Source organism: Panthera pardus, unplaced genomic scaffold (assembly GCF_024362965.1).
Source record: "Panthera pardus isolate Hobbes unplaced genomic scaffold, ASM2436296v1 HiC_scaffold_16, whole genome shotgun sequence".
NCBI classification, from domain to species: Eukaryota; Metazoa; Chordata; class Mammalia; order Carnivora; family Felidae; genus Panthera; species Panthera pardus.
Window position 1 is genome coordinate 76,435,228 of NW_026526721.1, and position 72,089 is coordinate 76,507,316.

The 72,089-nt window shown below is 36.7% G+C and overlaps 1 protein-coding gene across 1 annotated transcript; it reads left to right on the plus strand.

Annotated features, from left to right (window-relative positions):
- Nucleotides 1-24,586: 24,586 nt before the first annotated feature.
- GMNC (geminin coiled-coil domain containing) lies at nucleotides 24,587-35,759 on the plus strand. The gene is made up of 5 exons (XM_019463512.2): nucleotides 24,587-24,691; nucleotides 26,414-26,588; nucleotides 28,761-28,849; nucleotides 30,232-30,348; nucleotides 31,949-35,759. Exons 1-5 carry the CDS (start codon nucleotides 24,689-24,691, stop codon nucleotides 32,567-32,569), a joined length of 1,005 nt encoding a protein of 334 aa, XP_019319057.1. The 5' UTR covers nucleotides 24,587-24,688; the 3' UTR covers nucleotides 32,570-35,759.
- Nucleotides 35,760-72,089: the final 36,330 nt, after the last annotated feature.

The window sequence follows — 72,089 nt, forward strand, 5'->3', positions numbered from 1 at the left end:
AAAAACATTCTGGGAGATTAAAAAAATGGGATATCTGATTCTAGAGAATATAAAGCTAATAAAAAAGAAAAAAATCACAAATATTTACAACCTGGATATAAATATTCTTAGAATTATAAAGGAGGAGGTTGGAAAATAAGAAGCAAGAATCAGAGATATTGGTTGTCAAAAATATAATAGCTAAGGTAAAAAATGAAAGAATTAGGTAAGAGAATTATACAACCTAATAGAGATATGATGTTAGAGACCTGTCAATACTTTCATAGTAAGAATACAACAAATAAATGAAAATAATGTAAAGAAAGCAATAAATTAAAAGAATAACTGAGAATTCCTCATATTGAAGCCATAAAATCTTAGACTGAAATGCTTGATAGAGTTTCAAGCCTTAAAGAGAAGAAAATCTCAACACCTTAAAGATACACTGATATATAAGAATATCAAAGATAAAATCTAACAGAATCTAAGAGAATAAGGAATTACTCTAAAAAAGCAGCAAATAACCAGATTACTGTTAGCTCTTCTTGATCTACAGATATGTTGGACTATTTCTTATTAAAAAATAATACAAATGCAATTAAGTTCTCATCTTAACCTATATTATCCATAGAAGGATGGATAGATCTTTTCTTGTTGTTTACAAACTCCCCTAATCTGCCTTCTTTGGAAGTTAAAATTGAGCTCATAATATTTTAGTTTCAAATGAGTCTTTATCAAATAGACTTTATTTTTTTTATAGCATGTTCTTCAAAAAGTACACAGGGACAGGACATCATAACCTTCCTTTTACAATATCATCAAAAAAAAGTATCTTAGTTGTGAATAATGGTTTTCAGAATCCTACTCTTATGATTGTACTTCTCTTCCATTGGCTTCTAAAAGTGCTTCCTCATATGTTCATAAATTTAAAGATGAAGGATAGACAATTCTAGACCTGGTTGGTATTTAAAGAAAATTAAATAGTCTCATGCTAGCAAGTCATATTAATACAAAATGTTATATTTGCTGCAACAGTTTTTTTACATTTACATTAAAACAAAAAGTGGAATCACATTTCTCAGTCAGCACGTGGACTGTCATTGAAAGACACAGAGCCCTTGCTTAAATCTGGTTGTATTACAAAAGTCTTCAGTAAGCCCCCTCTAGTGTCTGAAGGATGCAACAGCTTATTGTCAGAGGATTTGAGAGACCCAAAGACGTGAGAACTGTAGATCGTCGCCTCTAACTTGGCTCCAAGGGACCATGGAGATCATTCTGTTTACAGATCATACTGCTTACAGATCATACTCATTCTGTTTACAAATAGGAAAACTAAATGTCCAGGGAGAAGGTGCCTTGTCCAAGGTCACACTGAAAGTCAACAGTATTTATGAAGTAGTAGAACTCATGTCTCATGGCTCCCAGTTCACAGAAAATCTATTCTAGCCCGAGGACTTGAATTCAGGCCCAGCAGGCCCACAGTAGAATAAAAGTAAGGAATTTTGAGGATGTGAGTTGTTTTGTTTTGTTTTGTTTTTAATGGAAAGGGAACAGAAATAAGGGAAGGGTCATTGGGGTAAAGGAGAAAAAGAGAAAGTTAGCAAAAAGGGTGAGGGAACTGTAGTTACTTTATTTGAAGAATTCAGGGATAAGAGGGGGAAGGATGACAGGTTAAGATTTAACACACTTCAGAGTTTATTGATAGGTGATTGGAAATATTCTTAAAAGTGAGCATATGCAAAAATATGGATTTTATTTGTGGTTCTGAAAATAAGATCACTAATGAAATTTAGCTACCAATTTCCCACTTACTAAAAGTTGTCACCTGGGGCCACCTGAGTGGCTCAGTCAGTTAAGTGCCTTACTCTTGGTTTGGGCTTAGTTCATGATCTCATGGTTTGTGAGTTCAAGCCCTGCATCTGGCACCCTGCTGATAGTACAGAGTCTGCTTGGGATTCTCTCTTTCCCTCTCTCTCTGCTCCTCCACGGCTTCTCTCTCTCTCTCTCTCTCTCTCTCTCTCTCTCTCTCTCTCTCTCTCCCTCTCTCCCTCTCTCCCTCTCTCCCTCTCTCAAAATAAAAATAAACATTTTTTTAAAAAGTTGTCACCTAGTTGTCTCTTTTTCTTGTCACCTCTCTTAAAAGAGTTTATTGATAATGCAGAACATGAAAATGTCACAAGAAGGCAAGAAACCTTGATTTTCCACCCACTCCAATTCATGATAATGGACTGTCAGTGATGGTGCAAGCTAAACTAAAAACAGTCCTCTATCCTTGAAACAATGTGCAACTTTTGGTCTCCCCATCCTTCCCTCAAAATGTATAATGGGCAAGGCTTCTTTGGAAAATACTTCCAGAATTACTGCTAAAAATGTCAGTTTGAAACAGCCTAGATAATTTATCTTTGAGTACGTGACTTTAGTATGCATACTATTGCTAGGGTTAGTCTGTGAAAAATATTCAACTGTTTCTTTTTAATGAGCATTAATGTGATAGTATTCTGTAAGGGTAGAGATGTGCACCAGGGAGCTCATTGTCTCCTGGGGGAAAACACAAAAGTACAGAAGAGAAGATTGGGGACATATCGTGTCTAGTACCTTTTAATTCCCAGCCTTTCCTATGTCTTAGAAATTATGGAATGTGATGCTGGAGCATTCTGGACAAATGTTCCCAAAGTATATTGCCTGGCAATAAGGATACCTAACACATGAGTTCCTCTTCACCTATTATACCAGTGTAGGTGAGTGAACAAAGAAGATACAGTTTGAATAGGGACCTAACAGCTAAAAATGCTTTACAGAAGAAGCCTCCACATGGAATAGACAGTATGGGCATTGAATTAAGAAAGTACCAGGTATGCCTGGGGGATAGCATGTAAGTGGATGAGAATTCCTCAGTCTCTATGATCTATTCCATGGGATGTAATTACAAAACTCCTGAAGTCTGACTTGTTTACTCATTAATTGAGCTTGTCTGTGCCAGGCAAGAATGGTAGACTTGGAGATAAATGAACTCTATTGAATCTATTTACACCACTCTTAACACATGGGTCAAACTGCTGGGAAGTCCCTTTTAAAAATAAAAGGACTTCATAGGAATTTCCTTCTCTCCCTCATCTTCAATTTTCATCATCATTATCATAAATAAATTTGAATGTCAAGTAAGTCAAATATTGAGAACCAAACTTGTGCCATGCACTGGTCTGAGTACTTTTACATGCATTGTTTCATTTTACATTTATAACAACTCAAATCAGTGGACAGTCCCATTGGCCCACCAGTATAAGACAGTCAGAGCATCACAGCATTCCCAGCAAAGCTGGACCATCATATCTTTCAGCAAGTTGCTATATTTAAGAAAGTATATATTATAGGATTCCTATATTTTTAAAGTGTGAAACATTTAAGTGAATCTCATAGATAGAGCTATATCTATGAAAAATTTATAAATCTAATGGAAATACCATTAAAACTAAAATGGTATAAACATTTTCCAACCAGTGAATGACTACCCTGCTTCAAGAGAGGATACCTACTTGCACAGGACAAGGAAAGTATGATGGTGGAAGATGAGTTACACGGGAGATCTAAGGTCAAATTGTAATTTGACCCCTATGGCAAATAATATTTCCTTCAAGATTCCATTTTCCCACTTTTTTTTTTTAATTTTTTATTTATTTTTGGGACAGAGAGAGACAGAGCATGAGCGGGGGAGGGGCAGAGAGAGAGGGAGACACAGAATTGGAAACAGGCTCCAGGCTCCGAGCCATCAGCCCAGAGCCTGACGCGGGGCTCGAACTCACGGACCGCGAGATCGTGACCTGGCTGAAGTCGGACGCTTAACCGACTGCGCCACCCAGGCACCCCATTTTCCCACTTTTTAAAACACATCAGCTCTTCTCTAAATCACATTATAAAAGCTCTAATTACATCAAATATAGTTTATTGTTTTCACCCCCTGCCACAACTTCCCTTTCTTCCCCACATTTACCATCCTACCCAGGAGCACTCATTTAGTTATGAGAGGGACCCAAGTGCAGAAAATTACTCTACAAACGAGTACTCTGACGGGATGGCTAAAGTAAGTCCTATAGCTGTATTCAGGAAGAAGAGATCAAAATACACTTAAGTTGCTTTGGGACATCTTTCATACCTTCACTTTATCCCATTACCTGACAATAATCCACATCTTTCCAGTATTTTGCTCACTTATTCTTACCATGCTTGATCACCTTCTATAAGGCATCTAGTTTCTTGACTGTTCTCCCCAGTTCTTTCAGTCGTCTTGAGAAATTTTTCCTTTATGGTCTAACATTTCTACTACTCCTTTACCCAAATCTCCAAATCTGTCACTGTATTGAAGTTCCTATAAAACTTTTCAACAAACCCTGAAATACAGATCAATCCAAACATCCTTTTTATCTGTCTCTATCCCTATGTTGCTGATCACATAATTTAGTTACTACACATCCATCATCTTTCTCTTTATCTGAACCCTTAGAGCTGAGTATTAGTTCTGTTTCTCTCACTTCTGTGGGAATTTTTAACCTTCATAGCTTTCCACAAGCCTGTATCTCTGTCTCTCAATGAATTTATTGTCTTCTTTGTAGAGAACATAGAGATTATCAAGTAGATACTTTCTCAATCTTCTATCAAAGATTGTGTCACATCAATCTTCCACACCTTTTTTTTTAAATCACTAATTAGTACCTTTTCTTATTGAAGTTCTAAACCCTATCCTTTTTCTAGATCTTGAATCCTATATGTTTCCTGTATCAAAAGATATTTATCTTATTAAAATTTTGTGTTTGGACACACTATGTTCATGTTTATAACAATGTTATTAAGATAATAATTTTTCTAAAAATAATAAATAGGTTCAATATTATCCCAACCAAAACCCAGCAGTCTTTGTTAGAAATTGACAAGCTGACATTGAAATGCAAATGGCCAAGAATAGCCCAGATATCTTTTGAGAAGAACAAAAGATAAGATTTCAAGACTTAGTATAGAATTATAGTGATTAAGACAGTGCATTACTAGAGCAAAAAACAAACAAAAACCAAGATGAATTGAACAGAGTAGGAAATACAAGTTAAACTCAAATCTATGATCACTTGATTTATGATTTGTGAAAATGGTAACACAGAAGTGCAGTGGAGAAAAAGAACAACTGTGTTAATAAATATGCTGAATCAAGTGGATATCATTTTGGAGAAAGATGAATCTTGACCTCTACCTAACACAATAAAACATTATATCAGATAGACTTCAGACATAAATGTGCAAGGTAAGACAAAAAAAAAAAACTTTCAGAAAAAAAGATGAGGGTGGCCAAATGTTTGGGGTTAGCCAAAGGTTTAAAAAATAGGACACAAAAAAATTAGCATAAAGGAAATAATGATCAATTAAACAATTTTAAAATTCAGAATTTCAGGACATCAAAAGATATCAATTGGAGTGCAAAGGTAACACACAGAGTAGGTGAAGACTTTGTTTTGTTTATAATGAAGCAAATACTCAACTAATCTTTGATGGGATTAATGTATGATAGATGGATTTTTGGGTTCTCATTAAATATTTGATTACTTTGGAAACTGTGCACTAAGTGCCTACTAAATTCCAGGAATGGTGTGCTGGAAACTTTACATACATTATCTCATTTATTCTTCATCACAACCGTGCAAACTATGTGGTGATATATTTATGAAGAAAATAAGACTCGGAAGGATTTAGTTATTTGCTTGCAATCTCACTTGTAGTAGGAGATGAAGCTATGGTTTAAGCCACAGTCTGAATTCAAAGTCCAAATTCTCTATAATGTGTCTTGGTTGACTTAATTTGATCTAGATGTGTGCATATTTTGTATGACCTATTCCACAGATATAGTATATCTTAAATTTTGAATAGAAAGTGATTTGGGTATCATTTTTATGCCATAAACCTGAGTGGATTCTTGAATTTGAATAATCTCATAGCTAAGTGGGTTTGAGACAATGCTGAATTGAAAGCAGAAGAGGAAAGGAAAACTTCAGTGAAAGAAAAGAAAAGGGGATCCAGAAGAACCTTGATGTAAAAAGACATAGGGAAAAACAGGAAGACGTTATATAGCTTAGAAACAGAAAAGTAGTATTTTTGTATAGTGGAAAGACTGTATTAGACTAGAAATATGGAGACATGTAAACAAGAAAGAGCTGTGCTAAGGTCTCAAGTGTGAACCTGGCAAAGTCCTTTAATCTCTGTGCTACTTCCTTTGTTTATTAAATGAGACAAATGGACCAAAGGTTTCTAAATGTTCTATGCATCTTTCGTATTAAATGAATTTCTGCTTGTCTACCAAATGCTACATGGAGGGCAAAGGTCATCCAGAGCCATTGCAAAATGGCCCAAATTTGTCTACAAATGATGCTTTTCTCTCCCATTTACTTTTCAAAATGATTGATTAGTCATATTTAAGTCAATGCTTTAAAGAATTGAATTTATTTAAATCACAATGCTTTTTTTTTTGTCACCATGACCTTCTACCAGGCATATGTTTTATATTAAATTGTAGTGAGTTCAGTACCAGGAGGACAATGGTGCTGATTTAGTACCCCCATGTGACTATGTTGGCCATTTTAATATATATGTCTTTCATATGTACACCTTATGTATAAGTTTATTTTATGTAAATAAATACCATTGTGCACGTCTCTGGGCCACATACATACACACACACATGCATACATAAAACAGTGTGAATCAGCCAAAATCCCATAGAGGGCAGTATGGTTTTAGCTGACACAGTATTAATCCTATTTAATTGTAAAGAATGTAATAATTCTTTCTTTAAAGAAATAAAAGGGTGAGAGGCGGAGGACTTCTAATTATCAAGTTACATATATTGATTGTAAAATCTTTGGAATATATCAAAATAAATATAATTTTTAAAAAACCAGTAATTGATGTTTTATATACATATAGGATTTCAGTAATCCTAACAGGTGAGCAAAGAAAGGTATTTATGCTTCATGGGTTAAAAAAATGGTTAACTTTACAGAGCAAGTAGATTTAAAAAATGTAAAAATAAAGACTAATTCTTCTGATTTCTTGGATCTTGGAAGATCGTTTATCAATATGAAAATCAAATAAACATCCCACAAAACATTGCAAAAATAGCAAATCACATACATAAGTGCATAAAAAATGAAACAGACAAAATGTGTTAACAATTATTATTTAAATTTGAAATGCACTACAGTCTCCCATAAAAATACTTGTTTTTAAACTGGATTTTTAAAAAATCCAGCTTTATGCTATTTATAAGAATCAGCATGAAAAGTAATGAAAATCTTAAAGCAAGTGCAGCTGAGACAGAGAGAAGGAATAACAATGTCAGAAAATGGACTTTAGGCACCACTTGGGTGGCTCAGTCTGTTAAGCGTCCAACTCTTGGTTTTGGCTCAGGTCATGATCTCACAGTTCATGAGTTTGAGCCCCACATCAGTCTCTGCACTGACATTGTGGAGCCTTCTTGGGATTCTCTCTCTCTGCCCCTCTCATTTCTCTCTCTCTCAAAATAATTAAATAAACTGAAAAAAAAAAAAAAAGGAAGTAGACTTTATGGTGAAAACCCTAACGAAGATATAAAGTGGACTGACATGTATTATTGACAAAAGACACATTTTGCGAGGAAGATCTGCAGTCATTGACCTTTGTAGGACACACAGTACAATAGCTAAATATATGAAGAAGTATATATTAGAATATGAGCAACTTGAAAATACAGTAAAAACCTTCGATATGTTTCTTTTGAAATTTGGGTAAATCTAAGTTCTTTTGGAACATTCACCCATTTAACCATCATCAAAATAACCTTGCAAAGTGGACACAATCAGAAACTCTATTTGCATTTGAGAAAAAAGACAAAAGATAAATCAAACTTTTATTTTTGTGAAGTCCAATAAAAAATGATAAATCCTTCATAAGCCTGATTAAGGACAAAAGAAAGGGAGTAAAATATGCAAAGTGAGAGATAAGACTTAACTGCAGAGGATGTTAAAAGAATAATAAAATATTATGATAGGTAATTCTATGGCAACATAATTGAGAACCTAAAGAAATGAATGACCCTCTGGCAAAGTGTGTAATTACCACAATTGAGTAAAAAAAATAAGTGGACATTTTTAAATGATGATTATTATTATTTTTTATTTTTTTTAATGTTTATTCATCTTTGAGAGACAGAGAGAGACAGAGCATGAGTGGGGAAGGGGTAGAGAGTGGGGGAGACGCAGAATCTGAAGCAGGCTCCAGGCTCTGAGCTGTCAGGACAGAGCCTGATGCGGGGCTTGAACTCATGAACTGCGAGATCATGACCTGAGCCAAAGTTGGACGCTCAACCAACTGAGCCATCCAGGCGCCTCTTTAAATGATTATTAATAACTGAAAAAAATGGAAGGAGTGGATAGGTTTACAAGCGATTTCTATCAAACATTTAAATCACAGGTATTTCATATATATATTAAAGAAACACAGAAAACATCACAAAATCTATAGAGATACTGAAAATTAATTTGATAAAATTAAATGGTTATTCTAATAATAATAACAAATAAAATCAGAATGAAAAGAAACTACTAGATTTAACACTTGACTATGCAAGTAAAATAGTACATATCATTATAAATAGCAAAGATTTATATCATTTTATGTAAGGTCATAGGCTGGATAGGGAGGCCTGCTTTTGACATGACTGGAGGTATACTGAAAGCAATAGGGTAAGGAAACAAATTAGTATTAATATCGAAAAAGAGAGAGTTACACTTCTCTCTTATATGATTGTATTCATCCCAGGAGATTGTAGAAAAATGTATCAAAATTAATACGAGAGTTTGTAAACACTCTGGATACAAGACATATGTTAAAAAAAAGTGGTTTTCTCTTTAGCTCTGAAGCATGAGAAAAAAAAAACACGCGTAGTTATAATGGCACAAATGCACACACAATTGAAAATAATTCACAATTGCGTAGTTATAATGGCACAAATGCACACACAATTGAAAATACTTCACAATTAGTAGAGTATAGAATATATGTATTCGAAATATATATGTATATAAAAACATATATGACATATAGTCCATATATATACAAGTTGTGAAGTACATAAATTATTCTGAACAAATGAAAGAAGGTGTATACCGCTAATTGAAATGTAAAGTGTTATAGCCAATTGAAAAGAAGCCATCTAGCAACATCTATTAAGATTATAAACCCTTTGACCCAGCCAATACTCCCCTTGCAATCTATCCCTAAGAAATAAATCACTACTACATAAGGATATGCATATGGAAAAAGTTTGTTATGTAATTTTTATGGGAAAAATATGGAAGTAATCTGAATATCCATTGAGAGAAATTATTGAATATATCAAGTAAAATTATATAGCCAGTATAATATTTTAGCTATTATTTTATAGCCAATAAAATAAATTAAAAATTTTTCTAGGTTATTCTATTTCTACAAGGTGTTAGTGAGAAAAGAAATATTATGTGGAAAAGTCTATAAAATATCTTTCTTTTCTTTTGTTAAATGATGTTAACATGTAAATTATGTTAAAAATAGCCATATATAATATGTGCGCATGTATTATGTATAGATGTCTGTATACATTTAATTATGTGCGCATGGGTTAATTACTTAAGTGGAGAGGGTGTTGGTGGGGGACACTGTCTAGGACAGGGAGAGACAAGTGATCACTATAGCTGCATAACAAATAACCTTAAAACATAGTGGCTTAAAGCATTGATTCTCAACTGGAGGTGATTTTGCTCCCCCATCTGACACTTTTTTATTGTCATGACTTACAAGGGGGTTGCTACAGGCAAGAGGCCAGGGATGCTGATGAACATCCTACAATGCACAGAACAGCCCTCCACAACAAAGAATTGTTCTGTCCAAAATATCAGTAGGACAAGCTGAGAAATCCTCGCTTAAAGAAATGACAATATTTATTTTGCTCAGGAATCTGCAGTTTGGATGGAGCAGAGCTCAGGTGAATGGCCCACTTCTGCTCTACCTAGGGTCAGGCTAGAAGACTGGACTGGGATCATGTGAAGGCTCTCTCACTCTGTGGTTTGGTTTTGATACTGACCATAGGTTGGGACCTGAGACTGTCAATTGGAATGCCTGTCTCCTGTATCCTGGTCTTTCTCATAGCAGTGTGGTTGAGTTCCAAGGTTGAGTATTGAGAGGAAGAGAGAGAGGAAGAGAGAGATGGAGAAAGAAGTCATATCATCTTGTGATATTTATTTTGTTGAGGCAATCCCAAAGTCCCATGAAATTTCAAGATGGAGGGAAACATACTTCTTGAAGGGAGAGGCAAGTTTCTAAAAGCACATGTGGGAATGGAAATATTGCTGTGTCCATGTTTGGAAAATATAATCTGTCACACAAGCAGCAAAGAAAGATAGCTATTTTTAAAATTACTTCTGTAAAATTCTCTATAAATGTGTGTGTGGACATTTTAGAATTCCTGGTAAGGTTAACGATTTTACACGTCAGTAACCATTTGTCATATTCTTCGATTAATATTCATATCTTCTGCATATTTTTCCATTGAAATTTTAGAGTTTCCTTGTTTATTTTCACATATACTTTTATTGTGAATTTTCTTCCATCTCTTCCAGAAAATATTTAAACTTCTTAAAGGGATAGAAAAATATAAGAAGTTAGAATAGGAAAAAATAGGAGAGACAGAAGAGATTAAAGAAACGCACACGCATCAAACGAGACCAGAATGAGGATAAAATTTAGTGCCATAAAAACTTTTACCTTCCTATAGGCTCTATACTTACACAGCCAATGGAAGGAGAAAAACCTGGACCAAATTCTCAATGTACGTATTTATTTTGATATAAAGAACAGAATTGTCCAGGGGGTGGTTAGGGGACCATGAGAAAAGAATACAATATTTAATGAAACACAATAATTTCAATGAAATTACAAGCTTCACAAGTGCTCTTAATATACAATAAGAAACCAAACCTTTGCAATATCGCATGTCTTTCTCTTTGTTCATAATATTATTTATGGAATACTACTCAGCCATAAAAAGGAGGAAATCTTGCCATGAATGGACCTTGAGGGCACTATGCTAAGTGAAATAAGTCAGAAAGAGAAAGTCAAATACTGTATGATTTCACTTATGTGAGAAATCTCAAAAGAAACAAAAAAACCCAAACTCATAGGTACAGAGAACAGAACGGTGGTTGCCAGAGGTGGGGGTTGAAGGGTTTGAGGGACGTGGACAAATGTTTAAAGATGGTCAAAAGGTACAAACTTATGCTTAAGATAAGTTTATGTTTACTTATGTTATAAGATAAGTAAGTCATGGAGATATAATGTTTATCATGGTGACTATAGTTAATAATACTGTATTGTATGTTCAAAAGTTGATAAGAGAGTAGATCTAAAAAAGGGAAAAAAATGTATTTATGCTTAGAAAGTCCTCCTTCAGCCAGAGTTCAGATAAATATGAAGAATACTGGAGCACCTGGGTGGCTCAGTCAGTTAAGCATCTGACTTTGGCTCTCAGGTCATGATCTCATGGCTCATGAGTTTAAGCCCTCCTATCAGGCTCTGCAGTGACAGTGAGCTTGCTTGGGATTCTCTCTCTCTCTCTCTCTCTCACTCTCTCTCTCTGTCTCTCTCTCCCTCTCTCTCAGCCCCTCCCCCACTTGTGCTTTCTCTCTCTCTCTCTCAAAATAAATAAATAAACTTAAAAATTAGAATATAGTGCTTTTTGTATTACACATATCTTAGCCTGAATAATGAAGCTTAAATGAGTGGCACAATATGGCTAATATAACTGCAATTTAATTTTAAGATGTTATGTAAGTTTTTCTCATGTTATTTAGAATATTCATTAGAATAAATTTTTGACAGTTCAAAATTATTAAAAAATAAAAACACAATAGCCCAATACTTTGTATTTAAAATATGATTACCCAGGGGCTCATGGGTGGCTCAGTCAGTTAAGCCTCTGACTTCGGCTCAGGTCATGATCTCATGGGTTTTGATTGAGCCCTGTATTGGGCTCTGTGCTGACAGCTCAGAGCCTGGAGCCTACTTCAGGTTCTGTGTCTTTCTCTCTCTCTCTGCCCCTTCCCTGCTTGCACTCTGTCTTCCTATCTTTCTAAAAATAAATAAATATTAAAAAAAATAAAAAAATAAAATGTGATTGCCTAATAAGCACTGCAGAATTATTACAATCTCTGATCATTCATAAAATAATAACATTGATTAATAGCAACATTGGGTGGGCGTTTGGAGATCCAGGTTCTGGTTCTAGCTTTGCATTTCACCATAGGTATACTACTTTGGGCAACTGGTAAAACTCTTGGGTGTGTCTTAGGTGATGGGAGATCAGACAAGGAGATGTCTAAAGCTCCTTTCTTTCTTAAAAATTATGAAATCTACATATCTCAAACCTTGGGAATAACACAGGAAAAATGAAAAAGGATATTTCTGTTTTGTTTTTAAATGAGAGCTAGTTTAGCTCTTTAGTTTAGTTTAGAGAGCTAGTGCACAAGAGTATGGAGGCTTGTGTTGTCTAAGGTATAACCAGTTGGAGGAGGCACCTCAATTTTGCAGACTCTCAAATTTGCAGTCAAATGCTCTTCCCCTGTGTAGACTCTCAAATTTGGAAGGCCATTCTTTCATCCAGTATTTGGAGATTTGGAAACAGTTCTGACACTGCACTCCTCTCGTTAAAACCCCTCAATAATTTCCCACTGCTGTTAGGATAGAGCACGATGCCTACGTGACCCAGTCTCAACCTCCCTCTCCAGTCCCCTTCCCCAGCATTTCTGTTTCTGGTATGTGTTTCAGGACTTTGCAGGTGTTGTTTAGGCTTCCTGGTTGCATATTTGCCTCTCCTCCACCTGTTCAACTCCTACTCTTCCCTCAAGTTTTTACTAAAATATCATTTCTTCAGGAAAATGTACCTAGACACCTCAGTCTACTGCCAGCTTTTCTCCCTCAGGACAAATGGGTTAGGAACACAGTCCAACACTCCCATGGCACTTTATAATTCCTCCTTTATCATACTTATCACAGTTTCAGTTTATGTAAATATGCGTGCAATATTTCCTCCTAGGGTATAAACATCATTAAGACAGAGACTATGTTCCGTTTAGTACTTTCTCCCCAGTACTTCTACCATATAACATAAAATGGAAGAGGAGCTCACTTTCTTGAGTGAACCCTTTCTTGCATTCACTAAATAAGCTCCCTGCTTTCTGACCTTTGAAGGAATAATCCCTCCAGGGATGGAGAACCCACCACTGCCTAAAACAAAACAAAACAAAACAAAACAAAACAAAACAAAACAAATGAACAAACAAAAACCTGTTTCATTTTAGAAAACTCTATTAGAAGGAGTTTTAAGTGTTGAACATAAGGCTGTATCCCTATAAATTCTCCTTCGTGTTTCTGTTTTGACCCCTGTGTTTGCATATAAAAAGTGCTTCTTGAGAGTCACCAAATATGTAGGACTTTCTCTGTTCCTTACATACGTTTTCAGCTGGAAGGTAGTCGTCTTTCCAATGCAAAAGAAATAGCGTGAGCTGATGCCTCCAGGGAAATGGCTAATTAAAGAAGAACAAAAGATGAGACAAAACATTGTTCAGCAAAGAGCAAAAGCAAAACACTTGGCTTGTAGTTGATTAGCCTCGATAAAACAAAAGATTCAGTGAACCAACGTTCACATTCTCCTTCTCTTCTGATTGGCTACATTTTGGCCATTTTCTCCTTAAATTCTTTTTATTTATTTATCTTGCAAGGTTTGTCATCTACTTTAATTGTCCATTTAAAAAAATTTTCTGGAAATCCTAGTCTTCTTACAATTCAAAGTTTCCACAGGCATCAATGTAGGAGGATGCTCAATTTGGTGACCATAAACTGTCACTCACTTGAACCCTAATAAGTTATGAGTTAGTGTAACATGATGCATGAATGTTCTGCACTAGAAATTCTCTTTCTCTCTCTCTCTCTTTCTCTCTCTCTCTCTCTCTCTCTCTCTCTCTCTCTCTTTTTCCCCCTAAGGGCTTAAGCCCTTAAGGCCTGGGTTGAAATCAGTATATCCATCCTCCCACTAAGTTTTCTCCTCACACTTACCAGGACTAGTTCTAAGGACCTAAGTGACCCTGAGAATGGAGAAAAAAGATGCTCTAGGAATGAGGATTAACAGTGATCCTGCTTTACTGCCAACATTTGCACTCCCTGCTGCCCCTTCCTGTCTTCCAAATCACCCCTCATCCTCATGAAATTCCTACTAAATCTCAGCAAAACTGTCCCTATATAAGAAAGGGCAAGGGATTCTTTGTCCCTTTAAAGATATGTGTGGAAAATCAATTACAAAGATAGACTTCTAATCTCAAAATCGTGTTGGATTTTGAATTCTTATTATTGGAAATAATTTGAAGGAGCACATCCTCTTGCTATCACCGGCCTGTGAATGAAATGGGAAACATCAGAGATTACTGGTAATCCAGCCTCCTTGTGAGTTTTGCTAGTGAACGAGAGCTCACTGCTCACAGAGTATCAAGTTCTGTCTTTAGAGAGTACTCAGTGTTCAAAATGCCTTTCTTTTTCAAACCAGTAACTGCCAATTTGTTGATTCTACCTATTGGCACTAGTGTTATTTAATCTCTTTACTACTTTTGTTTTCCTTTGAAGATTATGATCAGACCTACTTAAATTTTCTCCTCTAGGGGCGCCTGGGTGGCCCAGTCGGTTAGGCATCCGACTTCGGCTCAGGTCATGATCTCGCGGTCCGTGAGTTCGAGCCCCGCGTCGGGCTCTGTGCTGACAGCTTAGAGCCTGGAGCCCGTTTCAGATTCTGTGTCTCCCTCTCTCTCTGCCCCTCCCCTGTTCATGCTCTGTCTCTCTCTGTCTCAAAAATAAATAAACGTTAAAAAAAAAATTTAAATTTTCTCCTCTATATGTTAAAAAAAAACGACCCAATTCTTCTTGTATTTTATTGTATTTTAATCTTGGTGTCAAAGCCCCACTACATCTTTGTAGTTTCTGGTGCCTTGGAACAATGCAGTATTTAAATGAAGTGGCCATTTTGGGGGCGCCTGGGTGGTTCAGCCTGTTAAGCCCCAGACTTTGGCTCAGGTCAGGATCTCCTGGTTGTGAGTTCATGATCTCGAGGTTTGTGAGTTCAAGCCCTGCATTAGGCTCTGTGCTGACAGCACAGAGCCTGGAACCTGCTTTGGATTCTGTGTCTCCCTCTCTCTCTGCACCTCCCCCCGCTCATGCTCTGTCTCTTTCAGTCTCAAAAATAAATACTAAAAATAAATAAATAAATAAAGCGGCTATTTTGTGGTAATTTTTCTCCTTTCTGTAGAATTGTACAATTTTTAAAACGGTTTTGAGTTTGTAGGGAGGAAATAAAGTATTTTTCTACAACCACTTCACCTCTCACTGCAAATATGGGTAAAGGTAGAAACATGGAATATTTGTTTTAATTAATATACGTGCAGACATTATCTATCACTATTCTTCAGGTTGCTTTAGTTTTAAATGTGATATTATTCCACAAAAATACATCACTAATGATCATCTGTATGATTTCACATACATTTGGATAACTTTTTTCTGATTATGAAAGCAAAACATATTTCTTGTAAAATTATAGAAATATGTAGGAAGGTAAAAATAGAATCATCATTACACTTTCCTTAACAAGTATCATTAACATGTTAGTATATTCTCATTTTTTCATTCATATAAATGCACTGTATGCATTTTAATATAGTTCATATAATATTGTTTGCCCATGTCTAACTTTTTCCAAAAACATTTCCTATAGGTACACACCCCATGCTATGGACATACTATAATTTTTGTTTTAATGTTTTTATTCATTTTTGAGAGAGAGAGAGACAGAGCATGAGTGGGGTAGGGGCAGAGAGGGGGAGACACAGAATCTGAAGCAGGCTCTAGGCTCTGTGCTGTCAGCACAGAGCCTAACTCAGGGCTCGAACTCACGAACCATGAGATCATGACCTGAGCCCAAGTCAGACACTTAACTGATTGAGCCCTCAAATGCCCTGAACATACTATAATTTAATGAAAGAGTTTCTTGTTATTGGACATTTAGAAAGTTTTTACAAATGTTATACTGATATGATGAACAAAGTTGTACATGATTTTTGTTCAAATTTATTACTTTTATAAATTTTTTGTGCTTGCTGATAAAGAAATAAGGACATTTTAAAGTTCTCAAAATATATTTGCATATGGCTGAATTTCATATATATTTTTCTCCTGACTACTTATATTTTATTATAAAGGATACAATTATTTCTTCATATATTTCTTCACATACAAGAATACTCCTTTCTATCCCTTCTATGTTAAGAAACAAATAAGCAACAGACAGAAAAGATAGGTACATGGAAATAAAAGTTACCTTTATGACTTAAAAAAAAAAAAAAGAAGTTTGAGGGGTGGCTCACTTGGTTAAGCATCTGACTTCGGCTTAGGTCATGATGTCACAGTTCATGAGTTCGAGCCCCATGTCGGGTTCTGTGCTGACAGCTCAGAGCCTGGAGCCCGCTTTGGATTCTCTGTCTCCGTCTCTCTCTGCCCTCTCCTGTTCATGCTCTGTTTCTCTCTGTCTCTCAAAAATAAATAAATGTTAAAAAATTAAAAAAAAAGAAGTTTGCTTGTCAAACATGACTTACATTTATAGTTCTTTTTTTTACATTTTTTTTAACGTTTATTTATTTTTGAGACAGAGAGAGACAGAGCATGAACGGGGGAGGGTCAGAGAGAGAGGGAGACACAGAATCTGAAACAGGCTCCAGGCTCTGAGCCATCAGCACAGAGCCTGACGCGAGGCTTGAACTCACCAACCGCGGGATCATGACCTGAGCCGAAGTCGGACGCTTAACCGACTGAGCCACCCAGGCGCCCCTACATTTGTAGTTCTAATAGCTTTCCTAATAAGCATTTCTGAATAATATAGATTTAATTGCCCTATCAGGTGACAATGGTCAGCCACACACAGGTGACACTGTCTAACTAGAACAGAGCCTTCCCTGAAAGGTTTCTTCAAGGGAATCAGAGAAAGTATGTGTCATACAGATGCTGACATTAATGTGGGAAACACATTTCTTTTTCTTTTTCCAAATTCATCTATCAAATACATCTGTTTTCATGGGAATTGCTGCCTCTTTATAGAAAAGTGAGGAGTGGAGAAGGAGCCTTTGTTCCCCAATATCTTTACACTCCCATCTGTAAGGATTTCAAAACAGTGGGCTTCATGGATTCTTCCAGATACATGCATGTGTATATATGCAAATATAAAAACATGTACATTTATACACTTCTAGATAGATAGAGAGACTAAAGAATATGGACAGAATAATTGCTGGTAAAAATTTTTAAAAGATGTAAGTTCTACAACATGCAACTTGAGTTTTTACCAATTGTATTCTGGGACAATAAACCATTTTTTAAAGAGTCTAGTCAATTTTCCTGCTTATCTTACTACCCTTTCACCTGTAAATGAAGCTATTAGAATTCATTTGTATGTTTAAGATTGGCTATGATTTGGTCATGCAGTGCTAATGCTGCTGTTCCAGAGGTGACAGCCAATAAGGCTTCTGGTTGGCTGATGCAAAAACAGATGATCTGCACTGTGTTCACCGTTGCCTTCTAAGGATTTGGGAGCTTTACTTATTGCTAGCGTGGTACTTTACTCATATTCTAATGCTTCTGCTTATTCATTCTAATGGCATTAAGCATTATTAATTTCATAACAATTACAATTCTTAGTATTTTCTTAGATTTTTTCTTTATTTAAAAAATTGTTTAATATTTATTTATTTTTGAGAGAGAGAGACAGAGACAGAGACAGAGACAGAGTGAGAGCAGGGGAGGGCAGAGAGAAGGAGACACAGAATCCAAAGCAGGCTCCAGGCTCTGAGCTATCAGCACAGAGCCTGACACGAGGCTGGAACCAAGGAACTGTGAGATCATGATCTGAACCAAAGTCAGGGGTTAACCTACTGAGCCACCCAGGTGCCCCAGATTGGTTTTGGATGTATAAATGCTTCCACTGACTAGAGGTTGGCATTTTGCTTTCATTTTGTGAAAAAGAAATGTGCAAAACTGAGTTTGGCTAGAAACACCAAATTTCATTATCACTAACTTCAAGTTTCTTGATTTGATTACAAATAAGGTGATTCTGCTACAAAATTGGGCTAGTAAGAAATTAGTTAACATTTTATAGATTATAGATTTTAAAAATATGGAAATATAAAATTACTGTAGCTTAACATTTTATATTAAACATATTTGTTTGTTTTATTTTCATGAAGGGATGTCACATTATTTCAGATTCTCTGATAATTCCAGGGCTAGAAGGAATCCAGTTCCAATTGTCCTGTTTTCCTGTTACACTCTGAACTAAGGTTTTTGAAGAAACCAGCCAGGGACATCCTTATTTCTATTATCTTCAGGATAAAACAGGACACCATGGTCAGTGCCAATTCACCTTTCTGGGTTTTAATGCCTCAATCAGCAATCCATCCACTAACCATTAGATCATAAATCCTTAAGAGGGATTTCAGGATCAATAAAGGCACTGAAGCCTAGTTTATGAAAATACTAGTGCTCCTGAAGCAGAAGTTCCTTTCATTTTAAATCATAGCCAGATTAACATATCTCTGATATATAGTAATTATAACAAGTCAATATTTTCACTTTTTCTAATGTGGCTGGAGTAATGAGGAGTGGGGTTGTATCTGATTTTTTTGTTTGTTTGTTTGGGATTCCACATCTCTAACCTTTGTGGTAATGCAAAACTAATTTCACTGTTTTGCATGTATTCTTATAGTAGTATTGAGATTATTTTATTCCAGTTTGGCCAGATTGGTTATCACAGAGCAGACCTTCCTTACCAGTGCACCAAGGCACGATGAGTTAAAGCCCTGAGAAATACTGATGCACCTGTCCTCAGGGTGGCCTGATAGGGTCTCAGAGAAATTGAAAACCTCAAGTCTGACAACTGTCAGGATAAGCCTCAACTGTTTATTCCAGCATGTCCACAAGTATTATTTCTAAGTGTCATTTTATGAGAAACGCCAGAAGACAATGCTACAGAGTGCAGAAAAGTCTTGCCTTCCTTTGTACAATGAATAGAGATCTGCAAACATTAGCTAGTTATCCCTCAGATATGAAGTAGACACTTAATATTTGATAGTATATTTGAGATATACCCTTAGGCTTGAGAATCTTCAAATCTGTGAATATTATCATAGTGTATGATGTGCCTTAACATAATACAATCAAATACAACTGAAAAATTAAGCAACTACTTAATGAGTCATAAATGGAGGGTTAAAGCTGGTTATAGAGCTATTGAAATAAATTCAGACTGGAACATCCAATAAAGTGGTATCATAAATCTTCATCTCCTTGTCCTCCCTTAGTTCTATATGGCACAGATCTAGTCAGGCCCCAATTCAACATATTCCTCTATAATTTGTCCAGGGCCTTTCTCTTTTCTGGCTGATTACCTGATATGATTTTTCAAACTTATATTTTTGTTCATTCGTGTTACCAGAATCAACAGTTGACTTTCTTTTGTATAAATACCTTTGGGGTACCTGGGTGGCTCAGTCAATTAAGCTTCTGACTTCAGCTCGGGTCATGATCTCACCATTTATGAGTTTGAGCTCTCCATCAGGCTCTCTGCTGTCAGAGTGGGGCCTGCTTTGGATTTTCTATCTCTGTCTCTCCCTGCCCCTCCCCTGCTCACTCCCACTCTCTCTCAAAACGAAATAAATAAAAATTTAAATATATCTGGTTCATGTAGACACAGTTTTTACCATGGCATAAGTTACTGCATACGTGTGTTTACTAGGAACTCTGCTGACATGTGGGTGGCAGGTAGTAGGCAAGACTGTGCATATCAGCATGACTGATTTCCATATAGTATTCTGGAAGGGTGAAACTCAAATCTATGCCTCCACAAATAAAACGTGTCATAGTTCTCCAGACATGCTAAAACAAAATATGCAAGTGTTAAGTTTCCCAAGGTAAATCATCTGCCCAACTGACTTTTCTCTAAGGGTTATGCTTTTCTTTCCCTCCATGTGAAAGCAGAAATACAATCTTTCTTTTTTATTGCCTAGAGATTCAGCTGTTGACGCTATAGGAAGAGGCTATGAGGCTATGTTTGTAAAGAGAATTTTTAAACTGTTCTTTTATTATACATGCTACTGAGTTCACTAACGAGGTAATCAAATAAAGTGTCCTCCAGGGGAGAAATGAAAGAACATTCCATATGCCAATCTGTTTATTTCCTTGGCCCACTACTGGTCACACACTACCCTTTGCTGTCTGCAGACATGGTTTGTGTGCAGGTCAAATTACCTTCTATTTTATTATTTCTTTGCCCTGGCAGGAGGTAGTACCCCAATTCAGCAACTGGGCTATTAGCTACCACCTTTTTAACACCATCTCTTCAGCCACAATACACAAGACAGGTTTTAACCGATCTTATTGTTTATAGTAGAAAAAGCAATCACCAGAGAAGTTGCACCTCTTTCTTGCAAAATGTGAATAAAAAATGGTCAAAGGATTTCAGATTATTGCTTACTTTACTCATTTTTAAACATTTTTTAATGTTTATTTATTTATTTTTGAGAGAGAGCACGCACACACGTAGGGAAAGGGCAGAAAAAGAGAGAAAGAATCCAAACAGGCTCCGTGGTGTCAATGCAGAGGCCAACATGGGGCTCAATCTCATGAACCGTGAGATCCTGACCTGAGCCGAAATCCAGAGTCAGACGCTTAACCAACTGAGCCACCTGGGTGCCTCTTGACTCATTTTTCAAAAACAAAAACAACAGCAAAAACAAAAATCTTCAAACAAACGAAAAAATAAGGCTTATCCCCAAGCAGTAGATCTTAAATAAAAGGATATGCTTAAATCAGACCTTAAGGGTTTGGAAAATTTTCCATCATTTATGATGTCAGGTAAGCTGTATCTTGAGACTTCTGTTCACTTGTCCATAGCTCTTCATGGCTTAACTTTAGGGATCCTCTGCCACCAAATACACTCCCATTCCCACTAAGCTAAAGTAGCTAATGATTTATGAAACATCTGTGTGCTAAAGTCCATCAAAGACTTAAAAAATATATCTAGCCCTCAAAAAATCTGCTTAATAAATGTAGCTTTTATTTTCAGTTCTTTTTTACCAGGCAAGGCACAGCAGTGTATACGTTCAAAGGGTCCTCTACATATAACAATAATAGCTGCTATTCATGACATAGGCAGTGAATTTGGAATTTTCAAGCACTATTGGCCAGCTTTTTAATAAGCTTCTCAGGTAGGTATTTCTTTCTTAATTTATCAGAGGAGCTGAGAATTTGGAGACCATGATAATACAGCCCTAGTTGTTTCTGTCTCAGAGAGTTGAACAAGAACTGGGATGTAGGTATATTTGGATCCAAAGCCTATGCCCTTTTGTTTCAACCAGGTTTTGTTTCATTTGCCCATTTTAGGTCATTTTTAGAGTCAGGAAATTGGATCTTCCAGAGGTTCACATATCCAATTTAGGAGTTTCTAAAAACAAAACAACTCCATCCTCCTTTTTCTTCCTTTGGTGCTCATCACAAAAACGGATTAGGATTTTCTTTGCCCTGAACAAGATCATCAATTCTCATAACCTAAATGGGTTTTGATCTGTTTCTCCCATCATCTCAGGGGAGGGTATATTGCCAGGGTATCCCTGCCTCTTATGCCGTGACAGCAATCTCACTGCAATGAGTCATGTCCTGTAACCCAGGCAGTATCTTCAGGCAGTGATCCCAAACCTGGTATCATTCACTTAAAAATGTTTGTGAACAAACTGTATGGAACAGGAGAAAGGGTTATCTACCAAGTCTGATGCCTTCCTCCTCTTCCTCTTCCATACCTTCCTTAATGTCGAACACAGAACACGTAAGGAACATTTGCTGTGCGTTAGCCTTTGCTAAGTGCTGTGGATGATGGGCACAATCCAACCCAGAATAAATAAAGGTCAGAACTGGTTTAGAGAAAGGATGATGCAGGCCAGAATTCAAAGTTTTCTCGATCCCTACACCATGCCCACATTTGTTCACTAGGGCTTCGATAACAAGAACTACAGATGAGATGGCTTATGCAGAAAATTTATTTTCTCACATTTCTGGAGGCTGGAAGTCCAAGGCCAAGGTATCAGCAGGATGAACGATTTCTCCTGAGATCTCTCTCCTTGATTTGCAAATGGCCACCTTCTGGCCTTGTCTTCACATGGCCTTTACTCTGTGCATACCACCTCTGGTGTCTCTTCCTCTTCTTATAACCACCAGTCTTATTAAATGAGGGCACCACCCTTATGACCTCTTAACCTTGATTCTCTCTTTAGAGGCCCTGTCTCTGAATACATCACATTCAGAGTTGGAGATTCAACATAAATCCTGAGGTAACATAATTCAATCCACAAAAATGGCCATTGCATAAATAGCTATCATGTGCAGTGGAAAGAAGTCCAAGAGAGTAAAAAACCATACTTGTGATAGGAGCGTGGATGCTGGAACCAGAGTTTGCCACATCCCAATCGTGTAAACATTGGTCAAGTTTCTTAACTTCAGTACTTCATTTGTCATCCTCCAAAGCAGGGACAAGAAGAGCACCCACAGCCTGGGTGCCTGGGTGGCTCTGTCAGTTAAGCCTGGGGCTTTGGCTCAGGTTACAACCTCAAGGTTGGTGAGTTCAAGCCCTGCATCAGGCGCTGCACTGACTGTGTGGAGCCTGCTTGGGATGACCTCCCTCTCCCTCTGCTCCCCCCCTACTTATGCTCTCTCCTCTCCTCTCAAAATAAATAAATAAACTTAAAAAAAATAAAGAGTAACCACCCCCTAGGTTATTGCCATTTGACATAAGAGTTGGCTATTAGTGGTAGATAATTTTTTTTAATGTTTATTTATTTTTGAGAGAGACTAAGTGGGGGAGGGGTTGAGAGAGAGGGAGACAGAAGCTCTGATGCAGGGCTGGAACCCACAAACCTGGGAATCATGACCTAAGCCAAAGTCCCATTATTAACTGACAGAGCCGTCCAGGTGCCCCAAGTAGATGAATGGTTTTAAAGATGATATTACTCCTTTTTCTCCTCTGGATGTAACATCACAGAAATCATGAGGATAAAATTCAACAGAAAAGATGGGGGAAATAAAATACCTTAACTGAGAAGTATTTTTTTTTTTTTGTAATCGTAACAATTTATTCTATATAATAGTAATTGTGAAGCTAGGGCTAGCTAACACAGAGACAGACACTTTAGGTTCTTGAATTTGTATTTTATATTTAATTTTTTTTAATGTTTATTTATTTTTAAGAGAGAGAGAGAGACAGCGTGTGTGAGCAGGGGAGGGGCAGAGAGAGACATAGAATCTGAAGCAGGCTCCAGGCTCTGAGCTTTGAGCACAGAGCCCAAGGCAGGGCTCTGGGGCTCCAACTCATGAACCCTGAGATCATGACCTGAAAGTCGGATGCTCAATCAAGCCACCCAGGCACCTCTTAAATTTGTATTTTAATTCTTTTTATTTAAAAAAAAAATATTAATGTTTACTTTGTTTTGAGGAGAGAGAGCATGAGCCGGGGAGGAGGAGGAGGGGGGAGAGAGAGAGAGAGAGAGAGAGAGAGAGAGAGAGAGAGACGGGCAGACAGAATTCTAAGCAGGCTCCAGGCCCTGAGCGGTGAGCACAGAGCCCCACACAGGGCTTGGGGTTCAAACTCCCCTGAACTCACGCACTGCAAGATCATGACCTGAGCTGAAGTCAGAAGCTTAACCGGCTGAGCCCCCCAGCACCCCCCCCCCCCGTATTTTAATTCTCTATTGAGCACCCATGACAGGTTAGAGATTGTTCCAGGCACTTTTTGGAAACAGCAGTGAACACAATGGACGGGAACAGCTATTCTCCCCAAACTTAAATTCTAGAATGGATATAGATCATCTTCCCGTTTCACACGCCCCTCAGGGGTTGGGGAAAATGAGATGTATCAAAAAGAGGGGGAAAAGCCAGTCCGTTCACCAGGTCCTACATTAGGTTGGCATTGATCACGTGGCCAAGAACTACACAGGGGCAGTGTTAAGTCTGGGTGCTGCGTCGGCTCCCCAAGGGCTGCTCCATCCCAGAGACGCCGCGTTGGACTTTTCCCTAGTTCCGGCGCCAGAGCCGACGAGTCCGCCCCGCCCGGCAGGGGGAGCCGGGTTCGCCCCGTCGGGCCCGGCAGGCAGCGCGGTCCCGCCACCGCCGACTCTCGGCCGACCGCGGACGGCGAGCGGACCTCCGGCAGGCACCGCGCGAGTTTCGGGTTTCGAAGCCGCGCAGCGCACACGGGCGCTCGGCGGCAGGTGGCGGCAGGTCTCGGGTCCCCGAGCGGCGGTCGCCTTGAGTGCCAGAGACTTTGGCTTGACGTCTCCTCACCTACGTCACCAGTTTGACAGCCTCGCACCAAATCAGAGGGCGGCGCTCGCCGGGAGTCCCTGGCGTCACCGGGAGCTCCCGCAGATTAGAACTCGCCTCTCCTAGCTCCTCCCCTCAGTCCCATTTAAAGCTCCTACAGGCTTTACCGAAAAATTGAGGGCTCAGTTTCCGCAGCGCCTTCTTCCACTGCAAGATGGTAAGTGAGGACCTGGGGTTTAGGTAATACGCTGGGGAAACCTGGGGGCTCTGAGAGCTAGTAGGCTTTGCATTTAGAATTTCTTCCACCTTGGATGCAAGATTTCTCTGCTACCTGCCCATTAAAAGGGGTGTTCTCTGCTGCCCCATCTGCTTCTCCCCTATCTTCTTCCCTCTCTCTGCTCCCTCAGTCTCTCATTCCCCATCTCTCTCATCCTTTTACCTTCTTGTGTTATTTCTACTCTCTGTACTTTCTCCCAACTTTCTTCCCCCCCCCCGCCCCCGCACCTGCACTCACTTTTCATTCTACCTCTTCCTGTAGATTATGCACATATTTGCAGACATTTGGATTTGAGCTAGTCCAAGGGTATTTGAGGTTTGTTTTCTTCTCAGGTGTCAATTGCATAATAGTTCAACTCTGATTCCAATAATAACCTCAGGGAAAGAGCCTACAAACATGCTTTTAGAATAAAAGAAAATAGTGCTTGATAAACTTTTGGCTGAATTTCTTTGGTCTGCGCTGCCCAAGCTGGATTTGCCCAAAAGATTGGACTTTTTCAAAACTTAACTTACTGAGGATATTAACAAATTGTGCCTTAATTAGCTTAATTCTCTCTCTCTCTCCTTTTCCTTCTTCTTATTTGTTTTCTCGCTGTTTATGTTATGCCCAAAAAGTCCTCAAGTCAACAAAAGACTTGTAGTGGTCAAAAAGAGTTTGTCCAAAGCTGGACTCTGATGAAATGAATGGCTTTTACCTGATTAAACATTGACAAATAATTAAGAATGAGCTGTTGTACAAATTAACCCAGGAAGGCTGTATACCTGCCCCTGCTTGGACATTTGGAAAGACTGTGTGTTTGAAGTTTGAGGAGTCGGGGGCAGCAGGGTGTTCGCTGGCTCAGAACACAGTGGAGAATACATGCCAGGCAGTTAGTAGTGGCAAGATAACTTTGGAAGGGCACTGAGACCTAGTGCTGGAGAGATCTAGAGCCTGCTGCCTCTGCTGACTAACGTATTTCAGCTTTAATGATATGTTTACTTGGAGTGACTATAGGTACCGGTGCTTGGAGTTAGGAGCAAAATGTATGTAGTTATCTCTGGAATGTATCTATATGTCTATACATCCATCTCAAATGGTTTAGACCACTATAGGATCCAGCAGCATTTAAAGCCAGGGAAAGGAGGAAGGAAGGGATGGAGCAGGTGTGTAATTCAGAAACTGAGAAGCAAAGATAAGGAGGTTTCCTTATATGTCATGTTCAGTCCTTTTCAGCCTTAGCATTCTGGGCTCTTTGTCTTTTAACGTTATTAGAAATATAATTAAGGTATTGCTAGAAAGAGCCAAATAGTCCGTATATCTTTCAATCATTAAGTAGAATTCCTTTTACTTAGATCCTGGATAGCCTGTTAGATGACTGAGTCATGGCAACAGCAAATACTCTTGGATATTTACAAATTTGGTCCATCCAATACTAGCCTGTTCTTTGCTGAGAGAGCCTAAGGAAACTACTGGGTAAACCCAAGGAGCTGATTCCCTGTTAGTAATTATATTTTGACCACTTGAATTAATCTGGGATCTATGCTTAACACCTGTACTGTTTTTGATTCATTGCATGTAATTTGTGCCTCTTTCTCCCACCCTTATCCCCCTCCAAATCCCAATCATTCCATCTCCTGGGACCCTCCCCACCCCCACCCTGATCCCTCATACTGAATTTCACAGAACACTGTTCTGCCTTGCCAAGACCAGTACTTTGTAGGAGGCCAGAGCTATAATTGCCCGTATTCCACTACAACGTCAGAATCTAGTGTTGACGTTTCCACGGAGACTTGGGTCTCTTTCTGGGCTGCTGGTCTCCTGGACAACAGAGAGCCCCAACAAGCACCACAGGCACAGGGTAAGTTCTGCTCTTCTGCTTTCCCGGTAGGTCTGAAGCCCTTTTCCAGCACCCATAGTTGCAAAGCATCATGGGCTAGAACTCTGTAGAAGAAGAAATGGTATGGGAAGTTGAGGAAAGCACAAAGACTCCTGCATTTCACACCCTAAATAACCTGATTTTCTGTACTGTCATATATTGAAAATGAGATTCTTCCCCTTGCCCACTGGACAAGATATATTTCTCCCCACACTTTATAGTTTTTGGAGATTTCCAACCCACTGAGGGAATTTGGTTTTGGGTCAAAGATTTATAAACAATATTAGTGAGACGCTTTTGTAGTCAAGATACCAGTTGGAGCATTTCTTTTGGAATTCAGGAAAGTTTCCCTGGGTATAAGAGAGAGATGAGAAAAAATACTAATATACCCTTTTATTTCATAGGGAAGTCCTATGAACATTGTCTTTTTTTTTTGTATCCATAGCATGTTTATTTTTAAAAAGTTTATTTAGAAAGGAAAGCCAAATCAGAACAACAGTTATCTTTCAAAATGATTTATCTCAGTACTCTTTCCTCTTTCTCTAAAATGAATAGCTATTCTTTTTCTTTCTTTTTTTTTTTACAAAGCTCTTGACCAAATTTATTTATTTTTTGGTTTGTTTTTCTTTTTAACTGGATCATGGTTTTGTTTCTTGTTTGTTTTTTTTTTCAAATTTTTACTTAAATTCTATTTAATTAAATTCTACTTAAATTCTAATTAATTACACATATAGTGTAATATTGTTTTCAAGAGTAGAATTTAGTGATTCATCACTTACATATAACACCCAGTGCTCCCAGCAAGTGCCCTCCTATTCAGGAGGCCCATCACCCATTTAGCCCATCCCCCACCCACCTCCCTCCATCAACCTTCATTTGTTCTCTATTTGTTCTCTTAGAGTTGAATAATATCTTGTAAGTGGGGGGAAAAATGATTCCTTTTTGCTCAAAGAAGACTTCAATTTTGGAGGGAAAGATAACATTGATGGAAAATCATGTATTAATTTTCACTGGGGGCTGAGTAAATAGTTCTCATAAATATTAAAGGAATTTCTATATTAGCAATCTGGTTTCTAGAAAAACTTGTAGACACTTCACCATTAAATATATGTACTCCTGCTTCTGTCATATTATTTTTTTTTGAATTTCAGAAAAAAACAAACAAAAACCCCCAAAATAATGAAACACACTTATATTTCAGGAAGGGAGTTGTTCAGTGTTGTCTTTCTACCACAAGCAACAGAGAAGACAGAATGCCCAAGAATATAAAACCAAACTGTATACAACTTTATTCCTGTCTCCTTACTCATCATTTTACTTTAGTTGAAAATATTTCAGGAATATTTCAGTTTCCGTAGAGATGAGCAAGAGTTAAAACTGTACTAGATGAGGAAAATAAAACAAAAGTAAACCTATAGCATGCATAAGCATAGTTTTTACTGATAGGTATAGTTTGCTATCAAATATGAAAAAAAAACTTCTTTACAAAAGCATAAGAAACATACGAATGATGACATTTGAAATACATGAATTCAGGGTACAGTTTTGAGATTTGCATCAAGGTCTTCAGAGAAGCAAGATCCAAATTATTTTCAAGTAGAAAGTGATACCACATATAATTCTGAATATGTACTCTCCATCAGCTTTAATGGATAAGCAAACAGGCCAAGATTTTCATAGTTGGGGAAAAATGACACCATCAAAAGTAGGAGTTGATTTTAGAGGCAAACACTATGTTATCAAACGCTAAACCTTAGAAAATAAGATCAAAACTTGGAAAACATAGTGGAGTTGCAATGTTATGCCTAGCAGGGGAAGGATCAATAAATATTTGAGTGAATTCATAATGCAGATGGGATGGTTTTTATAAGCTTAGCCAGCAGGAGTTTATATATTAGGAAGAAATGTAACCTCTTAGCTCTTCAAAATTCATCCCTTTAGCCATTTTGGCAGATAGTCTATAAATATTTGTCTTTCATAGCATGTTTATCCCTTCTGGAAGCTTTAAATGTTTTGTTTCCTATAAGGAGGCAATAGCTATTTTTAGAAAGGTAATTGGATCCATTAAACTGTCTGAAATCCCTCCATGAGCTCTGCATTACACAAAAACCCCAAGTGTGTTTTCTCAGTTATCCATTTGGTATTTTCACATAGAATCATCCAGTGACTCCAATTTCCCTGTTCCTAACTCATGTTCATGGGAAGAGGCTCAGCTTTCCTCTCAGCTCTACAGAAACAAGCAGGTATGTATAACCAGGCAGACATGTTCCATGCAAATGCAGTCCATTCTTTTTTTTTTTTTTTTACTTTTATTTTATTCTTAAACTTATTTGAGTATAGTTGACTCTCAATGTTACATTAGTTTCAGGTGTACAACGTAGTGATTTGACTTCTCTATACATTATGCTGTGTTCACCACAAGGGTGGCTACCATCTGTCACCATACAGATATACTGCTGTCACATGACTACAATATCATTAACTGTATTCCCCATGTTGTGCCGTTTATCCCCATGACTAATGCATGCCATAACTAGAAACCTTTATCTGCCTCTACTCTTCACCCATGTTGCCCTTCCCCCATCCCCTTCTCTCTGACAGAGAATACAGTTTATGCTCTGTATTTATAGGATTCTGCCTTCTATTTGCTTATTCATTTTGCTTTTTAGATTCCACATATGAGTGAATTAATATGGTATTTGTCTTTCTCAGTCTGACTCATTTCACTTAGCACGTAGTTTGTTCTTAACATCACCCCTTAATGTTACTTTGCTTCTTTTCCCTTGTTAAATTCATATGTTGACTTGCAATTTAGAACCACAGTGAGTAAATGTCCACAGAGGTGGACAGGAAGATAGGTGATCAATGTCACAGGGAAGAAAACAAAAACAACAAATTCAACAAGAACAATCAAAACCCTCTAGGGGGCCCTATAGTCAGGACCTGACTGCATACATTTTAGTCCTATGACCTCTTGAATCCTCTTTTTCCATACCTATGGAATTGAAATATTTATATTGCCTTCCTCAGATGGCTGCTTGAAAGACCAAATGGTATATTGAGTGTGATAGTATTTTTAAAGCACACACATAGCTCATCACTTGGAGAGGGATGATGATTACAAAGTTTTTGCAAAGATTGCTTCATTGATCACGTTTTATTTGTTGTTGTTCCTGAGAGAATAATTTGATCTAGTGGATATACAAACAGACCAATCTGAGGATGAAGGAAACCAGCCCCCCTTGTTTTTCTTCTTTTCTTAATGTGCAAGGAAGGAGTCCAGCGAAACCTTTCTAAATCCTTTTTTCTATATTTAAACAGTTGCACGCAGCTCATTTTCCTACATACCTTCCCGATTCCCTTGTGGTTGCAATCTTAAAAGTCATATAATCTCTTCAAACACTTTGCAATGAATAAGAAGTTCAGAGCACAAAACTGAACAATCAGGTGGTAGGTGGGTGTAGATTGAATTTAGGCGTTAGAGGACAAGGGCTCCCGGAGGTTGAGTTTGTAAAACAAATAGAATAATGATCAAGTTTAAGCAGGTTAAGGATCAGTGGCATTATTATAAGGTTACAAAGTCAATATAGTAGAGCAGCCTTCACCATTGTATGCTTTTTTGCAGCTCCAAGATACTCTGGTGCAGAAGGAAGAAGAACTTGCTAGGTTACACGAAGAGAATAATCACCTTAGACAATACCTGAATTCTGCTTTGGTTAAATGTCTTGAAGAAAAGGCCAAGGTATGTAACTATCCCTTTTATAAAAACACAGCAGTGATTTGAGAATGGAGGTAATTTGGGTAAAACTGCTTAATTAATTGTAGAAGGTATACTGAACAGCATGGCTTCAAAGGCATTTCTGGGTTAGATGGAGTTTTCTGAAAGGAAATATAGCACTTTCACAAGAATTTTTATGTATCATTTCTTAGAAGTATCTAGAGTACAGATGTTAGCCATGTATTACAGCAAAAGTTGCTTAAGAATCAAGCCAGTCAAAGGAATTGCTAAGACAACAGAGGTTAATCAAAAGACAGAGAGCTAAATGGATGGAACACTGCAGTGGGAATCAGATCCGAAAGACACTCAGTTCTTCTTATCATCAGATTGACTTTCGGTAAATCGCTCTCTCACTTAGCCTCAGTTATGTTCATCTGGATATACATGGCCTAAAAGATCGTTGAAAATCTCCTCAGCTCTAAACTGTTATGAATATGGGTGGAGCCCAGATTTCTTGAGTGGCAGTTATAGATCACCAATTATGTTATCTTTTAATGAATCATTTTTCTTATACTCTTAAATGAGTTAGACTATTTCTAACTCAAGGACTTATAGCCTGTCCACAGTCTCTTCCTGTTCTTCTTCCTTTCTCTGGGTTTTATATTTCTGTTATCTTTTTGTCATTTTGTTACAATTATTGCTTCTGTCATCAATCTTTTCCTTGCTTCTAGACAAGCTACGTTATTTGATATAATTTAATTTAAATTGATTATGCTTCTTGCCATTTTTACTGAACATAAAAGTTCAGAGAAGAAAAGATACCATATCTGACTCCTTTACAATCCAGTTAGGTTTGTTAAAAAAGGGAGCACATCTCACAGTTATTAGCTTGGGCTCCTTAGTCCAGCCACCATTTTGTAAAACAAAGGACATTTATTAAATTAGTAAATGATATAGATTAGGCAGGTTTTTTTCTCTCTGTTTCCCAATTGTCCAAGATGTAGAATAATACATATCACACGAAAGTGTTATGAAAGTTAATGGAACAAGAAGAAGCAGTGTTAGTTACTGTTTTCAATCAGTTGCTCTGTCTAGAATCACGTGGCTTTGATTTAATCTAGGCCGCATGATCCTTAGCAAGTCACTAATATGCCTGTGCCTCAGTTTCCTCGCTAAGGAAGATTTTAACAGTACCCATATAAAATGACATTATGCATGTAGCCAGTGTTCAATACATGATAGTTGCTATTATTGTCATTATTATAATAATTACTTTCCTGAATTGAAAATTTAAAGACATTATTTTTTCTTTCAACTTTTAAATGATTAGTAAAAAACATGAATTGTAGTTTCCAGGTAGTAACTTGTCATTATAGATTTTAAGTTGGAAACAGAAGTTAATTCAATCACTTTTGTGTGTGTGTGTGTGTGTGTGTGTGTGTGTGAGAGAGAGAGAGAGAGAGAGAGAGACAAAGACAGAGACAGAGAGAATAGAATATTAATCATGTTTTCTAAGGAGTTAAAGTGACTAGTTAATATTTGAAGGAGTTTTAAATAGACAACAGTAAAGAAAATGATCTTGGTTGACTCTCTGACTGTATATTTTCAAATGCTACTTTCCTAGAAATTACTGTCATCAGATGAGTTTTCCAAAGCATGTGGAAAATTCAGAAAGGGAAAGAGGAAACCCAAAGAGCAAAGATATTTTCCTCCTGAGATCCCCCATCACAAAAATGCCAAGAGAAACCTCTCCGGTGAATTTGCTAACTGTGAAGAACAACCTGGGCCCCCTGTGGATCCCTGGGTTCTTCAAACACTTGGATTAAAAGACCTCAATACCATTGATGACACTTTATCAGCTAACTACAGTGCCCTCTCCTCTCATCCCAGAAGAATTGCCAGCACATTTCCCCAGTTTCCGGATGATGCAGCCAATTATGAAAATATCCCCAGGGAGGGTCTGCCAATTGACTATGGAGGTGACCAAACAACCCCCTCACATAGCACTGCCAGGCACGGGGAAGATTTTCACTTACTTTCTCAACTTTCAAATGAGCCAGGAGGGCTGCAAACTCCTCCTTACTATACTACTGATGTGTCTCCCAATAAGACAGAGATGGCCTTTTCCACATCCCTGAGCCCTCACTGTAATGTGAAAACTCATTCCTTCCACCAGGGACAAGCCTTTGTTTGTCGAGATGAGGAGGGAGGCTGGAAGTTCACTTGGGTCCCTAAGCAGTCTTAGTGACCCCTGCTCTAACACAAAAGACTGCCATCAACTCTGTTTACGAAGACCTCTCTTGCACTTGAACCTGACTATTTGGAATACGGAAGCTATTGCCCAGACTGTCTCCTGCCACTTTAAATGTCAATCTCAGTTATCCACTTAAATCTGCAAAGAACAGCTTCCAAGAATCCATGATGAAACATGCCTACTCTTTTTTCACCTAAATTTGACTTGTTTACATAGCAACACCTGCTGTTGACTTCCTCCCTTTGCCCTGTACTTGAAAAGGTATTTTCCAATTGCCTGAATACTTCTATGAGGCCTGCAAATGCTCTTTCAATTATAACAAGTCTAACAGCTTTTCTCCCTTCATCAAGCAGTTTAAATGTTCATAGCCTCCACCCTCTCACTTTCGTCCCTCTCCTGCTCCTCTTTATTTCTGAAAACTGCCTCTAGAGTGAATGCTATCATTGCTCCAAGTGCCTGTTACTGAGTGTTCAGTTAGCTGGGGTAAGGTAGAAAGAAGTGTCTTCGCCCATCATCATTCCCGAAGACATAATGTAGATGTGAGCAGTGTTATATGTAGTACAGTTCAGTAAGTTGAGTGTCCTGTGCTAGAGTTGATAAAGAGGCTCTTCAAAGAGCTATAACTCTACTGAATAGGAAATACCACTGATAAATTAAAAGATTTAAGAGAATTAAAATTACTTCAAAATGTGCCACGGTACATCAGCTTCTAGAGGCACCTGGCATTGTCTCTTTAACCAACCATCCTAATTGCCTAGATGCTGTCAAACTTCTATTCCTGGAAGTATTTTCATTCATCATTTTTTTACTCATTGGTCCATTCAAAATGATTGTAGAATCATGTACCAGGCACTGTGCTATGCGTGGTGATAAAATGTGAGCAAGTTAGACCTTGTGGCCACCCTCATAAGACTTACAGCCACTTTTCTGCTGTGACCTTGAGAAACTTACTTCCCAAGTGTGATGATTCAGTTTTCCTGGCTGCATAATACAGAAGCTGGATGAGATAATCACTAACATTCTCTAAATCGAGGCTGGGTCCATCAGTTTTACACCAACACGGCCATCCTAACTCACTACTCTGTTCAATTTTGATAGATGCTATACATATATTGGGTGAGCCTTACATACAATTTTTTAAAATGTGAATCATTTGTAGTTCATACAAGAAACCATTGCTCTGATCACAGTATTCCTTTTCTGGTATGAGCCCACTTTGCAGGTTAATTCAGTCTCTGTGAGAGTAACTTGCTCTAACAAATAGAAACATTATTTTTTTTTAAATAAGTGTGCATAAATTTAATGTAAATTTTGATGTCAAAGATTTCTCTTTCTAAATAAAAAAAATAAATTCGTAGTGCTAATGCTAGTTCTCCTCAAGCTCTCTATCCTTCCCAGAATAATTTACAATCAGAGATGCGCACCTATGTTTTTTGGAGAAAACTACAGTTAGTGATAAAATTCACCACCTTGAACCTCTTTCCTGTTTTTCTGTTTTCACCTCTCAGTGCGTGAGAACATGAGTGTGCCCTTTGGAATTCTTTGTAACTGAGACACGACTTTTGTTGTTGTTTGGTTCTTGGTGTGTTTTTGCGGTTGTGAGCAAGTAATCTATTTTATTAAGTTTTGTTACCACATTGTATTCTTTATAATCCATGAAGGAGAATCTAAGATGCTAACTGATGTTATTCTCCAGAGTATTTTCATGACTTAGGAAGAGATAGAACACATTCTATTTTCTAAACACAAAACAAAATAAAACAAAAACAAAGAAGTGCCTTACACTGCAGTATCGGTGCCCCTGGTGGGTAAAACTTATCTTTTTAAAATAACAAATTTAATAATTAAAATTAAAGAATTAAAATTGATTATAGTTTGATACACTAGGAATCAAGAAAGCAACATAACTACTTTAAAAGTCTAAGTGATCAAGCTGTAAAACAAAATTGATCGGTCAACAAGTATTCATTTTGCACTTTTGTGTGCCGTATCATGGTCATGAACCATGAGTAAACACCCAGGCTTAGAAGGATACGTTTGAACGGTAAAACAGAGCCTCATAAAATGTAATAGTTTAAAATGAAACTTGGTCCTTGCCTGGCTTAAAGATATTACAGCACTCTTGTGATAAATTATGGTAACTTTCTCTGGCTTATTCCATGGATGAAAGAGTTACCACATCTTGTGACCATACCTACAGACATTTGATATTTAATTGCATTATGTATAAAAAAATATTTTGTTGATGTTTGAGAAACTGGAAATTTCTCTCACCTGAGTATATGTTCTAACTTCTAAAGTTTTACCATAGTACTTCAGTAAACCACAGTTAAAATTTTATTAATGTAAAGTGAGAAATAAAAATTAAATACTTTTGTGATTGTGATAAACATCTTTATATTGTGTAGAACATTTTCTAGTAATGGGTTTTCTTCTCCTAGGTTTTAACCATAATCCTATTTATTGATTTGTACCTCTTTTATATGATGTATATGGCCAGACCAATCTTCAGCATTTAGGGTTTAACTGTTCTTTTCCTTATCCAGGATACATTAATGAGGCTTTCAGGTGTTAAATGGCCTTGAGTCAAGTGCTTTGTAGGCACAGCAACATAACCTCCCATAAATACTAGCTAGCATCCAGCATCAATTTTAAAATTTTGATGACATTTCCTATGTTCTCTGATCATCTGAAAATAAATCCTACCTAAATCTCACTAATATCTGGAAAATAAGGGCATTTGGAAAGCTTCAGTTATGCAGGTGACATATAATGAATGAGATTAATTTAAAAGACTGCAGTGATGATAAACTATAATCTTGAAAAAATGGAAAAAAACTGTGAATCAATATAAAAAAGTTGCTGTATTTTCTCTATTTCAAAAAAACAAATATTTTTCAATGTGACAGATGAATTCAATAACCAGCCTACATCACAGGTTCAAAGGAAAAAGTATAGAATTTAGACATCTGGTGATGATTTTTTGAAGTTTACGTCTTGTCTATAAAGTCAGAATACACAATTTTACATTTGTTTCAGTTAATCAAAAGATTCGTGTGCGCAACTATTAGATGCATCATTTTTTCTTTATTTTTCACAAAACCAAATAAAATTGGTTTACAACCTACACATGCACAGTGTAAGTATATTTCTTAACATATTTGTTGTATTTTTATCTATATTTTTTTGTTACGTGAACATCATCAGACATCCAGTTATAATTCTTATGTTGGATAGTCTATAAATGTAAAATATAATTTAACAATTAATATTTTAAATGACTTTGATTTGTTTGTGATTGAAAATATTTCTAATTATATGTGAGTCAATTTTGTAATGAATTCATGTCTAATAAATAAATAAATGGCAAAAGCTTAATCCTACTTTTCTCCCTTATTTTAAAAATGTGCTTCAATGAATTGAGCAATAGACTAAGAAAAAGTTTTCAGGTCTCATTTCTGCAATAAATATTATGGTATAGAAAGGATATGTATATTAATTTTCAAAAAGTGTTAAGATTAATAATTAAGGTACTTATTCAATACATAATAGCCTGTGTCCAGCTCTATAGAAGATAAAGGATTGAAATATGTGCTCCAAGTAACTTGCCTATAAATGAGAGAAACATAAATATGCTTATTCAAACAAGTGAATAATTAGCTCTCATAATTGAAAAGTTTGTGTTTCAGCTATAGCTGGATCTAGGTGCCCAAGGAATATTGTCAGGAATGTGGTTTGGAATCTAAAAGAGGACCGATGACTAGGAATGGATTCTATAAGGGTATTGAGACAGTACCTTGCCACACAAAAGCATGACCAAAACCAGGATGGGATAGGCAATGTAAATTTAAAAAGCAGCAAGCTATATCCCATAATTTGTTCTCTAGTTTTGTGACATTCTCCTTGTCCTTCACATTGTAATTCCCCAAAATAAATAAAGCTTCAGTTCGATGTTCTAGTTACAGAGTCTACATTTGAAAACCTTGGCCAGATTTTCCCTAAGTGAACTAGATAGGGCCTATATCCCTAAGGGGAAGATTAATATCAAGAGAAAATGGTTTGAGACTTGCATAGCAGGGCAAGAACCCATTGCTACAGGGAGATTCTCCTATTACCAGTCATGGATAACCTGGATTTTATTTAGTTTACTTACAGGGATATTTGATTTATTTTTCATTGGAGAAAACTATACCTAAAACTCACTTTTGTTTTTAATGTATTTTTTTTTTTACTGGATCATATTGTAGTTTTATTTTTATTTTTTTGAGGAACCCCCATACTGCTTTCCATAGTGGTTGTACCAGTTTACGTTCCACCAACAGTACAAAGGTTTCTTCTTCTCTGTATCCTCACCAGCATTTGTTATCTCTAGTCTTCTTGATAAACAGGTATGATGTGATCTCATTGTGGTTTTGATTTGCATTTCCTTTATGATGATTAATTATGTTGAACACCTTTTTATGTACCTGTTGTCCATTTGTAGGTCTTTGAATAAATGTTTATTTCAGTCTTTTGCCAATTTAAAATTTTTTAATATTTATTTATTTATTTTTTAATATATGAAATTTATTGTCAAATTGGTTTCCATACAGAAAATTAAAAATAGACCTACCCTATGACCCAGCAATAGCACTGCTAGGAATTTATCCAAGGGATACAGGAGTACTGATGCATAGGGGCACTTGTACCCCAATGTTTATAGCAGCACTCTCAACAATAGCCAAATTATGGAAAGAGCCTAAATGTCCATCAACTGATGAATGGATAAAGAAATTGTGGTTTATATACACAATGGAATACTACGTGGCAATGAGAAAGAATGAAATATGGCCTTTTGTAGCAACGTGGATGGAACTGGAGAGTGTGATGCTAAGTGAAATAAGCCATACAGAGAAAGACAGATACCATATGGTTTCACTCTTATGTGGATCCTGTTTTTAATGTATTAATTTAAATTCAAGTTGGTTAACATACAGTGTAGTCTTAGCTTCAGAAGTAGAACCCAGTGATTCATTACTTACATGTAACATCCAGTGCTCATCGTAACAAGTGCCCTCCTTAATGCCCATCACCCATTTAGCCCATCTCCCACCCACCTCCCTCCAGAAACCCTCAGTTTCTTTTCTGTAAGAGTCTCTTATGGTTTCCCTCCCTCTCTGTTTTTATCTCATTTTTCCTTCCCTTCCCCTATGTTCATCTGTTGTGTTTCTTAAATTCCACATAAGAGTGAAATAATGACATTTTTATTTCTTTGACTGACTTATTTCACTTAGCATAATACTCTAGTTCCATCCACATTGTTACAAATGGCAAGATTTCATTCTTTTTGATTGCCAAGTAATATTCCATTGTGTATATATATATATATATATATATATATATATATATATACATTGTGTATATATATATATATATATACACACATATATATATATACACACACACACACACAATGGAATATATATGTGTGTGTATATATATGTATATACACATACAACATCTTTATGTATTCATTGGTCGATAGACATTTGAGTTCTTTCTATTCCTTGGCTATTGTTGATAGTGCTCCTATAAACACTGGGGTGCATATGCCCCTTAAAATCATCAATTTTGTATCCTTTGGATAAATACCTAGTAGTATAACTTCTGGTTGTAGGGTAGCTCTATTTTTAGTTTTTTGAGGAACCTCCACACTGTTTTCTAGAGTGGCTGCATCAGTTTACATTCCTACCAACAGTGCAAAAGTGTTCCCCTTTCTCTGCATCCTTGCCAACATCTGTCATTTTCTGACTTGTTAATGTTAGCCATTCTGACAGGTGTAAGGTGGTATCTAATCGTGGTTTTGATTTGTATTTCCCTGATGATGAGTGATGTTGAACATCTTTTCATGTGCCTGTTAGCCATCTGGATGTCTTCTTTGGAAAAGTAACTATTCATGTCTTCTACCCATTTCTTCACTGTATTACTTGTTTTTTGGATGTTGAGTTTGATAAGTTCTTTATAGATTTTGGATACTAACCCTTTATCTGATATGTCGTTTGCAGATATCTTCTCCCATTCCATCAGTTACCTTTTAGTTTTGTTGATTGTTTCCTTTGCTGTGCAGAAGTTTTTTTTTTTTTTTTTTTTTTTTTTTTTTTTTTTTTTTTTTTTTTTTTTTTTTTATGTGTGTGAGGTTCCAATAGTTCATTTTTGTTTTTATTTCCCTTGCCTCTGGACACATGTCTAGTAAGAAGTTGCTGTGGCTGAGGAAGTTGCTGCCTATTTTCTCTAATAGGATTTTTATGGTTTCCTGTCTCACATTTAGGTCTTTCATCCATTTTGAAATTGTTTTTGTGTATGGTTCATTCTTATGTGTGTCACCGTCTAGTTTTTCGAGCACCATTTGCAGAAAAGACTGTCTTTTTTTCTGTTGGATTCTCTTTCCTGCGTTGTTGAAGATTAGTTGGCCATACATTTGTGGGTCCATTTCTGGGTTCTCTATGCTGTTCCATTGATCTGTGTATCTGTTTTTGTGCCAGTACCATTCTGCCTTGATGATTACAGCTTTGTAATATAGCTTGAAGTCTGGAATTGTGATGCCTCCAGCTTTGTTTTCTTTTTCAGGATTGCTTTGGCGATTTTGGGTCTTTTCCGGTTCCATACAAATTTTAGTTTGTTCTAGCTCAGTGAAGAATGCTGGTGTTATTTTAATAGGGATTGCCTCGAATGTGTAGATTGCTTTGGGTAGTATCAACATTTTAACAATATTTATTATTCCAATCCATGAGCATGGAATATTTTTTTCCATTTCTTTGTGTCTTCTTCAATTTCTTTCATAAGCCTTCTATAGTTTTTAGCATACAGAACTTTCCCCTCCTTGGTTAGGTTTATTTCTAGGTATCTTAAGGTTTTTGGTGCAATTGTAAATGGGATCACTTCTTTGATTTCTCTTTGTGTTGCTTCATTATTGGTGTATAGAAATGCAACCAATTTCTGTACATTGGTTTTATATCCTGAGACTTTGCTGAATTCATATATCAGTTCTAGCAATTTTTTGTGGAGTCTTTTGGGTTTTCTGTGTCAAGTATCATGTCATCTGTGAAGATTGAAAGTTTGACTTCTTTGCCAATCTGTATGCATTTTATTTCCTTTTGTTGTCTGATTGCTGAGGCTAAGACTTCCAGTACTATGTTGAACAACAGTGGTGAAAGTGGACACCCCTGACATGTTCCTGACCTTAGGGGGAAACCACTCAGTTTTTCCTCACTGAGGATGATACTAGATGTGGGCTTTTCATATATGACTTTAATGATGTTGAGGTAGGTTCCTTCTACCTCTGCTTTCTTAAGGGTTTTTACCAAGAAAGGATGCTGAATTTTGCCATATTCTTTTTCTGCAACTATTGAAAGGATCACATGGTTCTTATCCTTTCTCTTATTAATGTGGTGTTTCATAAACCTCACTCACTTTAAATGAGCCTTGAATGTCATCAGGACAGGTTATTGGAAACATCTTATCAGAAAGAGGTAGGTATCTTGATTCCCATTTTACAAATGAGACAACTGAGTCTAAGTTTTTGGATAGATCACATTACAATAAGTAGATGAGTAGATGAGATCTACTCATACAATGAGTAGATGCCAAAATAAACCCTGGCACTGACTTTACTCTTTCTACTATATCACACAATGAAGATGTTTGGGACCAGTCAATGGGCTTGCAGTACAAAGTATTGTATATCTCAGAGCTAGAGGCCTGGAAGCATGGAGAGGCTGTGACATCTTTGCTTACATTCATTACCTGGGTCCAGGTCTCTTAATCCTATTACTGCTAAAAGAGATTGTTCACAAAAGACCTAATTCACCCACTATCATTTCAAAAGAGAGAAGGGAATAAATTGAAAAAGGACTGCAGAAATTTAGATAAAAAGAGTAGGATGGAGGGGCTCATGAGTGGCTCAGTCTATTGAGTTCCAACTCTTGATTTTGGCTCAGGTCATGACCTCAGGTTAGTGAGATAGAGTCCCATGTTGGGCTTAAGGTTCTCTCTCCATGTGACCCTCTACCCACCCCCCCACTTGTGCTATCTCTCTCTCTCTCTCTCAAAAAAAAAAAAAAAAAGCAGGATAAAAAAGGTAGCCTACTCATGGTAAAAAGTATGAATATGCTTCTTAAATGAAAAAAAGTTGGATAAATGAAAAGAAATAAATATCTGTTCCAATTGTTCCTGCTAATATAAAGGCTTAATGTAACACTTCATAAACAATGCTCATGCAGTTGCTCTCTTCTTTTGTATGGGAAATAGATTTTATACTTGTTTGAGTAATGGCCTTTCTCCCTTTCCTGGTAATCCTTTTAAGTATAATTCTCAGGGACAGAAAAATAATTGAAAAAGCATATTTACAATGCTGATCCTACTCCTTCTAACACACAGGGATCATTCAAGCCGCTCACTTTGGAAATTAGGGGTTAAATAATACATTTCCGGGGACACAGCAGGTGTTTTTTTTTCTCATCTCTCTTACAGTCTTCTAATCTGAAATAATAAGGCATAAACACGGTGTTTCAAGGTGATTTCTTAATACTCAGTGGCTGTTCCCCCTGGGATAAGACCCAGGATTTCATATGAATAACCAAGAGCTTTCTAAAGGTAATGTTTCCTCAGAGTCCCCCAATTGCTCTGAAACTGAGAGCAGGAGAAGCCCTCTAATAAGTATGCAGTGAACAGTCAGAAGCGCTTGTTATAGTCAGGCAAAAGGCCAAAAAACACCCCTCTTTCATTTGGTCTCCTGAGATTTGCCATCTTACAGTAGCCACAGAGCCATTCTTCTTCCATCCCTGGCCCACAGGGGATTTGTCATGGTGGAACTTGGAAGTGGCATCTGCGTGGTGCAGCCCATGGCTGCATCCATTGTTAAGTTGTGTATGCACCCAGGAATCTCAGCCTTCTTCAGCAAGGGAGCACCATATTGCCCGAGCCTTGCCCTTTCTTTCTCTTGCTTTTAAGGATCATAAATAGTTCACCTAGCCTATCCTATTGTCCTCACTCTACATTTCTACAATAGTTTTAATTAATATGCTACCTTCTTTTGAAACGATAGAAGATGGATGGGGCTTCTTGTGAACCATCCTATTAGCAACAATGGAGTAGAAAGGGCTGGAGACCTCTGACAAAGGCAAATCGTATCCTTTCAATGACCCTGGAATGAGCTTTTAGGAAATTGTTTAATATCTATGATAATTCTTAGAATTTATTCATGTCAGTAGATCAGAATACAAAGATTCACACTCCCCTTCTTACAGTGCAATGATATATAGACAAAGAACTCCAGTCAACAAAATGGATTCCTTCACTCACAGCTGTGTGACCTCAGAAATCAACTTAATCTTCCTTGTCCTCAGTGTATGCTTGATTTTTGAACAACATGGGTTTGAACTGCGCAAGTCCACTTATACACAGATTTTTAAAAATGTTTTCTTAAATTATTATTTTGTTTTTGAGAGAGATGGAATGCAAGTAGGGGAAGGACAGAGAGAGAGGAAGACATGGAATCTGAAGCAGGCTCCAGGCTCTGAGCTGTCAAAACAGAGCCCGGCAGGGCTCGAGCTCATGAACTGCAAGATCATGACCTGAGCTGAAGTTGGATGCTTAACTGAGTGAGCCACCCAGACACTCCACACAGATTTTTTTTTTTATGAATATAGTACAGTACTATAAGTGTGGTTTTTCTTTCTTATGATTTTCTTAATAACATTTTCTTTTCTTTAGCTATTTCATTTTAGTAATACAGTATATAATGCATATACAAACTATCTATTAATCAATTGTTTGTGTTACTGGTAAAGCTTCAGGTCAATACTAAGCAATTAGTGAAGGTTTGAGGATTCAAAGTTATACATGGATTTTCAACTGTGCAGGGGTTAGTTCCCCTAGGCTCCATGTCGTTCAAAGGTCAAACTGTATATCACCATGGAGATAATGTTTGCCCCAACTCATAAGTTTTTGGGATAATCTTGTAATATTAAAGGATCATATGTAAGTTAAGATTCATTCATTTATCACAACCTTCACATAGAATAAAAGTCCATTTTCATTTAATTTTTGAGTGAAAAACTTCATACTTCATAAAATATAACACTTTAAAAATCAGTTATACATATTTCTAAGGATTCAATTCAGTAAGTACCATTTTCCCACTATGTTCAAAGTACAATTTTATGGTCTAGAGACCATGACCCAGTCTTAAAAGAATTTACAAGCTGGTAAGTGGAGGGAAACTAGGAAGGAGTCATTGAACACTTGTGATCAGAGACATACATTGGGTATAATGTTAGAATTGCATCAGAAGAGGTAAGAGGGAAAAAAGGAGAAGAAAATCTCAACAGGCAAATCATGAAGAATATTCAGGAAATGATGAGTAGCCCAGGTGACTACAAGGTAGATTTTTATAAAATAAAATATCTCTTTTGGAATCAAACAAAAATTTCTGAACAGTGAAACACACTGCATCCTCTAAGAATATTCTATTAATAATAAAAGTAAGATAACACCTACAAAATCCAAAACAGTAAAGACAATAACTTAGGTATATTATTTGCATCCTCAAAATCAATTCAGTCATCACATTGAATGCTTATTTACATTGGTATTGATATTGGTATAGTAACCAGTATGTGTCAGCTTTTCTAGGTTTCTTTTAAAATGCTCTCAATTCTTTTGTTGTTGTTGTCGTTTATTTATTTTGAGAGAGAGAGAGAGAAAGAGAAAGAGTGGGTAGGAGGAAGAGAGAAAGGGAGGGAGACAATCCCAAGCAGGCTCCATGCTCAGGGCAGAGCCTGATGCAAGGCTCCGTACGGGGCTTGATCCCAAGACCATGAGATCATGACCTGACCCTCACAGACAAAGGTATGGGGATATAGGTAGTAAAAATTACCACTTGTCCCTGATTCATATCCACCAGTTTGTTTTCAAAATCCTGTTTTTCATTTGCTTGTCTGTCTGTTTATTTGTTTAACATGCTACTTTAATATTTCCTTGAAGATCTTAAGTGCACTGCACATATAACACGAGGACTAGGGAGAATATATAGTAATAGTCATTATATTTTTGGAACGTTCACTGATAAGAATGCCTACCACAAGCACTTTCCCATTTGGATAAGGGTAAGGGAATTTCCTCCTTGGAGCTAATGAAGGTATGCAAGAGAATCGTGTAAAACTTAAAAGACACAGTGAGTTGGGGCGCCTGGGTGGCTCAGTTGGTTAAGCGTCCAACTTTGGCTCAGGTCATGATCTCACAGTTTGTGGGTTCGAGCCCTGCAATGGGCTCTGTGCTGACAGCTCAGAGCCTGGAGCCTGCTTCTGATTCTGTGTTTCTCTGTCTCTTTGCCCTTCCCCTGCTCACGCTCTGTCTCTCTCTCTCAAAAATAAGTAAATGTGAAAAAAAAAAACGACACAGTGAGAAAAAGAATGTGAAAAAGATACAACTGGCTGCAGCAGGATGATTGTGCAGACAGGGAAATGAAAGGGGAGGCAGCAGAGCAACGTGGACTCCCAATGTTGCTCATGGGAAAGGGATTTCTGTGGTTGATCAACATGGCAGAAGCTGCTGTGTTTGGGATGTCCATCTCCGAGGCAATGGATATAAGAAGCAAGACTCTAGGGTTGATATCTGGTGGTATGTATGAGCTGAGGTTAAGGGAAGAGGGTATTGTTAGAAGGGATTAAGCGAAAGCTGTGTAGAAGTTCTTCTCCCCTAGGAAGTCCACACAAATATATCCCACAAGGAGCATGATCATGCAATTTGCTGTCCAAGCTGTGACTTCTTTAGACTGTCATTTTAGAGTGATGAATACTAACCTGGAAGGAATATTGGAACAATAGATATAACCTTAATCTATTGCAGTCAAAACAGACATATATCCATATTGTATAGAAAAATCAACGTTTGCATGTCTGCCATATAGAGGACAACAACAGCCAGTCATATTATCCAGGAAAGCAGCAACTATGAATAATAGGCTAAGCCTCATCTGGTTATGCACATATGTACCCAAATTAAAAGAGGGAAGCAAGAACAGCTCTCCCTATTCTAAGAGGCCTTGAAGTTTAACCTCCATTAAGAGGAGGAATCAGGGGGGCCTGGGTGGCTGAGTCGATTAAGCGCCCAACCTAGGCTCAGGTCATGATCTCAGGGTTCCTAGGTTTGGGCCCACATTGGGCTCTGTGTTGTCAGCTCAGGGCCTGGAGCCTGCTTTGGATTCTATGCCTCCCTCTCTTTCTGCCCCTCCCCCATTCATTCTGTATCTCTCTCTGTCTCTCAAAAATAAATAAATGTCAAAAAAATTTTTTTAATAAAAAAAAAAGGAGGAATCAGTTACAAGATTAAAGTTGAAAGTTCACCTGGACTTATTTTCATGAACAAAAATGACCTAAAACTGAAGAGATCCACCCCCCAAAATGGAAAAGGTAATTCAGCACAAGGCTTCAGCAAAAGGGAAAAATAAAGCCAGTTTACCTTAATACTTCAATGAGTTCGTGTTTCCCAATAAACCATTTGCAAGTAGTAGTTGTGGGGAGTGAAAGCTAAGTTGAACAGAGAAATACTATAGGATTTTTTGAAATGAACTGGGGCTCACTTATAACAGGTAATCAAAATGTATAGTAAAATGAATTTAAGCTAAAATACATCTTTCTTTGGCAGTGATTAGGTGCTTCTAAGCAAGTTATGAATTACCAAATGAACATATAAAGACCAAAGAAGAAAAAAAATAAATTGCCTCGAATTACTTCACCTCACATATTTGTATATACATTTATACATTTGGATTAAAAACATCCATTGAAAAATATGTAATAAAATGTTATGTATGTATACACACTAAATGACATGTATATTATATATATGCAATGTTATAAACTTTTTTTATGAAATACTAACATTTTTTCTGGTTATTAAATTTTTTGTACAACACAATTTTCAGTATTTAGTATGGCTATTGTGTGACTATATACTAAAACATATTTAACTAATTACTCTAATTACTTAGTCTTAGACATGAAGATTGTTTTCAATTTTCTTTATTATATATGATGTAACAATGTACACTCTTGTAGATACATATTTTCCCTGTTTATTTCTTAAAATTGTAGTTACCTTCTGAAAAAATATTTACACTTTTAAGGTTTTTTAAATGTTTATTTATTTTTGAGAGGGAGAGATGGAGAGTGAGCAAGTGAGGGGCAGAGTGAGAGGGAGACAGAATCCCAAGCAAGCTCTGTACCACCAGTGTAGAGATTGACGTGGGGCTTCAACTCATGAACTATGAGATCATGCTCTGAGCCAAAATTATGACTCCAGTGTTTAACCCACTGAACCATCCAGGAGCCCCTGCTTTTAAGGATTTGAATATAAATAGCGAAAAATCTGTAGGCTTTATATTGGAATCCAAGTGACTAAAAAAAGCCCCCATTTATGCCTAGTTTTGAAGGACCAGAGAGAAATTCTTTGGAATCCTGCCCATGAAGAAGTTGTTGTCTTATGAGGCAACGTCTTGTGTCTAATATTAAACATTTGTGTATCTGCATTTGCTATGGGTCTCATATATTGAAAGGACACTCAAAAAAATTCTGATGGACATGAAAATTTCAGGTATTGTTTGGAAGTTTAATCTAATAAAATAACTTCAATCAATAGAACTAACATCTAATTATTATTATTATTTTTATTTTTATTTATTTATTTAATTTTTTTTTTTTTTTTTTTTTTTGCTGAAAATTGTGATTGAGACCTTTAAACCTCGGGGCACCTGGGTGGCAGAGTCAGCTAAGCGTTTGAGTTCGGCTCAGGTCATGATCTCGAGGTTCGTGGGTCTTGGTTCCTGAGTTCGAGCCCCTCGTTGGGCTCTGTGCTGACAACTCAGAGCCTGAAGCCTGCTTCACATTCTGCATCTCCGTCTGTCTCTATCCCTCCCCCACTCACGCTCTGTCTCTCTCTCTCTCAAAAAATTAAATAAACAAAAAAAATACCCCTAAACCCTCTAGATGATTCTGTCAATTGAGAAGTTTCAAAATTTTGAGTTCTGAAGGGTTAATTATGAAAATAAGCGACATTGTTTTGATTCTAGATGCTACCCATGCCCTTCTTTCTGGCCCAATTTTTGTATCCTCACTCCAGATTCTCCTTGTTCACTCCTCCCCAAACTACCATTTTACACTTACATTTCCATTTGGAGAATTTAGGCTTTCCTTTTACTGCAGCATCATATAACCTCATCTGTGGCTCATTCTTACACACTTGTTTTAGGAACGGAGAGATTTACTCTCCTTCTGACAATAATCAAAGTCTCAGGCTTAAACAAGAGTTGTTAATTTTGAAAAAAAGTTTACATTATTTTCTGTTTATAGATACAATCCGTGCTCACTTTCTTCAAGGACCATATTTGATGAAATAATTTACTATCAAACAAAGAAAAGAATCTCGTGTATATTGTAGATAACAGAGTAAATTAATTCATCAACCCCTCTTTCTCTTCTTTTCCCTCCAAAATATTAGAAAGTGTAAAGAGTAGTGATTTTTGTTATTTTAAGTGTATTCAACGTCACCTTATATATGTGAATATTTTAGTTTCCCTTTGTGTTTTCTCTATTTGCTGAAAACATTAGAAAATTATGGCCCATCTAAAAATCTAGGCAAAGTCAGTTTGTTTTTTCTCCAAGGCTTTACTATCATCACTTGCAGATTGTTATTTTTTTAGCTTGAAAAATACGCAGTGTCAAAATTGTTTCTATGAAAAATATTGATAAATATTTTTTCTGGTACTAGTAATTAAGCATCCTCAAATTATAGTTTTTATGGAAGTTCCCCTAGTAATATTGCATTTTTATATAAGCACATGCATTTACAAACTTTACATTATGCTTTTATACAAGGGAAATGAGTCATGAAATATATACTAAATGATAAAAGCATAAATATAATTGTAACTTCATTACATGAAACAATTTAATAAAAATGTATACATACAAAGCAAGAAACAGAAATGAGATCAACAATAAAAAGTGTTTTGGGTGGGGAGCAGTGGAGGAAAGGAGAACTTGGATGACATTTTTTTTTCTAATTTATATTTCTGTTACTATCCAAACCAAAACAATTTGCAGAAAAGCTAAAAAAAGATAATAACCAAAAATAATGAATAGAGATCATAGTGGCAAACATGTGATGAATTTCCATCCTTGCAAAGAAATGAATCAAGTATGTGCCATGGAAAGTTTAAAAAAAAAGAAAAAGTTATGCGATGGAGTTAGACATTCACGCAACAAATTATTTTAGATTTTTAATTAATTAAATCATTCTATCAGCTATCAAATCATGTATTCTTAGTTCATTGTAATTTTTAATAAAACAATACCACTCTAAAGCTAATATCATTAATTTACTAAATTTCATTTACAATTATTATTTATTAATTTTTAAATAGTACTTATATTAATTTATTAAAGTAAAAGCAGCCAGTGCCTTTACATACAACAATCAAAGCCTCATGTGTGTGTGTGTGTGTGTCTGTGTGTGTGTGTGTGTGTGTATAAATGCACTGAGAAACAATTTTTTGAAGGAAAAGGAATCAAGTCTACATTGTTGTGTGGGAGGGGCCCTGGGACTCAATTTCCTTCCAGAATCTCAAAGGGACAGTAAGGCAGAAACCTTCATCATTTATGTCATTGCTATTCATCTTGATCTTTTAATACGGTTTTTCTAAGAGAGGAGATTATAACAAATATCTGGCCACCTGCTTTCCCTCTCCTTTCCCCTGCTCTTTTGTCTTCCAACTTGTCTATTATCAAGTCCTAAAAATGCTTCCAAGGAAATAATTTTTCTCCCTGGAGTTTGGCTGTCAATCTTATTATCTTTCTGCAATATTATTCTCAAAGTCAAAGCTAAATTTCAACACTTTTTATTACTATCATGACCATTCTGACCCTCTACCAAGCCAGAGACAGATGGTTCAGTGTGTCTAGAGACATCATGTGCATAAAATATGAAATAAAACACCACATTACTCTCCATAAAATATTAATTTTTCTTAAATGTAAAAGAACTAAGAAAGTGCTCAGTGCATCTTTACTGTACTATAGATTTTTGTAATCCAACCAATAGGCTTTGGGATCTATTATAACAAACATTGAGAAATATTGATGTATTGGATGACTTTTTTGAACATTGAGTCTTCAATTCTACAAAGGCCAGTTCAAGCAATCTTCATATCATGTCTAGAGATGATTAAAGCTTAAGACTATCAGTTGATAAGTTCCAAAAAAGGCAGATTTCTTCACAATTTAGTATGGATCATCACTTTCTTCTTAACAGTTGTGTGGCACACAACTTAAATTTTTTAGGACTTTGGCTCGTTTGTAATATTGGCAATAAAATAGCTCCTAACTCAGGTTTTGTGGCAAATATTAAATGAATTAAATTGAAATATTTAAAATCGCTTCTAACACATAGTAAACAGAGATGTTAATTATTATCATTATAAGTCTCATGACCATCTATAAAGTAAAGCACCAGCAAAGACTATGAAAGCTTGGAAGTACAAATTATGAGAACTGGAAGAGATTTTCAAAACCCTCTAAACAACTATATATAGCTCCTATTTTAAGTACAAAGAGAAAGTTGGTAGTTTGGAAAGGGACAAAGGCTCTGTGAGTAGGAAGGCTGGTCAATCAAATTGCTTTGGCTCATTCTAAGTGTAGCCCTTGGGTTGGTCTTTTTACTTTGTTGTCATTTCTGCTACCAATATATATTAGATCCATAAGGGATGTTACTTACTTAAATCTATAATCATTAACAAGGCTCTTGCCTCACCTTAACATTATGAGAGCAAGTTAATGATTTATTTTTATCAAAACTTTGTATTATTTTTTATTTATTTATTTTATTTTATTTTATTTTATTTTTTACTTTTTAAACATTTATTTATTTTTGAGGGATAGATCATGAGCAGGGAAGGGCAGAGAGAGAAGGAGACACAGAATTCAAAGCAGACTCCAGGCTCTGAGCTGTCAGTACAGAGCTTGACATGGGGCTAGAACTCACAAACCTTTGAGATCATGACCTGAGCCGAAGTCAGACACTTAACCCACTGAGACAACCAGGCGCCAATAAATTTGTATTATTTCTTAAATCACACATTATTACCAGAGAAATAACAGAAAACAAAGATAAAAAGAACAAGCACAACTCTGAAATCACAATGCACATTTCTGTATACTTCTCATCTTTTCTTCTATACACAGATGTGTATATTTAAAAAAAAAAAAACCAAACTATTGTGTTTCTTTTCTTTTTTATTATGTAATATTTTATACTGAAAGGATAAGTAGAAATCTTTGTTCCTATATAGGGAAGTTCATATATAAAGGAGTTTTGGATTAGATGGTTCTTATGTTTTCCTCATCCTGAGGTTTCTATGATTAATATTTTACAAAGATGTTTATTAAGGTAAAATTACCTGAAGACTTTAGTGAATGCATATAGAATGATTATAGTTGGCTATTGCATATCTTTGACAATAACTTTTGAATATGTATTTATTGGTATGGAGAAGCAATAATTGTCTTGTTGTAGCCAAGATGTAGAAATATACAACAATGTTCTTAATCCTATTGCTCTGACCAAGGTGCTGAAATTGGTCCCTGAAATTTCATCCTACTGTCAACAAGCATAAGAAAGTGGTAATTGTTCTCCATTTGATTTCTAATCACATCCAAATGAAGTATTTGGCAAGGTACTAATTAATTCTCAGCATCAACCTCCCCCAACCCCTGCAAAGAAAAGCAGGCTACTATAACCAAAGGTATAGCTGAAGATTAAGATCAAAGCCATGTTATAGCCCATTTCAAAATCTTGATGTTTGGAAAACAAGAAATTTATCTGGCACATTTAAGAGACCATAACACAAACATATATATACAAGAGAAGTTACAAATAGATATTTCCAATACATACATTAGAATTACTCTAATCTTAATGTCATTACTAAATTAGGCAGTGAATTTATGAAAAAATATATTGTGTTGTATTTTCTCACTCTTATCACTGAATTTGGTATCAAATTTAGGCAAGAAGTAAGGTCCACTTCTGTGCCAAAGTCTTTGCTCTCTCAGGACTCTCCCTTCTTTCAGTTTCTACTGAAACCTTTTCTATTTCTAAAGTCTTCTCTCATTATTTACATGTATTACCATCTATGTGTCATTAAGTACATTCAACATATAAATCTTAAGGGAGATGACTCAGTTTCATGGCTGGCCATTCAGCTGTTATGTTGTCAACATCCATCTGCACCTTATTCACTCAGTAAAAATTACTTAGCAGCACACACCAGACTGTGTACTGAGGAAAAAAAAGACAAATGCAAAAATGTTTAATAAACACATTTTAAAATAGTACAATTTCATAACAAAAAAATAATGACTTGGAAGCTAAATATAAAAAAAGATTACTTCTACCTTGGGAGAGGTAGTTATTGGAAAGATCTGAATAAGGATTGAGGAAATGGCATTTCACTTGGGCCCTGAAGACTGTTAAAGTTTTGACTAATGGAGATTGGAAGAGCACGTGAGAGGAAAAGAAATAGTGAGAATAATATCATGCAGAAAGAAAATCAGGGTGCATGAATAAAGTGATGGTAAACAAAACTGGAAAATTAGGTGGTAATAAAGTTTAGAAAGGCTTCGATTCAACTAGAAAATTTTTACTGGGTTTAAGACTTATCCTTTAGAAAACAGGGATTCATGCAGGCTTTTAAGAAAGAGAATTATTCACTCATAATTATATTTTAGGAAGATGAAGACAGCAATAAACATAGCCGTCAATGAAAAGGAATTGGAAAGATAGGCATTTATGTGCATACCCATGTATTGGTAGCAATAATAGACAGGACAGTCAGAAAGGGTGGCATGCATTCTTAACAACTCCTCTACTATACTGCAATTCCCATAAAGAAAATACTTGAATGTTAACTCATTATGATCATAACTTTCAAATGAACCGGAAAATATTTATCTATCATAAAAGTTATTCAAAAGTTTTTCATTGAACAAATACAATGTTAATTGGGTGTTTAATATAAGATACTAAATTGGCTCAATTTAGGAAATAAATTTGTCCTTAAGAAGCTTATATTCTAGTTTGGGATGCAATGTACAAATATATAACTTATATATCACTATGTAGTAGCATAGATTAAAGGAACATATTGAGAGGATTTAGCAATATGATGTAGAGAAAATAATACTGCAGTGAGAGTCTAGAAGTCTGAGTTTAAATTCCGGTTGTCACATATAGTCTTTGTGACCTTCTGTTGTAAGTCAGATTCTTCAGGAAACAGATTCTGATACAGAGGTTTGCATTCAGGAAATTTTCATAAGCATGTTCTCAGGAGCAATACATCTAAGGAAAATATATATAAGTTTTGGAGAAGAGATAAAAATGAATGGTATTGTGGTCAAAAAACCCTCAGCCAAATAAACCTTTAGAATTGAAGCAAGAAGCTGAATTTTTGTAACCTGACCTTAAAAATAAGATTAGCCTTGGGTGGGATGGCTTCCTTCAACTGAAGTCAATTTCTGGAGGACTGAGGAAAGGATGACTTGATCTTGAAAGAGATTTTGGGTGGTGCATCACCTACAACATTTCTAACAACTGCTCAGATCCACTTGTCTCAATAGTAAATTAATCTCATCTGGGAACATGTCCTGCAGTATTCTAGCTGATATTTTCCCAGAGAAATTTAGAAGAATTTAAAAACTACAATGGCCATATAGAAGCTTATCTTGGGACTGCAACTGATACTCATCATATCTGCTATTTATTATCCATTCTATATGTACCTAAACTTCTACTAGCACCTCTTCTCATCTAGGTGACTCACCTTATACTGATCCAAAATGTCATCCCAGTGTGGTATGAGGTCCTGATGACCATGATCTTCTCACCATGGTCAACTATGGCTGATACACTTGTCCATATACCATCAAATTGGGCAAGAGAGTACCAAGAGTTGCTACAGTGAGTCAGAGAGATGTCAAGCATTTTCTTCTTCTCGGTACTGTGTAACAGTAGCCTGCTCTTCTCCTGATGACCTGGATAAACTACCCATGCCAGTGTTGTGTTTCTTTTCCTTATCTCTTAGTCTTTTTGCATAAAGAGCCCAAATGACTGGGCACTAATAATAGCTTAAAGTCTTATAGTACTAGTACTGTACTATTGTTGGAAGTGTTCCTCCCCTAAGAAGAGGATATCTAGGAAAGAGAGACTTAGGCATAAATTCTCCAAGTGAGTCAATGGGAGTAAGGGTAAGTGGGCCAGTCTTACCTCCTTTCCTTTGATCTGGCACACATATATTCTATCTACCCTAACCCTAACCCTAACTCCAACCACATCTTGGAGGACAGCATAGCATCCTTGTGGGTTATCACTTCCAAGTTGGTGCCTCATCTGCATCTACTCTATCAAGCTGGCAGATTCTGGGTGGGATGGTATGTGATGAGTCCTATGCCCACTTCCATACCTCTTTTGGTAGTCTCCTGTTTCTGAGGTGATACTGTGCAGTATTCTGAGTGGTGGGTCAAAACTTTATAGGCCCTGAGATAGTGGTGCTGGCCAAAGCCCTGAGAACTAGAAGGCAGGCCTATAACTTCCATGTGTATCTACCTCAGGCCAAATTGGTTACTTTTTGTGATGAAAGTGGTTCAGTGTAGTCATCTCAAAACCAAATAACCAATTGGTCTCTTTGAGGGATAAAGTAGGAGCTCCATATTGGTCTCTGCTGATGGCAGGTTTACATTAAGCAACAAGTAGAACTAAATCAGATGTGAGTAGCTGAAGACTACTTTGGTGGGTCTATGTATGCATAGCCTCCATCTCCACCAGCAACGCTGCTGTATTTGGAAGCCCATTGTGTTGCACTGCAAGCCAAGGAGACCTCTCCCATGGTAAATAGTCTTGGGAGGGTGATAACTTGTAGTAAAAAGATCTTTACAGTTCACGTCCATGACAATAGGGAATTTTTGGTGTATTATCTTTTCTAAGACTAGGGATGGGGACAGGGTCAGAGGTTTCCATTTTACCTTCCCTACTTCAATATCTCTGATCCTACAAGCCAATAAACCAATATGGGGTTCTTCTGAGGACCAAATATGTCCATTCCAATTATTCATTCAAGAACCAGAGAAATAATTTCTGAGATACTATGAGCCCAAAAGACTTAATATCAACTAAACCTGGGCCAGAACTCCATTTATTATCAGGTCCACAGATGCACCCACCTTAACAGCAGGACCATGATAATAATCCAGGCTTTCAAGTGTTAACATCAGCTTGGACTCTATATTCCACAGTTCTCAAAATGTCAGGGCATTCACATTTTAGCTGTGTATGGTTATCTGATTAAACAACCACAAGTCCTTTGGGAGATTGGGGGAAGTTATAATTGTATACACATGCCATAATGTTCAAAATCATTCCTCATGGGGACTCAGCCTCTCCATTAATCAATGGATTAATTAATGGGGTTTGAGAACTGGTTTAGATCTGGAAACTGGGCAAGGGATATGAATATTTCATTAGAGTGATTGCTTGTACCCTTGTTGGCTAACTATATTTCCCATAAAAAACACTGTGTCATTTGAATTGTCTACATAATTCTTAGGCTGCACACTGGCATGGGCACTCATTACCATAATGACTTCAAACTTGCTGTCATCTGACCTCGCTAAATATGAGTATCTTATCCCCATTGCTTTCACTGAGCCAAAATCTTAGTATCTCTTACCATCTATCCTGGATGTGAGAGGATGGCCATCACTGAGGTTTTTTTTTTTTTTTTTTTTTTTTTTTTTAATGTACTACATCCACTCTCAGTGCATTGCTAATCACTTTGGTAAACAGAGTCATAGGGCTCTTTTTAATATAATCAGCTATTATGTTTTCTGGTCTCAGTAAATCCACTATAGCATGCCCACCTCTCTGATCATCACCATCTGCCTTAGTATTTCTGCATTTCTACTTCACTTCAGTGCAGGTTATCATTTATTTCCAAGTTCCAACAGCCATTTTAACAGTGTATGGTATCACGATTCATGTTTCTTCCTAAAGTGTAAATCTTGTATCACTTATCTTTATCAACTTTATGCTCTTCTTGACCCAACACATTTAGGATCCATTTCACTATATGTACCCAAGGTATCTTTATGCATATCTTAAGAGAAGAGTCAAGATATTGAAGACACAGGAAGAGGGTTTATAAATGATAATTACCTGTTGAGACTTAATGTATACCTACTAGCACTCTAGGTGAACTTGATTCCATTTACATATATATTATGCTTACAGAATGTGAGGACAAGAAACATAAAACTTGGCACCATTTTTCAATAGATCACCACTTGCAATATGCACACATTCACACACACACACACACACACACACGCATATATACACCCACCCACACACACACATACACACACGCACACACACATGCATACACATTCTCCATCATGGTAAAACAAGGAATAACAGCAGGTTTAACCTAAGTCAAAGGATGAGAGGGAGAGGAGCTCCAATCCTTTAATGTTTAAGTGCCCCCAGTTACGCATGATTGAAAAGAATGAATTCAACTTGCCAAATAGGTCAGCAGACAGTACTATGAAAGATCAGAACAGTCTGGTCATGGATCACCTTTTCCAGCACTGGTCCATTACCTTCCATTTTAGTCAGTGAACATTACCCATTATATCAAGCCTGAGTCATCTAAGATGAAGTAGTCCATGATGCCAGAAATAAGGTGGGTGGAGGAAGGCAGAGATATTGTTAATTCAAGATTGGAACTCTTCCAAACCTAACTTACCAAGGCCAAATTAGAGCACCATGAAATCATATAGTCACAAGAGAAAAACAATTATTGCAAAGAGGACATATATTGCCAATTTCAAAATAGCTTTTAAATATGAAATTAGCAAAACTGATCGTGGTTAAGTGTTAAAAAACAAATACCAAAACAACTACTACTAATTGATCATCTCTTCTGAGAAACTAAGCTTATTTTTTAATGATTATCAGAGTTTTGTAGGTTCATTTTACTGCTGACACCATGGCCAAAATACTGTATCTTAAATGAAATCTAAGTATTCGAGTATGTCCTTGGCTTTCATAATTTGGCCTTTTATCGATCATATTTAATCATTTAGGGTATTGTCTTCTCCCTATGTCCTTCCTTGTCTCTACATTTTAAGGAAACAAATGTTAACCTCTTCAGTATAAATCTCCATCCAAAATTTTTTTTGGCATGGTTCGGTTGGAAGAATTAGTCCTTAAAGAGGTTTGATAAGAATACTTGAAGATGGAAGAACACTGATTTCATTAAATGAATAAAAGGAAAGGGCGCTTCTTAAACCTGTTTAATTAATTTCATTTTAAGTGGCTCCATTAGGAATAAAAACGTTTTTATGAAAGATAGGAGAAGGCTGGCATAACTAAGTTTACCTTCATCAGCATGACCACGTAAGAAGTCAAAATTTCCATCTCTATAGAACAAATACGGCTTAATATTGGCAATGTCATCTAATTTAATCTACCTAAATAGGCACTTGTAATGTATTTTAATGAAAAATATCTGAATATGCTTAGGTAAACAAAGTATATAGGCAAACAGCTAGAAGTGGCTACTTAACATTTGGTACCATATCATTGAAATTAATTTTATTTTATGTGAATTCTTGCCTTAATTCTAAAATACTGCTACTTAATTTCAAAACTGACAGCTAATTCAGCTCATTTGTAAGCATTAAATATACTTGAGAATTGAGTCCAAATGTAAGGCTAATAACCATTACAAAATGCCAATCTAGCCCACAATTTGATTTTTACTTGAAAATTCTGTCTCAGATTTTATTGAACCAAAAGGATTTCCTGTACATACAAAAGTGAATGTCTTCACTTGGAAACTTTCAACAGACTTTTTAGTATTCCAAATGTGTTAGATGGGGAAGTTGTAGTCATTTATAGTCTTGAGTACTAAAGCAAAGCCTCTAACTCAGATAGCCCTCCATTTTTGTGAATCACTGCTGACATTTTTGGAACAATACTTTAGAGGAATATAAATGCTTGCTGCTTACCTTGAAGCTACTCCATTGAAAAAAACTATCATTTACAGGTGTATTTAACTAGCCAGGTCACTGCACACCCATGTACAGTGACCTACTTTTATTCCAATGGTATACAGCAGTGGAATAAGAAGACACTTCTGAAACCAATAGCTAAGTGACTTAAGTGACTAAAATCCAGTGTCTGAAATTACTAATGTCCTTCTGTGCTGCAGCAAATTATAAAAGTAATTGTGCCAGAACTATTGCCTTGCAAAAGATTGTTTTCTAGATCCAAGTGCCAATATATGACAAAGAAATATATGCCAGGGATATCTCCAGATTTAGATAACAAAGTAGCTCCCCATATTTCTCTCATATGTAGGACAGTGATGGAAACATTTTACAGGTATTCAGAAAGGGTTTGTTGAAAGAACCAAAGAAAAAATAATTAATTAGTGGACTCTTTCATGATCAAGTAGTACCTCATGTGTATGCAACACCTTACCATTTATCAAACATTCTCAAATATATACAATATAATTGGCTCTTCAGAGGATGTAGGATATACTGAAATGCACATAAAATTTGGCAGGAGAGCATTAAGGTTTGAGTTCTGTCTTGGTGTGTTTTTCTGCTAAGACAGCTTTGAATAAATAAACATGCTGAGTTTTAATTTGTACATCTGCCAATAGGATTGAAAAAACCTCTACCACAAGTGTTGCAGCAAGAATCCAAAGGTTGCATAGAAAAAAAAATATAAAACTAATTCAAGTGTTAGAAGGTCTAATTAGAGATGAACAAACTTAACCTCTGTAAGTTAGGTTACTTGACCCAAGTCCACAGCTACAAATCCAGTTTCCCAGATGTGGGTTACAATACCTATTTTTGTCATTTTTACGAACCTCTGATCACATATAGTGTGCTTACACGGGTAGGTCCATTATCCCCTGGAGAGGACAGTATTTTATTACAAACATCATATTTTAACATTTCATTCAAGGCCTCAATTCTCCCTCTTTTAATACTCACTATAGGCTTTTGTAAATGGTTTGTGTTCATCAAAGGAACAAGAAACCAGATGCTAAGACTTTTCTTCACTGACTGGAGAGTGCAGCATTAGTACAGGCAAATGAATGGTCAGACTTTGGAATTAGTTCCCCCAGAAAACTTCCTTTCCAAACCTTATCATCAATCGACAGATCATTCCTTTTCCCTCTGTTTTTCTTATTCTAGCATACTTCTGTTCCTACTTTTAATTTACATTCCTAGCTTTGTGCAAGCCTTTCTAACTGGTTTTCACATTCAGATATTTGTTTTTGTGGAATTCTATGCTAACAGCAGTGAGGAATACCAGGAAGGATTAGATTTTGGAATAAAACTGTGGTCTCTGGAGATTTGAGAATAGGTAGCAGTCTTTTTTGGTAATTTAATAAACAGCAAGAAGTGCCTCTCATCCTTGAGAAGATGAAGTGCTCAACACCATTAAACTACTTCATCTTCTTAGTTAAGTTTGTTTGAAAACACAAGGGTGTTATCATTGATGAACTTATTAATAATTCCACATGGCAGTTTCAGTTTTTAGATCTTCTTATATTTTTCTACCGATTGCAACCAGATGCAGCCTTTCCCTTAGAGAAACCTTTTCTTGTGCCTTTCAAATTAAACTAGATTCTCCTGATTTTCTCCCCGACAGAACCATGAATACTTTCTTTATGGCAATTTTGAGAGTTTGTAATGATTCATTTATGTAATGTCTATTTTCCTTTTAGAGTGTGAGTCTCTGAGGGCAGGCAAGTTCCTAATGTTATTCATCTTCTTTTGGCTCAGGGCCTAGGACAGTAAGTGGGATACAGTGTTGTTCAACAAGTGTGCCCAATGACTGTTTGAACCATCCAGAATGTTTGTCTCAATGATTTCCCCTTCCATTAACATTCCTTACATCAATCTGCAAAGAAGGGCTTTAAGGAAGATCTGGTATTTTAACCAAGAAAATGAAAACTCCACCTTGTGCTCATCAGAGTTAGATATAAAACAGGGAAATTAGTTTAATGCATACCAATTTCTCACAAAAGCCATGAGGGAAAACTTAAAGCCTTTGAAGCTAAACAAATTCCACCTTTCCTTGCATCTTTTTATACCATGTGGAAATCGTTCCCATATGATTCATCCCAAGTCCAAGCTATAACTAAGCCTACTCATACATATGACATGCCGCTTTCTCTTTTGGTGTTGCTGGTAGAAACTTCAAAGATCTTAGAGATTGGTCCCTTTGGGAGGACATGTGTGATTTTTCTTGCGAGGATAAAGTCTGATGGGGACAGCTGAGAATGACATTGCAGAATATGGCACTAGAATCAGGATGATCAGGGGTTTCAGGATAGAAGTCACCCTGGGTTTCAATGTAGGGAAGATAAAAATGGAAGTCTGGTGGCCTAGGGGATTAATCTCTATTCTAAGTGATTCTGCATTCTTTCTTTTTTGTTTTACTTTCTTTTTTTACTTTTCTTCTGAGCCGCTGTGGATCTCTTTGGAATGTGCTGTTCATTTCAGCATGGATGCACTGAGCAGTTTGTGGCCTGCTGGGCTGTTTTACTTCACTGCCGGGTCATGCTTGCCAGCTTTTGTTGAGAAATAACAGGAGGTCATACATGGTGTCAAGAAAATGTTGGCATAGTTAGAGAAACAGGTATTGTATTAGTTGCAATGAATTCAGACCTACTGATGGTAGGATTAATGAAATCCATGTCTGGCACTCTCTGTTGCTTGATGAAGCTTACAATGAGCATAGCCTGGACACCAGAGTTGAGTCTCAGCAAGCTCTGGCCTGTGGCTTGCTCCTCAAGCCAGATTGGCCCAAGGTATTTGGAAAGTAAGTGCAGGCCTCCTGACACATCTACCTAGACAAGCAGGAGCAGACAGAGGTGAAGAAAAGGAAGATGGAAGGAAGGAAGGAAGGAAGGAAGGAAGGAAGGAAGGAAGGAAAGAAGGAAGGAAGGAAGGAAGGAAGGAAGGAGAGAGGAGAAAAAAGGAGAAAATCAGACAGAATTACATGAAATATATACCTTTGTCAATTCCAAAATGAATTAAAATAAACTATATTAAAACGTATTAAGAGTAGCAACACTTTATGAACTGCTTTATTCCAGATAAGTCACTAGTCCAAAAGCTTTACATTAATGAATGTATTAATGAATGCATCTCACAACCACACAGTGATGTAGATACTACTTATATCTCCTCTTAGAGATGAGAAAGTGGGGCACAGAGAGACCAAGTAAATTTCCCAAGAGTTCACATCTAGGAAAGTGTTGATCCAGGAGTGGAACTCAGAAAATCTGACTGCAGAACCTGTGTTCTTTAAATTTTTTTAATGTTTGTTTATTTTTGAGAGACAGAGCAAAAGCAGGGGAGGGGCAGAGAGAGAGGGAGACAAAGACTCTGAAGCAGGCTCCAGGCTCTGAGCTGTCAGCACAGAGCCCAACATGGGGCTTGAACTTATGAACCATGAGATTATTACCTGAGCTGAAGTCAGAAGCTTAACCGACTGAGCCACCCAGGCGCCCCCAGAATCTGTGTTCTTATACACCAGGCATAACCGCTTCTCCCTATAGGCTGTCACCCAGACTCTGTTGGTAACCCTCAAACACAGCCTGGTGGACAGGGTGAGAGAATATGTGGAAAACAACCTTCGAAATATGGAATATTACAACTGTAGTAGACCTCAAAAACAGGTGCTTTTAGAGGAGTACTGGAGGAGAGGAATTTACATGTCTCATGCTTTCATATGAGCAATTGATTGTTTTTCTAACTTTTATGTGTCATGCCAGGAAGGCACAACTTCAAGCCATCCTTCTGCTCAATACAAACTATCTGCCCTTTACTCATTCTTTTTCCTTGTAGAATCTGCACATTAAACTGCCTTTAGATATCATCTGCTAAAATTTCTGAATTAAACTGCCTTTAGATATCATCTGCTAAAATTTCTGACCTCATCTGCAGGTCAAAGAGAGGAAAGACCCAGTTATACAGAAAGGCAGTGGAGATTAGAGAGTACAAGTCTCCTAAAATTTTAGGCGAGTGTTCTGTATATTTCACACACACGGAGACTTAAGATATAGCAGTTTATATTCAAATCATGAAGAAAGGGAGAGACCAACATGGAAAAAAGCTCCAAGAGAGGTGGACAGAGATTCTTTCCCTTTCATTGGGCCATAAAAGTAGCTATAAAACTCTTTCTGTCACCTTATTTCATGTTTACTTTACCAGCACGCAGTAGCCATGCCTAACTTATCTTCCTCCCTCTTTTAGTGTTTCCAGAACATCAGGAGCATTCATGTAACATCAGTATGTGCAAACATCTAGTCCTGTTACACTTAAGTTTACATGTGTAAGTTCTCCGTATGGCTACAGTGCTCTCTCGCCCCCTTATCTGAGGTTTCTTTTTCTATGGTGTCAGTTACCCATCATCAACCATGGTCAGGAAGCAGATGATCCATCCTTTGTCTGATGTATCCTCAGAAAGTCAACAGTTAGCCTAATGCTACATCACAAAGTCAATGCCATTCACTTCACTTCATCTCACCACGTAGGCACTGAATCATCTCACATCATCACATGAAGGGTGAGTATAGAACCGTAAGATATTTTGAGAGAGAATGAGATCACATTCTCTTAACTTTTATCACAGTATAATGTTACGATTGTTCTATTTTATTATTAGTTGTTGTTAATCTCTTACTGTGGTAGTTTAAATGAAACTTAACCCAGGTGTGTACAAATTGGAAAACGCTAGTATATTTAGAGTCCAGTAGCATCTACAGTTTCAGGCATGCACTGGGGGGTCTTGAAATGTATCCCTCGCAGATAAGGGAAGACTCCTGTACTTCTCTTGTCTCTCTTCCATGACTCTCAGATTGAAACTTGAATGCCTCCTAGCTGTCTTACTAACCTCCAAAGTTGGCCCTGAAGATCATTTAAGGGAGAAAATAAAGACAAACCCTTGAACACACTCGTATTAATATGCTAGTCCTTACCCTCTGACTGGGGCCAGGGGAATTCAGACACAGAATTGAATGCAACTAATTAAAGGTTCCATTTATTTTTCCCAAACTTACCTGCTAAACATTATGGTGAAAACATGGAAAAAAATCATTCAATTTCTGAGTTGCACCTTGGACAATGTCGTTTTTGTAGAAAAAAAATTTAACGTCAAATGATTGTATTCTTCACTACAGAAAACTGCTGTTAAAGTATGAATACAGAATAAATGAAAAATGTGATATTGAAACATCCTTATAAAGTTAGATTAAGTAATATATACAAAGCTCTGTATTAGTTTTGTACACATTATGTATAAAATGTAAAATTACTTGCAAATTTTGGGGACTAGGAGACTTAGCTCAAAAGTTTAAAAAGTGATGATCATATCTCTTTTCCAGATAATCTAGCTCATTGTTCTCAAGATAATGCCATCATGCAGTAGCTTTAAAATTTGCTGAATTATGAGAGACCATCTTCTGTATATAAAAGGAAGCTTGGGATATTACTATAAAATAATTCATAGTATATTTGAATAAATATTTGCATGAAAATTAAATGTACAAAAACTAAAAATTACCATAAGTCACTTTTGCTAAAGTCTTTCCTGAATAATACAGCACTTATTCAGTACTTTGTACTTCTTCTTTTTCATATATTTATATGTACCCTTTCTAATTTTTTTCATGTATTTCTACAGATTGAGGCTTTCCCTTGGTATAGTTTCGCTTCATTCCGAAGGATTTCTTTTAGTTTTTTGTGTGAGTTTTTGATGCAGAATATTCTCTAAGCTTTGTGTGAAATGTGTTTATGCCTTTCATACTTGAAAAACATTTTTGATGAAAAATATTTTGCTTTTTTTCTTTCATCTTTTTAAAGACTGTCTATTATCTTCTGACTTCTATTGTTTCTGAGAGAATTTCTCATTCTCATGTTCCATTATGTGAATGTCTTCTTTTTCTCTAGTTGCTTTTAAATGTTATTTTTGTATTTGGTTTTAGGTTCTTTGCCTTTGGAATGCTGAAGGTTAGCTGTTTGTTATAATGTACTCAGTGTCCTTGGAGTTTCTGGAGCTTCCTGGATCTGAATATTGCTTGTTTGATTACATTTAAAACTGTTACCCATTACTTCTTCAAATGTTGCTCTATCCCAAGTTCTCTATCCTCTCCTTATAGCATTCCATTTATATATGCTTACTAATTTATAGTTTCTCAGAGGTTATTGAGACTTTGTCCATTTTCTTCTATATTTTATTTCTCTATGTACTTCAGATTGGATGATTTCTATTGATTCATCTTCAAGTTCACTGAGATTTCTTCCATTGTGTCCAGTCTGCTTTTAATCATATTCAATGATTTAAAAAAATTATAGATACTGTATTCATCATTTCCAGGTTTCCCATTTGTTTCTTCTTTACTATTTTCAAGTGTTTCCTGAAATGTCCAATTTTTCACTCATCTATCTTTTCCTATAGATTCTTTAATATACTTATCATGGCTATTTCAAAGTTCTTGTGTGATAATTCCAACATGTGCATTATCTGTTGTTCTCTTTTAATATACTGATACTCTCTTGTTGTGGGTCATATTCTCTTGTTTATTCACAAGTTTTGTATTTCTTGCTGATATTGTGTGCAAAGGAAAAGACAGACATAGAATATATATACATATACCAAAAGGTAATGCATTTTCCTCTTTTAGGTAGACTAAGGGACAGATCAGTTTATTATTTCAAGCAGAAGTTGAACTGTGTATGGAGGTGTTGTGACTTTAATCCCTCTACCAGGATTTGGGATTAGAGCTCCAGAAATTTAGAAAGTTCTGTCTTTTCAGTCCAGCACTCACCTACTTAGGTCACAGAAAGGCCAAGATTTCTATGTTATTAGAAGTTTCATTCGTTGCAACTTTAGTTTGATTCATTTCAACTCTGTGCTTCAATTTTTTGAAAGTTTGCTTTTTTCTGTTGTGTACAATCTGGTTTAGGTCATATTCAATTAATTATTTGAAAGTTTTCTCAGGACTGTGAATAAATACTGCAAGATTGTAAGACCTCAAAAATGAAAGACCTTAAGATTATGAAACTATAATAAGGCAAGAGCTTCAGGTTAAAATACCTTGATGAACCTTTGGAAACTGCAAGAGAGCAGCACTGTGAAAGCATAAGATGTGAAAATCCTTCACTCTCACTGAAAGAGTATGAAATTTCCAGATAAACAAAAGAAACAAAAATTTTTCTTTAAATTCATTGAAAAGCTATGGACTCAAATATTTTTAAAATGTAAAAATAAACTCAAGAAAGATGATCTCAAGAGACAGAGGGTGCTTTTATACCTGGAGTCAGGCTGGAGGCAGCACTTTGGCCAAAGAAGCTAACCTGCCAGAGAAAGACAGTCTTCTAGATGAAGGGAGAAGAGACAAACTTTTGATTAACTTGCCCTCTGGTATGCCAGAATTTATTCTGTAAGAGCCCCCAGAGCAAAGATAACCCTCAAGTTATCTCTTACATAGTTATTACATAGTTATGCATAGTTATACTATAACTATTAGAGACTATTAGTCTCTTAGAGACTATTACATAGAGACTATTACATAGTCTCTTACATAGTTATAGTTATCTCCTAAGTTATTCTCTTACATAGGAAATTTGCCAAGTAAGCAGAGGCTAGAGGTGGCACTGGAAAGCAGAAAGCATATTGCAATCTTTCAATTATGGAGTTGGAAAATCCTGCGACCTGGAAGACTTGCAATCTCAGAACCCTGTGGTTCCTTTAGTCTCCTGTCTCCATTTCCTGGTCTCACAGACTTGGGTCTTGAGGTCTTACAGTCTTAAGGTTTAGAAATATTAAGGTCTAAAATTCTCAAAGTCTTACAATTTTGCGATCTTGCAGTTTTGTAGTGTTTTACCATAGACTTTAGTGAGAGAAGAGTCCCAAACTCACCTCAAGCAGTTTTATTTCATTGCATAAAGAATGAAACCCTCAAAATTTCTGATATGATAAGTTATTGAGTTATGCCTTGTGATCTAGCATCTGACTTTTCAAAAAGTATATCTATCATACACATACACACAAATACAATATGTCTGCTTAAGTTTAAAATTTAATATAGCTCTTAATTCAATGTTCATAACTGTACCTCTATATCCTAATCCACATATTCTCTAGTGTAGATCATTGTACACATTCTCCATTGTGATACAATCCACTCCCATGTTTTTAATCATCAAACACATATCTTTAACTCAAATACCGTTCTTAAGCATCATACTTACTTATTTACTTGATCTCTCTATTTGAATGTCACACATGCTTCTAATATTAAATTTTCAAAACTTAATTCTTCATCTACTCTCTTCTTACTCCACCTCCAACTGGCCCTTTTCTCTCTCTCTCATCACAGAGAATGGCATCATCCAGAGTCCCAGGTCTGAATCTCGGATATACACAAGATTGATTTTTCCTCCCTTATCCTTATATCCATATAATTATAGAAAACTACTCTTTAAACATATTTTGAAGCCATTTACTTCTCATTAATCCTTTTATCACTAATAAGTCTCAATGGACCGTTGAGGGACTCTTGACAGAGGCTAATTGTTTGATGTGCCTCCAGGCAGGCATTCTTTATTTACCTGTTCAATAATTATTTGGAAAGGGGGAGAGTAGAGAAATACGACTACTGGAGCTAGGGTTCTGTCTTTCTTTTATTTTCCTGAACTATCATCTCTGACCTCAAACCTGCATCCAGGTCAGCAAAAGAAAGTCTTAGCAGATAACAAGACTTACCATCCTAAAATGGCATGGTAATTTTTAATCTGTGGTCACTTGAGTCTGCTGCTTGAGGATTTCTGTCATCGTCCTAAGCTGTTTATTAAAGTATTCTTCTCCAAAATGTATGGCATTCTTCTAGGAAGGAGATTTGATAATTATAAATGTCTATATTTTCTTACATTTCCAGCTGTATTTTGTTACCCTGGTGACATTTTATATTTGCCCTTGTAGGTTGGCACCCCCCCCCCCCAATAAAGCTTTCTTCCTGACCTAGCTATTTTTCCGGGTCTGCCAATGGCGGCAGCTACAGCATTTCACGTGGAGTGTTGCAACAGCTCCCAAACTGGTGTCTCTTCCAATATGGCACCATGCTCCTTCCTACCACACCTACACCAAACACAATTTAGCTTCCATACTTCAGCCAGAATGACTGAAAAATACAAATCCAATCACATCACTCGCATGCATGAATTTTTTAATGATTTTTCTTTTCTCTTAGACAAAATGTCAAGGCCTACCAGCACCTAAATTTCCGACCTTATCTTTTGACATTCCCCATTGCAAATACTATTTTCCTGGCAAAATGAACATTTTTTTAAGTTACTCCTACACTCTGTGCTGTATTTTCTGACCCTTGGTCATTTTCAAATGTGGTCTTCTTTGCCTGGAATATTCTTGATAGATAGCAATTCTTTGCTCATCACTCAGATACACAATTAGACTTCATGTTTTTTGGGATGTTTCTCCTGACTCCTAATACCATCTCCATAGCACCTGATCCTCCCACTGTTGTATACCTACCACACCTTATTTTAATTGCTTAATGGCCTTATTTCCTGTTCTAGATCATAAGCTCTGTGACCAAGAGCCTAACAGGTACTAAATAAATATATTTTGAAAAGGATGGTTGAACATGTGTATAGAAAATTCTATCCCTAGGCCATGGTATGATTCACTGATCAATTATTTCAAAACATTAAATAGGCATTTATTAAGCAAAGCCAAGGGCTAAGAATGTTGAGACAAAACAAATAGAGTCCTTTGAGCTATCACTCCTGTCAGAGGTAATTTCAAGAAAAATATGAGGTAGATCTGGTCCTTAAATAATAGAAATACAGGTTTTCTAAACATGAGGAACAGAATGGAGGAATGGGGAAGAATGAGAGAAGATATTTAGCATTTCAAGAGCTAGGTTGATGTCAACAGTGTGTAAACATTCTCCTGTATTTGTGAACATCTCATCCATAGAATATCTATTTGACTTGACTCACCAGCACTATTCTAATAGATAAAAGTTGAATAGGAGTTGTTTCAAATGCCTTATTTAAATGTTAACTTAAATTTTTGTACCCCTTTTTCTGTATCACACAGGTGTTGTGTTTTTTTTTTTTTCCCTGCATCACCTATTCAACGTTTTGCCCTCAGACAATATTTATCTCAATCACCTTTTCCCCCCTTCAGCGCCCAAGCAGGACGTTTGCTAATGCACATCGCCATCTGCTGGCGATAATTTGGAACAAACAGCAGTCTTGTACAAAATTAAGACTTGTTTCCTGTGGAAAGGCTTGTTCAGCCTTTGCTATGGTTAGATTTTTGCTGATATAATGATGTTAGGAAACAAGCAAAAACCACTGTGGAAAACAAATCCCATTTATTATAGATGTACGTACTTGTGCGACTTGGATTATAGAGAAATGTGGATCTTTGCTTTTATGTGTGCTATTAGAAATACATAATGGATTACAATATATGGATTTACAGTATATCGTCAATAAATAGTGGGTGTTGACAGCACTCTGACATCAAGAATAACATAAAGTGTCTCTGCATTTGAGAGTGAAGAGAAAAAGCATTCATCTGGAGTCAAAAAATCTGGGTTTTAATTGTGTGGACTTGAGCAAATATCTTCTTTTTGTGATTCTCTGGTGCTTATTAGTTAAATCTCTCCCACCTGCCTTTGGATGTTAATCTGGGAATAAAATAAGGTAACTGAGGTGAGAATGTCAGTGAAAGGCTAAACACATAAAGTGACATGTTTTACTAGTCGTGGTTGGCTATTGAAATTGAATTACATCTTTCAGAACCGAATTCAGTCTGAGCTTTCATACCATTTCAAGCGGGGACCACAGCTATGATGTCTTATGGGGTAGAGAAAAATGGAGTATAAAAATTATTCATAAGTTTCCTTGTAGTTTTGACAAAAACAGATGATCCATCCCTCCAAGGATAGTATTCTCATTCCCTTGACTGCTACGTTCGACGAGGATGGGTGGTAACTCAGAGAAGGAGCCTATATCCTCCCTGGAAAGAGGGCGGCTTCACCACAGAGTGATCAAAAACTCTATGTAAGGGTCCACACACAGTTAGTGTAGCTTTATCCTTGGCTCCTACCCTATGTGCACACACATAGGACCCACAGGACAGATGGGGGTAGGTCATCATCTCATCCCCTAGGCCACAACTGCACACTTTGCTTTTAAAAATTACCTATTGGGGAGCCTGGATGGCTGCCTCAGTTAAGCCTCTTACTTAGCTCAGGTCACGATCTCATAGTTCGTGGGTTCAAGCCCCACATTGGGGTCTGTGCTGACAGCTCAGAACCTGGAGTCTGCTTTGGACTCTGTGTCTCCTTCCCTCTCTGTCCCTTCCCCACACTGTCTGTCTCTCTTTCTCAAAAATAAGAAAACACTAAAAAAATTTAAAAAATATAAAAGCTACCTATTAATGAACTTTTTGTCCTTTTTGAAAATAAAGGTTTTGGGGGAGAGTTGTGCTTAGGACTCCAGAGAACAGTGAGTCTAGGTATTTCTGTTTACAGATGAGAAAACTGATAACCACAATAGAAACAAAAAAAGATTTCCTCCTGACATCACAAAGATATTGGAAAGGTACCCAGATATACTGAAGGTATTTTCTTTGTTTTGGTTTTACAGTACCAGGTGTTGTCCTGGTTTTGTAGATCTTTTTGATCACTACTCCAAAACTGATTCTCACTGTTGAATGTTAGCATCATAAAAAGATAATATCTGATGGTCAAATACCTATTCTTTGGCTTACAAAGATAGAGGACAAACATGGATCAGAAGTTCTGTCAGTAGTAAAATATCCAGTGAGTGCTTGAATACCCATGGAAGAGAGGCAGCAGAGAAGGGTAAGCGGAGCTTAAAACAGGGTCAAGAGACAGGCAAATGTTAGCCACCCACACAAGTGTTTGGTGTCATGGAAGTCAAGGAAAACATAGTCGAGTTAATGACCATGTCAGCAGGCAGTGGCCGGGGAACTGGGCCCAGGAATGCAATGGAACTCTCTCAGTTGTTAGGCAGCAAAACCAGAGTCATGATGTCAGAAGTCAAAACTACCAACCATCCTCAAAGAAAGACTGGAGATCTTGGATACTTCTCAGAGGTAGGATACTCTCTTAATTTCTTCAAACTACCCCAGACAGTCTTTAGGACCCCTGACTTTGATTCTGAACAAAGAGCAATGCTTATAGTCTCTGACTCCAGACAGTGATGGCAATAGTGGTCGAGGACTCTGACATTACACTTGAACTGTTTGGCAGCAGAGTTGGAGTTTTATTGGAATTTAATCCTACTCAAGATCTAGAGAGAAGCTGAGTTCCTTATGGACCAGGTGCAGAGAAGACTGTAGGGCTGACCAGCAACCTTCCTCACTCAGAACTCAACTCTTGATCCCAACTGGAGGAAACAGAATGTGGTACTTGGAGAATGATCTTGTGTGTCACTGGGCTGCATCTTTTTTTGATTTCTCAATGCCCATAGTCATATTGGTTTCTGGACCTAAAGGCTGGAGTAGCCAAGCAGCAGACCAAGAGATAAGCTGGCAACTTCTATGTGCATTCAGGTTTGAGCATCCTGAAAGCCACAGATGCAAATTCTGGAAGAGAAACCTCCTTCTTTCAGGTGTTCTTAAATCTTATTCGACTTCGAAAATGTATTCAACTGAGGCATCTGGATTTTACTCAAAGGAAACAAAGAAGGCACATCTATTGCTAGACACAGAAGTCCCTGCTACAAAGCATGAACTTGAGCAGAATCAAACACAAAGAGTCCTAGTTCTTCGTGTCCTAGACAAAACAAAGACAATTACTTTTAAAGGTCTGTATAAGTGATGTTTGGTCGGCAGAGTTAGTTATTAACATGGGCAGCACGCTCAGGGCCCCAAAAGCACAGTGGATTCCAACTGCTATTTAAATTATAACCTTGGGCCCTGTGTCAGACAGCAAGCCGAGGAGGATAGGGGCATCATAATAAATAGAAGGAGGCTTGAAATACAGCACAAAATTCCTCTGGTTCACCTATTCATTTTGGAGTCTTAATGTTTAATAGTTAATGGGTATGGATATAATTGATCATTTTAAGTCTTTGTCTCTTTGCACAGATTTTAAAAGCGACCAACTTAGTTGCCTGCCTGTTGACCCTGTGGGGTAAATGTTCCTGGTCAGTGACTTGGGAGCAGCCTGACTTACTCACAATAGAAACCTTCCTCTTCAGATTGTTAAGTGGCTTCTTAGGAAAACATTAAAGCTTGGTCTCAATCCAGAATCACTCACTGTTACTAGGATAACATTGGACTTGAAGTCAGGCAAGCATCTCCAAAAAATTCTAGGAGGAAAAGGGTACCTTTTTAGAGTGACCTCTTGGCACTGTTAATTTTGGATTCTATTATATTCAGTGGACATTTACAAGAACCTATGCTAAAGATGGGCTATGAGAATGAAATGACAAAACTGATGGAAGAAGTGCCTAGCAGAGCACTAAAAACAGTGGCATAAATAATAAAATACATAGCTTTAAGGTAACAGATATTTAACTAGTAATCTTAGAAGGTTCAGAGAGCATCACAGGTAATAAAATTACCATCAATCTCATGTCACACAGGTAATCCCTGTTAACAGTCTAAGTCATTTTTCCTAGGGTAATTACTATTATCATGTTAGATACATACATTATGTTTTCCAACTGCTTCTTGGACACCATGATAACCATCCTGGAGAGATGTGGCAAAAAGACTACCCAATCAAAGCTGGGAAATTAACGTTTTAGTCTGGTTCTTCTGAGAACTGGCTTCTGAACTTGAAGGATTTTCTGACGACCCCAGGCTTCATTTTCACCTCTATAAATGTGCATAGAGCTAGACAATCACTAATGGCTCTCTCCACCAAAAATGAACATTAGAAACAAAGTCCTAATGATTGTCCTCTTTTCTCTGTTTCAACATTTTCACCCTAGTATGCACAGACATAGAAAGATTAAATCGGCTAATGTTGGAACTATGACTTCAAAAACCTAGAAGGAAAATTAATCTCATATATTTGCATTTTTTATTAATGATCATATGTATATAGTTGTAAATGCACACATATCCGTTCATGCGCACACACACACACACACACACACGTATGCTTGGTAGTACTAGTCACCAATAGGTCAAGAAGATACTCAAATATAAGACCTGACACAGTTTCAGTAATTAGGGAAGGTAAATCTAGTTGGTGTCTTAACTTGCCAGTGAAAAATTGATGAGTTGTGCCTGCTAAAGCTCCAGGCTAAGGTCTAAGCACCCTTGAGGAGACAAGAAAAAAGAATAAGTGATTTACAGATAAGAGCAGTAGCCTTGGCACCAGGAGCCTTTGTTTTCTTAGCTTGTAGTCCCTGGGAGAGGAGTGTGCCTCAGCAGGTACAAAGTGTTCCCCAAACAATGTTAGACACACGCCAAATTGAAGCCCAGCCAGGTTCCAGCTACCACGCTGAATTCCTGCTTGCCGCTCAGGGGCATATACAAAAGGCAGGCCCAGGTTACCATAGCCTCTCAGGTAAGGACCAAAGCTGGTATTTGTCATCATTAAGGGAATGGGCCATTCTTCTTCTTCCTGTCTTCTAATCAATGGCAGTGCAACTTGCCTGGAAAAAAATAGGGGAACAAAGAAAAACTCAAAATTCTGGACCTAGGTAAGAATGAACTCCCTTCTCTCAACTGCTTCTACATCAGGAATCGTTGCCAGATTCTACTGCTTATTCTTTATGCCATCTTGAGTTATATATTTTTCTAAATAGCTATATAAATATTAATATAGTAGTTGTTCTCAGAATGCTAAAGTAATGCTTATGCTTGTAGATAATTCAGAAAATCTGAAGAGTCCAAGAAAGAAATTAAGAAGGTTTCATAATTCATAACCCAGCTATGAACACAATGATGATTTTGGTGTATTTTATTCTGATCATCTTTATGTGTGTTATGTATGTATAAAGAGCTTATACACACAAGTGAGTAGGTGTGGAAAATCACTATATCATTTCCATAATTGGTAACACACTACACATTATATTTTTAATTTTTTCAATTAACAATATATCATGGACCTGTTTGTAGTCACTAAGAAATTGTAAAATTACAAAAGTAATATCTTTCAGGGTAGTTATAAGTATTAAATTAAGTTAATACTTTATTAAGTATTAATAATTAAGTTTCTACAATGGTACTGATATAATGCTAATTTCATTAGAATCTAATCAACTTGAGACTGTTTTTCTCTGTGAAATACTCAGAACTGGGGCAC

Bases quoted from the DNA above. Each gene is read 5' to 3' on its own strand.
- GMNC (XM_019463512.2), top strand. The intron at 28,850-30,231 runs GTATGTATAACC...GCTTTTTTGCAG, and splicing joins AGCTCTACAGAAACAAGCAG to CTCCAAGATACTCTGGTGCA. The intron at 30,349-31,948 runs GTATGTAACTAT...CTACTTTCCTAG, and splicing joins GTCTTGAAGAAAAGGCCAAG to AAATTACTGTCATCAGATGA.